This window comes from Vulpes lagopus, chromosome 9 (assembly GCF_018345385.1).
Source record: "Vulpes lagopus strain Blue_001 chromosome 9, ASM1834538v1, whole genome shotgun sequence".
Lineage (NCBI taxonomy): Eukaryota > Metazoa > Chordata > Mammalia > Carnivora > Canidae > Vulpes > Vulpes lagopus.
Window position 1 is genome coordinate 56,995,334 of NC_054832.1, and position 72,089 is coordinate 57,067,422.

A 72,089-nucleotide genomic window follows, 5' to 3' on the forward strand; every position below is an offset into this window, starting at 1 on the left:
AGAGTATATATACTAAGTGAAATAAGTCAGAAAGACAAATTCCATATGATTTCACTCAATATCTATAATTTAAGAAACAAAATATATGAACAAAGAAAAAAGATTCAAACAACAGACTTTTAAATACAGAGAACAAACTCATAGTTGCTGGAATGGAGGTGGGTGAGGGAATTGATGAAGTAGATAAAGAGCATTAAGAAAACAAATACTGGACAGCCCGGGTGGCTCAGTGGTGTAGTGCTTGCTGCCTTCAGCCCAGGGTGTGATCCTGGAAACCTGGGATCGAGTCCCATGTCGGGCTCCCTGCACGGAGCCTGCTTCTCCCTCTGTCTCTCTGCCTCACTCTCTGTGTGTCTCTCATGAATAAATAAAATCTTTAAAAAAAACCCAAGTACTATGATAATCACTGAGTAATGTATAGAATTGTTGAATATATTACACCTGAAACTAATACAACACTCTCTTAATTATTCTTCAATTACAAAAAAAAATAGGAACAAATCTGTTTCAAATATTTTTAGGTTAAATAGACACATATAATTTTTTTTTTGTTTTCTCTCAACACCTCTTACCTCTGGAAAGAAGGGTATTGATGGAGGACAGTTGACAGAAGGTGGGTAAGAGTCCCTATAAAGAGGTCCTATCCTAGTGTCTCATCTTTTCGGTGGTGTAGCATTAAAAATAACTGTGGAAGGGAAAGAGAATCTCACACATATAGTAACATGTTATGTCACTTTCTTCTAGTCTGTCAGAATGTTCCAACCCATGCAGCAGTGACATCTTGGCCAAACTGTGTTCTGTCACTAGGAAGCTGCCCAGGAGGCTGAATGCATCCCTTTCTTGAGACACTAACTAAGGTATAATATCATATACTATCAGACAATATACCTAACTTTCCTCACCTTACCATAGCCAAACATTTATTCAAAATCCAAATCTACTTTATGTCACTCTAGGAAAATATAACATCATAACAAAATTTCCTGTAATTCAGCAGATCATCTAAAGGATTTCCCATAATAAATTGCAATAAGAGGAAAACTGAGTCAAGAGGATTTTCATGGTTGTATCTTACCTTAAAAAACAATATTTTGAAATGGTATAACAAGGGACATTATTTGTACCTCAAATATATTTTCCTCTTCTCCCAAATTTATAAAATTATTACCTAAGCACAAACTAAAGTCTTTATTTCTTAGCCTCCTTTGCATTGGACTTAGCAGCCAACATGACGTAGACAACAGTAATATGTGAGAATGTCTAGTCCCCATGCAATGTATAAGTAACATATAGCCAGAGGATCCCAGTAAAATTAAAACTTTAAGACTCTAGATAAATCTGGACTTTAGCATCCAATCTGATCTATACCACTGAGAAGACCAATAGACTAGGGCATCCATTCAGTTCACAATTCCTAGTACACTTTGTCAACAGATAAAACATAGATTGTATTAAATTCTTCCCAATATTAGGAAGTCCCTTGCCAGCTCCTGGAGGAATTTGCCTAAAAGTGGGGTGAGGAAAGATATCTCCATTCACAATACTACATGTGAAATGATGACCAAATAATTTATACAGAAAAAAAAGGTATTAATGAATCATATAAATACAGAACTCAGAATCTCTTTGAGCCAACTGGCAAGTCGTGTGGCAGTGTGCAGGAGGGGGGATGAAAACCAAATCTCAGAGACCAAGGTATTATCACTAGGGGGAAAGAAGGCTAAAGCACATGAAAATGGGTTGCATTCAACAAGTCCCAGTTATCACTGTTCCAAAAGACCACTCAAAGGCCTCACTGATAGAGATCAGTGTGACTGAGTCAGAGTCAGAAAAGATCAGTGAAGGCCAAGAATCTGAATTCTGAGAATCAGCTAAAGATACTATCTCTGCCAATGTGAGCCAGGGATATAACTACGGGGGGAGAGGGGGAGAGTGAGTTTTTGTTCAGAAATCATGATGAGTTAAGAGGAAAAAATGGAGCTACAATCAGTTTTATAGTGGTTTTATTCTTGGATATCATCATTTAATTAGAACTCTGGATAGGGAATTTTAATAGCCGAAAAATTATCTCAATAACTCAGTTTCAAATCATTGAACTAGAAATGCCAATCTCTGGAAGATATTTTGGTTTGCTTATCAAAGTCTAACTTCTAAACTATTCTACTTTACTTAGCTAAATGATACACTTAGAGTAAAATACCAATTATTCAAACAAATTACTTAAATATATAAGCAATGGTGAGAATTAACAACAGTATTATAGCTAGAAACCTTTTCTGGAAATTGATTTTCTCTTATTAAGTCTTGAGGTTTTATCCTAAATAGGATAAAAAAGCAAGTTTTCACAGATTTTATTTTATCCCATAAGACAGCAAATTTTCTTCAAAATAATGAGCATATAGCTACATAAGAACTCCTCTCTTTGAATGTAGTATAAATTATACCTGTTAAATTATTTTTAAAATATTTTACATATGATTTTATAAGTTGTATTTTATTGATTCTATTTTATCAATATGCTTTATTTATCCTATTTAGGCAAAAACTGTTTAAACTGAATACTAAGAACAATACATACTTGTGAAGAATTCAGCTTCTTTTCTAAATGCTTTTTAGTTATATAAATAACCATTGCTTTTAGCAGGTTTTAGAAATAACTGAGTTTTTTCTTAAAAATAGTTTTAAAATGTGTGATTTTATTTAAAAACGATCTTAAATTTATTTTAAAAATTTCAATATTACGATCATTTTTTTTTAATTTCCTAAATCCTTGAGAGTAAGTTAGCAGTAGAATACCCTGGTACTCCAAACGTTTTAAAGTGCAGTTCTTAGCAAAAAGGATACCGTCTGATATAACTACAGTACAACCAACACTGATACATTTGGTGGCAATTTTACTGAAGTGATCCTGCCTCCTTCACACTATAAACTGTCAGGCTGTATGCAATATCCACAAATTTCACTCTTAATTTTTTTTCTCTACATATTTGTGATTCTTGCTTTCAACAGTAAACCTGTGGACATCACTACATTGCAGGGGCCTCTGTGTGGACTTGTTGGTACAAAGAACCAAACTATGGGTCTCCTGGGCCTTGAAGTTGAATGTGTGTGTGTGTGTGTGTGTGTGTGTGTATTATGTGTGTGAAATTTGAACAATCTCCTCTGAATGTAAACAATCTCATGTCAGTGCCACTGCTACTCATTCTGGATGTTTTCTTCGTTCTTCTTCAGTCCCACATATTTTGCTGAATGACAGCAGCATCCACATCTCATGCAGATGCTCTCCTTATTTGGACTTTGATACGCCAAACTAGGCCACTCCCAGCATGGTTATTCCCATTCTTAAATAGATGATCTTTCTAAACCACTTGAATGATAAGATTCTGCACTGCGTGGAAATACTTTACTCATTCTATTGAGCATATCTTGGAATGATTTATTCAACAAGAGAAGAAAGAAGTAAGGAAGGAAGAGAGAAACTAAGCAGTGGCAGAGTATTTAAAACTATATTTAATTGTTCTCTTTAAATTTTATATATATAATTTCAAATTATTTATTTAATTAAAATTATTTATATATAAATAATATGGTTCACATATGTCCTTTTATAATTACTGTACTCAAGGTTTTGAGAAAAAGTTCCTTAAAAAAAAAGGCATTTAATATATAAGAATAGGAAATGCTAAAAGACAGAGTCCTATATCTCAAAGAATATTCAATTAATACAAATTAATTATACCAGATGAAAATCTATATTTTTTCCCCTATGGAAACTTCACTCTCAAGTAATAAAAGTAATTATACTTCATAGATAGGAGGGATCTGAGAAGTTCTAAAAATAATCTTCTACACTGTAATAAAAGACTTTCTAATTGTTAAAGCAAAGTCCTTTCCTGCTCCTGATTTGCAAGTCACTGACTTAGAGATGCTGCTTGGGTTCAACCAATAATAACTACAAAAGGAAAATTTAATTAAAAAGCCACTTTATAATTAATGAAATTACCTGAAATGGAGATGAAACAACTCTAAAATTCTTTCTTTTTTTCTGAAGTTATTTTCTATCCATTGTAGTTACCTTCATCTGGATCCTGAGCCACAGGCTCCTGGATACAAAATAAAGGAGGACTGTCTGAGAATTGACCCAAGGAGGATTAAAAGCTCTGGAGACAGTTATTGCATATTAGGAGCCATGGGCTTGTCAAAAGACTGGATAAAAATGGAGGAAACAAAGCAAGTCAAACTTAATAATACTAATTTTATGTATTTTGGACCAGAGTCTTCATTGTTAGTGCTTTGAATTTTTAAATTGGAGCTGCCCAAAGTTTTCATTACACTTCTGTTGTGATTACTTCCTCAAAAAAGTTTAGCTCTTCAGTCAATTTAATAATTCATATTCACTGGTCACTAAGGTTATATTATCTTCCAAATATTCCTAGAAATTTTCCAAAATCAAAGAACATTCAGAAAGAAAAGGAGAGTAAGGTTCTGTATCATGATTTTGGAAATTCTGCTTCCAATATAACTGCTTTTTCTTGTGATTTAATTAATTTTCTTTGTAGAATCCTTGAGAATTATTTTCCTTTATTTTTGAAGTCTAATCATTTTATTAGCATATTTCTCAAGGTTGATGATTCCAGATAATTTTCCCAGTTTCTTAAAGGACCCTTTCCATATATGAGTTCAGGCTTTCTATTTCTGGAAATATCTCTTCAATCACAATTATAAAAATTAATTTTATGCCAATGTGGTATTTTAAGCTTTAGAAACTCCAATTATACAAATACTATGCCTTCGTTGCCTGTCTTCCATTTACCATGCTCTTACTTGCTCTTCTCACCTCTTCACTTTTTGTATTCTTAGTTGTTTCTCTGCCTTTCTTAAATTATTATTTTGAGATTTTGTTAAATTTCATTCTTCATGCAGTTATTTCTGACATGATTTTTTTCAATGCCTTCCACTTTTTTACTGAATTTAATCCATCTTTCCTCATGTTTTTCTTTTTTCTGATTTTAATTTTTAAATTTATGATTCAAGATATTTTTGTTTTTTATTTTTTTCATAGCCCTAAAGGCTTGAGTATATTTAACTTAGTTTGAAGTGTTCCCTCATGGTCATTTTCTTGCTACATGTTTTTCTTCTTGTTATTTTCTGGAGAGAAGTTCACTAAATTTGTTTTCTGATTTTTCTAAGAGTTCTGTGTAGAGGGATGCCTGGATGGCTCAGCGGTTGAGCATCTGCCTTTGGCTCAGGGCATGGTGCCAAAGTCCCAGGATCAAGTCCCACATCAGGCTCCCCATGATATGCCTGCTTCTCCCTCTGCCTATGTCTCTGCAGAGACACATGAATGGGTCATGAATAAATAAAATCTTTAAAAAATTCTGTATAGATTTATAGAGTTTTCTTTTTCTTTTTTTTTTTTTTTTGTTCACTGTTGTGAACTGTGGGTGTTTAACAAAGCTTCTAGATCAATGGCATCCTCTTTTGTTTGGCAAAATACATCAAAATCCAGACCTTCAGCAGGATTTTTTTTTTAATGGTTAAGGAAGAGCTTGTGTCTTTACTAGTTGGTTCTTTGTTCCTGATAATACCCTAAATTTTCTCCTTTTTTTACCCAATGGCCCAAAAATTCCTCTCATTTTTCTTTTCTCTGCTGCTCTTCTTGGTCTCTTCTTATTCACTGCAGTGGTGCTATCATGTGAAGATTTTTTTCTTTGGGGCTTGACTGACCTTTTTCTTTTTTTATTTACCGTTACTTTGAAGTTCAGTCATTCTTTGTTTTCAAGTCATACTTGAGGCAATTTGCTAATTGTTTTTTTGCTGTTATTTTTGTTGTTGTTTTATGTTGCCTTTTTTATAGTGTTGAATTGACCTGGATGGATATATTGAAAGATGCAGATTTAGACAGTTGTTTTTATCTTCAGCTACCTGGAAGTTCTTTTTCTTTTAAGTTTCTGTTTTCATTTGGCCTATGACCTTTAAGTAACGTTATTTAGACTGAATTAAGTGAGCAATTTATATTATTTACTATTACTATCTCCTCCAGTAATCAAATATACATGTTACGTTAACAAGGATGAAATTTAGATTGTTAGTAATGCACTATAACCAATAAAGTGAAACTTGAACAAAATAATATCTAATCCTGAAGTTGGAGATTTCCATTCCATTAAACACAAGGTAGATGTGCTGTGTAATCAAGGAGAGCCTTTTATATTACCAAGTTATACTCCTGCTGTACCTTTTATGTAGTTATAGACAAAGGAGTTCAGTCTTATGAATTTCAACTGGGTAGTTTGTACTAGTAATAAATTAAGTTTGAATACATTAAAACATTTAAATGAAACTGCACTATATTACCCAAAATGAGGTAGGTGTAGGTCATTAGAGCATAAATTATTACCCATTTTAAAAATTGCTAGTTTCTTGTTTTCTGGCAAGAAAACAGTGAGCCATTTTAGTGACTTGGCAAAGCCAAGTGTATTTTAGCACAGTTTCAAGATAAAAACAACTTGTCATGTCAATAGCTGAGGCAAAGAAGTTAATGAGATGTAGTTTAGTACCAATATATTCTATTTTGCCATGCAACTGAAGAAAAAGTAGTGCTAGGTTTGACTCTACATTTTACTTTACCAATGACAAATTACAGTGATTAGTGGAAATAACCCTTATCTAAATAATAAATAATGTTCTATTTTAAAATTTGTTCTCACTTGCACTCAGCTTCTTCTTTCTAGTATCCTTATCAAGAAAAACAAACATCATTTTCCTCTCTTCCAAACGTCTATAAGATGCTAATGTTATCTGGAATTTACATGATGAATTGTTACTAAAGATGTTCAAAATCCTTCCACATGTATTGCCCCAGGGCCCATCTTCAGCCACATCACAGCCATCTCCTCCTTTTTTTCTCTTTATCCACTTTGCCAAAGGTAGTAATTTTTCTTTATTTCTGCATTTGTGGTTGCAACCAACTAATCTATCCTTTGGGGATTTCTCTTCCTCAAAAGTTGAAGTCAAATGGGGATGCTGTCTCCCTTGTTCTTTCTCTTCTTTCTTGCCACTAAAAATAAACAAACCATTGGATTTTACTGCTAATCACTAAAAGGAAAAAAAACAAGACTTCACAAAATTAAATACAAACAAGTTGCCAAAATTATAAATTTCCCACTTCATGGTTCCTGGAAAATGATTAATTTTCTTTTCTAAAATTGAAATTTGAGGCTTTTACACAAATTTGCCTGGCTATTAATTTTTATTCTTGAGATAAGGCTCATCAAATACATCAATATTCCTTGTATTTTTATCTGTCATAGTGCACTGTTTGAGATGCTCTTATAAGATATCCTGCCTCCCAATCAGAAAATATCCCAAAGTTCAGCCCTCTTTTATTCAAGTGGGCAATTTGCATGTCATTAAGCTTCAGATTAAGCCAAAGGTTTTTCTTCTGGGTATCTTTTTGAGAGTCTTTGAATTTCAGCTTGGTCGTTTCAGTTTGGTTTCTTCTTCTTCTTTTTTAAATAGAGTTTATTTTTATAGCAGTTTTAGGTTAATAGAAAAATCAAGTAGAAAGTACAGAGAATTCTCATATTCTCTCCTGTTTGTACACATGTACAGCCTTCTTCACGATCAACATCTCCCACCAGAGTAGTGTGTACATTTGTTATAATTAATAAACCTATATTATATTGACACATCATTATCATCCAAAGTCCTCCACTGACATTAGAGTTCTTGGATTTGCACATTCTATAAGTTTGGACGAATGAATAATGACTTGTATCCACCATTATAGTATCATACACAATAATTTCAAATAATTTCACTGCCTTAAAAAATTCTCTGTGCCCGCCTATTCATTCCTCTCTTTCCTGATCTCCTAGCAACCACGTATTCTTTTACTGTTTCCATATCTCTGCCTTTTCCAGAATATCATATAGTAGGAATCATACAGTGTATAGACTTTTCAGATTGGCTTCTTTCATATGATATGCATTTATGTTTACTCCACGTTTTCACTTCCTTTTAAATAAGTTTTATTTTTTAGAACACTTATAGATTCAGTTTTGAGCAGAAGCTAGAGAGGTTTCCCATACACCTGCTGCATATATGCACAGCCCCTTCCATTACTGATGTCACCCAATAGAGTGGTATACGTGTTACAATTAATGAATCTACATCGATATATCATAATCATGTGAAGTTTACAGTTTATATTAGAGTTCACTCTTAATGTAAATTCTATGGTCTTGGACAAATATATAATGACATGACTACCATTTTAGTATACAGAGCAGTTTCATTGCCTTAAAAATCCTCTATGCTTTACCTATTCATTTCTGCCTCCTCACCAATCCTGGCAACTTTGAACTTTTTACTTTCTTCATAGTTTTGCTTTTTTTCAGAATGTCATATAGTTGGAATCATATAGTAGGTAGCCTTTTCAGATTGGCTTCTTTCATTCACTATCATGCATTTAAGACTCTTCAATATATTCTCATTTCACTGATAGCTCATTTCTCTTTTGAGCCAAATAGTATTCTATTATCTGAATGTACCACAGTTTATTTATTCATTCATCTATTAAAGGGCATCACAGTTTCTTCCAAGTTTTGCCATCACTTTATTTCTCTTTACTATGCATATTTAATAGCTTGAATTTTTATTTTTTAATATGGGTGGATGCAAACTCTCTAGTTCTAGGAAGTTATCAGATGGTGAGTTGTAGGATCCTTTTCAAGCTATTTATTCTTGTGACATTCCATAAACACAATGCTGATGTATTTATTTATCCCCATCCAGGAGCATATCTCTTCCATCTCTAAAAATAATAATGATGCCTTGGAATATTCTGAAATCAGTCAATTGGTAATAGGTTGACATTTTTTTTCAATTTTTTACATCATAAACTGAATATATTTCCTTTCCTTTTATAAATTTATAGAAAACAACCAGATCATGACACAGTGAATTCCTTTCTACAGCTTAACATCACTATAATTTTTGGGAAAAAAAGAAATCTTTTGAAATAAGGGGACCTATTTTGAAAATTGGTGTATTCTAACTTCTTTTCTCTAATACCCTTAATAAAAAAAATACAAAGAAATGTAGGCATGAGGAGTGCCTGGGTGGCTCAGTGATCGAACATCTGTCTTTGACTCAGGTCGTGATCCTGGGGTCCTGGGATCGAGTTCTGCATCAGGCTTCCTTGGGGGGGGCCTGCTTCTCCCTCTGCCTATGTCTCTGCCTCTCTCATGAATAAATAAATAAATAAAATCTTTAAAGAAAGAAATGTAGACATGATTTTTTTTATGATTTATTTATTTGAGAGAGAGAGTGCAGGGGGAAGGGCAGAGGGAGAAAGAGAAAGAATCTGAAGCAGACTCCCTAGTGAGCATGGAGTCCAACGTGGGGCTTGATCTCAGGACCCCGAGATCATAACATGAGCTGAAATCAGATGCTTAAATGACTAAGCCACCCAGCACCCCTACATGATTTTTATTCTAAGAAATTATACTTAAGTATTTTAAAAAATGTATCCTTTATCTACTGTTGGCTCAAATAATGTAGTAGCATTGAACTGTCAAGATACCAGAAGGCTACATACCCCTTCCCAAAAGATCTTCATCTTTCATAATATCCTGGGTTAATTATCTGTGCTGGTCAATACAGATAGAATATTCCCAGAGGTTCTGTATCTGAAGACTGAAACACTTGGATGAAAGTAACTTTGGGAATTGATATTTTGATAAACAGCTCATGAAAATGCTTACATTGAAAGGAGAATTTTCTTCCAGTGCAAAAGAATGTTCCTTTTTTTTCTACACTGATATTTTAGATATAAGGGATTTTTGTATCATCTTATCCCTTTCCTCAACCTGGACTACGAAGAAGAAACTTGTCTTGTATTCTTTGGGTGACAAGGCTTATTATTGCTTCACTCTGGTCAGTCTATTTTCTAGATCCAACACTAGTAAATGTTCTCATACTTTGTCTTTTCTCATACGGTTTCTCTGTTTTGTACCTCAGGCTTCACCTTATCCTTTTCCCTTACAATGGAGATTTCTTTGAATGTTTTTCTGTCCCTTTAATCTGGTGAAATAACATGACCTAAAAGAAACACCAATATGAAAACATAGGATACTACAAATAGCACAGTGTGCAATTAAAGAGAGGTTGGCCATGTGAAGAAACTCAGAAAGAACATAAATAATGTGTGAAATACATTCACAGAAATTTCAGTATTTGTGTTGCAAAAGTCAGCATATAATTATGGAATGCTTCACAATTTGGCTTTTGACCTGTGTACACGAGCAATGCACCATTAGACCTTATTTGTCCTGAAAGATTAAAGCAGACAACAGGACACTGACAAGAGATTCCTATGAATTTCCTAAATCATCCTAAATGAACATTAGATTTTTTTGCTACATATATAATTTCCAAATGGTTTATCTCATATGCCTCTGAGGTAGTTAAGATTAAAGCAAATAATCCTGAAATCTTGCAAGGAATTATTGAAGCTGACAAATGCTGTATGGAATTTCACAAGCTTCCCTTTCTAGCAGAGAAAGCTGAGTGTGCAGTACTTGAGGAATCAGGAAATAAAGACACCTGGTTACAATTTATCACCATTTTCTTTGGCTAGAATGACCTTCTTGTCTTGTGATCTTTTATTGCTCTTGACTTCCCTCATTAACTCTTTCAAATACATTACTGCACTATGGTCTCAAAGTTCACAAAGGTGCAGCAGATATAGGACTTAAAAACACAGTGTAGTATATAGATCAGAAGCTTTGTGTTGTTAGACCCCAGTATTAAGCAACAACAGTCATCCTGTGTAAGTTTAGGTAACGTTTGCCCTCTTCCCTTTCCAACCACCTACTGTTGCTTTGTAAGGTGTCAGGGGAAGGCATGTCAAGAATTGTTTCTGTTTAGTAAAAATCCCGTAGCCTATTGGCCTTGCTTTAAAAAAAAAAATCAGCAGTAAAGGAGACTCTGCATCTATAATTGTCTTACTTGGTTGACCAGAAAATCTGGCCTCAAGCTACACCTACCCACAAACTGTTTGAAGCTTTCTTTCCAAGCCCAACATCCCCAGAGTTTCTGTTGGAATGAATAGATTCATTGAAATGCATCTGTATATATAATATTAAGAAATTTGAAAATTGGTGTATTCTAACTTCTTTTCTCTAGTACCCTTAATAAAAAAAATACAAAGAAATGTAGGCATGAGGGGTGCCTGGGTGGCTCAGGGATCGAACATCTGTCTATTAAGGACATTAAGAAATGTCCTTAATATTAAGAATATTAAGAATATTAAAAAACTTTTCTTTTAATATTTGTTCATTTTCCCTCCTACAATGTCACCTTTAGACTATGATTTCAGTACTTATTTACCAAAGAGAACTCATTCTCTCTGTCAAAGATGTTTAAATCATTAACTTTAGCCAAGAAAAGTCTCTTGGGAATCAGATCCATATATCCAACTACTTACTGAACCTCCACCTGTAGGTTTCATAGTCATCTGAAACTAAACACTTCAAGAATTCAAGTTGCCATCTCCTCCCAGCTTTTTCAGTCCTTCCTTTACCTCCTTGTATCATTTTTTGGTACCTAAATGATAGCTATAACCCTGCATGCACTTGACCTAAACAAAAACTTTGAATTTTATCTTGGACTACTACATTTCACTCATGCTCAGATTCATCCACTGTTAAACATGTTGATTTTATCTTCTATATATATCTTGTATCTATCCACTTCTCTTACAAATATTGCTTTGAACAAAGCAGCAACATATTTTAGTATCTTTTTTTAAAGATTTTAGTTATTTATTCATGAGAGACACACAGAGAGAGTGAGAGTGTGAGAGAGAGAGACAGAGAGAGAGACAGAGAGAGAGAGGGGCAGAGACACAGGCAGAGGGAGAAGCAGACTTTATGCAGGGAGTCCGATGTGGGACTCGATCCCGGGACTCCAGGATCACACCCTGGGCCGAAGGCAGGCACTAAACCGCTGAGCCACTCAGGCGTCCCTATATTTTAGTATATTAATTTAATTCCCTTTTCTAAGCTTTATACATTCTCTAATCCGTTATTCATATTAGAGTCATAGTATCTTAAAACAATCATCTTGTCAGTTTAGTGATTAAGTCTAGAAACACTCTTTTGTTCTCTCAGAAATAAAACCAAATTAAGTACGATATCTTGCAACATTTGAAACGATTTAGTTAGTGCTTGAATTTTCTCTAGCTTCATTTATTATAATTTTTAATTAAAAACAAGCTTACATCATTTAAGTCATCATGAATTTATTAACATAGAGCTATTTAGTACCACAAACTAGGTTCTTAAATTTTTAAGTTGTTACATTCTATAATGAAGAATTATTCATTTTAATGGTAGGCACTTATCTTTCCAAAAAGATCGCACTATTGCCTAACAGCAAACCAACTAACATCAATGATACTAAAAGCTGAAAAATATTGAAGGTATATTTAAATATCTATTAATCATTAGTTAAAAATGAGAAAAAATTAGTGAAAATAAGGTGACACTGGTTAATATAAAGTGAAGGTTTAACAGGTACAAAAATATTTCATAAAAAAATTACAAAAGAAAATATTCTTTAACTCTGGTATAGGGAAACCTTTCTAATTATGATTAAAAATCCAGAAACAGTAAAAGAATGATTAATTGGCTACATCTTTTTTATTTGGCATAACTAAAACACCATGAATGAAATAGAACTGTAACTGACAAACTGAGAGATAATATTTGCAACACATATCACAGAAAAGGGTTAATAAATAAAGGACTCCTAAAAATTGAGAGAAAAATTACAAAAGCCTGAAAGTATAACAGACAAAAATAGTGATGAATAACTCTCAAACAAAAGATGAAAATATTATCTTCAAACACATAAAAGCATGTTTAACATCAAACATAATTAGAGGAAAGCAATATAATATATCAATGAGAGAGCTGTTTTTACTGAAATAGTAAATTGAAAAAAATTAAAAGAAAAAACAACACATCTATTGGTAGGACTGAAGAAACTGATTTTATATATTACCAGCAGGAACATAAATTTATAAAATCTTGTGGAAGAGAATTTGGTAAAACCTACCAAAAAATATGTGTGTATTTACTCAATGACTCAGTAATCACAATTTTAGAAATTTATCAAAAAATACATCTCCAATAATAGTAAAATACACATGATATGCTCAAGGATACTCATTGCAACATAATTTGTTATTGCAAAGTCCTGGACACAATATAAATGTTCCTACATGAATTCTGATACAGTGGATCTTATAGAGTATTATGCAACTGTGAAAATAAACTGATATGGAGCAATTTCCAGAATATTGGTTAAGTGAAAAGGCTCAAGAAAAGTATCTTTAGTGTGTTACCTTTTATGTAAGAGAGAGGGGGAAAATAAAACATGTACAAGAAACACAGAATGGATAACTAGAGAGTAATAAGATTGACTACTTTCAAAAGTGAGTATAAAATGGCATATTTCCTATTTTCTCTGAATACATATCTGCACTGCTATCCAAAAGTAGAGCATACGTATGAAACTTTCTTATAAACCACAATAACCTAAAGCAAAGAATATGCCCCATTTTCTGAAAGTTCACATTATACCATTTTGCTTTCACAAAAGATCTATATTAATTAGTACCTGTTTTTGTTTTCCTTTTGAAAGAGATCCAAAGATTTCCACTTAAAAAAGGTTTTTATTATACTAGTGCAGATCTTTTATAAAACTATGAAAATGGTGAAATTAAAGCTGGATAGGCACAGAAAAGTGAATCTGTAGGTAACAATAGAGAATGAATTGTCATGAAAAATTGGGACTGATTTTATGTACCTTATGGGACAACTTTTAAGTTATTTTTTAAAAGATTTTTATTTATTTGAGAGAGGGAGGGCAAGAGAGAGAGAGAGTGTTCACAAGCACTGGGGGAAGGCAGAAGAAGAAGCAGACTCCCAATGTGGGACTCGATCACAGGATCCTGGGATCATGACCTGTGCTGAAGGCAGATGTTTAAATGACTGAGCCACCCAGGTGCCCTAAAAGTTATTTTTAACAAATATTTTATAAATGTTAGGTTTTTTTTTCATGATTCTACCTATTGGCATTCAAATATATATAAGGATGGATGGATACTCGACCTTCTCATAGTCATGCTTTTTTGGAAATTTCCATAATCTTCAAGCAAAATAAATATCAGTTTAATATTGGAAGCTTTATGCAAGATTGATTCATCATTCCATGCACTTGCTTTAAAAATTTAGTCCTGTGCATATTATGGTGTTTTTACTGTGCATATTTAAATTTTTCATGCATTTTTTCTACAGCCAATAATCAGCGGTGCTTTTTACCTGAGTTTTATGTGATTTTATTTTTTTTGAGTTTTATGTGATTTTAATAAAACATGGATATCTGTAGGCACCTGCTATTTGTGGTTTAAAATAAAAACTTTTCTTGCTTGCAAAATAAAATAAAGTGATTCAATGTGAACTTTTGGAAAGCAGAGGATACTTGTATTCCTTTTTTCTACATATCTGACCTTCTTTGTCATGTTAACATTTCATATATACAAAAAAACTAAATAAAATACAAAAATACACAGAGAACTCCAAAACTGAACACAAACAAAAACATATTAATCTAAATGTGTTCAAGTGAACAACATTGCAACTGGAAGAGGGAAGGGTTGATACCAAAACTGAGTCACTTTTAATATCATGGTTAGATTACTCACCCTCAAGGTAAATGCAAAAGAAAATAAATACTTTCTACAAACACTCAAAATAAATTGAACTCCAAGTGGATGATTTCTTTATGATAAAAGCATGAATAAACAGTTCTGAAATCACATTCTATGCTTTCTAGGACTAAACACATATGTAAAAACTGTAGAAATGAGAGATAGGGTTCTCACTCAGAGAAGAGAGAAACAAATATGCAAATTAAAAAGACAGACTAAGACCTGTGGATTTGAATTGGGCTTGGCAACATCAGTGTGAAAACCGCTGTTTCTGTATTCTAAAAATGCAGAAAAGCAACAATTCCCCAGTAGCAATGAATAAATACTAGGATTTTTTATTTCTAAATACCACTTTCTCCTTAAAAGAACCAAGAATCCTTGGGAAAATGGCTGATTCCAGAACTGGGGTAGGAAAGCACTATCTTTCCCTTTTTTTATTAATAATTGATTCAGTCAAGAATCATCAATAGATGCTAACAATTAGTTTAACGAGAGTAAGAAGGTATTTATAATGTTTTTGCATATCTCTTCACAAGGTTCTTAATAATCACAAAATGTAAAATAGTTACATTACAGGAGAGAAATTTGACAGAAACCACTTCAACCAAATGATCTACTTAACATTGTCAGTAAAGAGACTAATCAACAGCAAGTGCTTCCAGCTATAATATACTGAGAACTTAGCATATTCTATGGTTCTGTGGTTCTACAGCATTTCTACCCAAAATTCATGCTCTCAATATGAGTATCATGAGAAAACACCAAACACACTAAAATTGAGGGATACTATAAAAAGTAACTATTTTCTATTCTTCAAACTATCAATGATGTAAAATGCAAAGAAAAAATAATAAATTAAAAGAAACTGAAGTGATATGACAACTGAATATAACACACGATTTTGGAATGATTTTGCTTCAACGTCATTAATATAGATATTGGTGAAATCACCTAAAGTCTAGCATTCACATTATTTCCTTCTTTGAAAACTATACTATGGTTATGTTCTTGGGAAATATTTTATTGTTTATGATAAAGAGATATCGTGTCTATTACTTATGTTTTAATGGCTTAGAAAAAAATTTTCTGTCTATTTATGTACCTAGAAAGAGTGATAAAGAAAATATGGTATAAGATGCTAGCATATGAAGACTTTTGACAAAAGGTATCCAAGAATTCTATGTACTACTCTTGCAATTTTTCTGTAAATCAGAAATTATTTTGAAAAAAATTAAATAGGTTTCAGTGGATCATAAATAGTTTTCTCAGGTGTACATTAGTTTCTTTCCCACTAATAACTACCTACATTTCTTCAAAACCTACTGCTGTATTTTTTTCTTCTTTTCTGGATTTTGTTTAATAGAAGGTGCCAGCTACTAATAGTCTCCAATAAAATGGTAAACATTATAGTAAATAGGATTAGAAGGTACTTAAGACCAAGTTTTTAAGAAGGCAAAGTTATTAAAAAGTAACGGAATAATATATTCATAAATAGTTATATTTAAAGTATTATTTTTACTTATATTCACTATTATAGGATGTTTGTCCTATAACATATCCATGGCATTTTACACAGAAGGAAACTGAATTATTGACAAGCTGAGTGTCCAAGTTCATAGAATTGGGAAATGGCAGCTTTGGATATAAAACATATTTCTCAACTGTATTGCTGTGGTGGTTAGGATTTGGCACTCTCTCTCTTATTGGCTGGGTCTGAGTCCCTGACAGAGAAGTTCTTGCTTGAGGGAGTATAGTTCAGTGTTCCTGAGATCAGGAAAAGGACTAAGGAGACTTGTATACCTAAACCACCTCTGTTGCTTAATAACTATGTAACTTTGGGGAAATACCTTCCAGTTCTAATTTGAAGTGTAAAAATACTTCCCCAACTTTGATTTATTAAAATTAACAATTAATTAAAAGATTAACATTAAAACATATATTTTATTTTATTTTTTTTTTATTAACTTTTATTGGTGTTTAATTTACCAACATACAGAAAAACACCCAGTGCTCATCCCGTCAAGTGTCCACCTCAGTGCCCGTCACCCATTCCCCTCCAACACCCGCCCTCCTCCCCTTCCACCACCCCTAGTTCGTTTCCCTGAGTTAGGAGTCTTTATGTTCTGTCTCCCTTCCTGATATTTCCCAACATTTCTTTTCCCTTCCTTTATATTCCCTTTCACTATTATTCATATTCCCCAAATGAATGAGAACATACACTGTTTGTCCTTCTCCGATTGACTTATTTCACTCAGCATAATACCCTCCAGTTCCATCCACGTTGAAGCAAATGGTGGGTATTTGTCGTTTCTAATTGCTGAGTAATATTCCATTGTATACATAAACCACATCTTCTTTATCCATTCATCTTTCGATGGACACCGAGGCTCCTTCCACAGTTTGGCTATTGTGGCCATTGCTGATAGAAACATCGGGGTGCAGGTGTCCCGACGTTTCATTGCATCTGAATCTTTGGGGTAAATCCCCAACAGTGCAATTGCTGGGTCGTAGGGCAGGTCTATTTTTAACTCTTTGAGGAACCTCCACACAGTTTTCCAGAGTTAAAATGCAAACATCATATCTCACAAATACAGCCCAGATAAGTACTGAGTTTTTCAAAATCAATTCATAATTGAATGTCAAATTTGCAGATAAGCAAACAATGCTGATAAGAAAATAAATTATACTTTTTCAAGAATGATAAAACAATACACCTTTAAAACTATAGCCATTTGTATACACTTTCTCTAAAAAGTATACCAATAGGAAAAGTATACAAAAGTAACATGGCACAGTGGAGGAAGATAGCAGAGTAGAAGGTCCTAGGCTTGCCTGGGCCCATGAATACAACTAGGTAACTACCAAATCATCCTAAATACTGCAGAAATTGACCTGGAGATTGGCAGAACAAACTCAACAATTAAAAATATAGAAGAGGCTACCTCAAGGTAAGTAGGAAGTGTAGAGACGGGGCTCAGGAAAAAAAAAATGGATCATGCCTCCAGTGGTGGGGAGGGAGCCTCCATTGCAGAAAAAGGCAAGAGATGGACTATCATACAGGGGAGCACAGGGAAAAAATGAAGCCTCATAGCAATTGGCTTGGAAGCCAGAGGGCATGAATTTTGTTGAGTTCTTGCAACCAGCAGTGTTTAAAGAATGGAATTTTAAAGATCAGCATGCTGGGTTCTGGGAGAGTTTGCATTAGAGCTGCTCTTGGAGAAAACACAGGGCAAACAACCCACAGACATATAATGTGAAAATACCCATTTAAAGAGTGCCAGGACCACATAGTCAGGAGGTTAGTTCCTCATCTGGGACCATGTCCCGGAGATGTAGCATTCAAAAAGAGACCCATTCAGGAACAAATAAACTAGCAGGCACCATTTCTCTGCCCTGTCCCTCAGCACAAACACAGAGCCACCTGCAGGAACCAGCAGTGTCTACACTCACTACCTAACTTGCTTTCGCCATGCCCTGCACTGCTGTGTTCTTGAGGAACCACTCCTCTCAGCCACACTTAACTTAGTCCCAGTGTAGCATGATACTTCCCCCAGAAGAGTGGCCCAAACCACTGCAAATACCACATCTCCTATCCACGAGTTATGTAAAGCTTCAGTTTAGAGGGTGGTGGAAACAGGTCTCAATTCACAAGCAAACTGGAGCACACTTAGGTAAAAGTGCCACAATTAGGCCAGGGACCAAACACCGCAACAGACAAAGAGAGCCTCTGCAGATGACTGGCCTGAGGATAAAGTGGCTAAGACACAACAATAGAGAAAATTCAGCACACACTGGAGCAGCAGACCCTGGGGAACATGAGACACTACACTACACTATAGGACCTTTCTTCATAAAGCTAGTACCCTCAAGAACAGGAGATATAACTCATTTTCCTAACAAATAGGCAAAGAAACAGAAGAATTTGTCCCAAATGAAAGACAAGGCCAAGGCCATGGCTGGAGATCTAAGTGAAATGGATATAAGTAACATGCCTGGTGGAGAATTTAATGCAATGATCATAAGGATACCAACTGGACTTGAGAGAAGAGTTGAGAACATAAGTGAGACTGTGATGACAAAGATAAGGAATTACAGAGTAAAGAAAGGGTTCAATAAATGAAATAAGAACTGCTTGATGGGGAATGAAGAGCAGGGTACAAGAAACAGAGGAATGAATTAATGACCTAGAAAACAGAGTAATGGAAAGTAATGAAACTGAACAAAAGAGAGGAAAAAGGAGTATGCACAAGGAGACTAAAATCAGAGAACTCATTGACTCCATTAAATTTAATAGCATTTCTATTACAGGGATCCCAGAAGAAGAGAGAGAAAAGGGGGAAGAGAATTTATTTGAAGAAATAACAGCTGAAAACTTCCCTAATCTGCGGAAGGAAACAGATACCAAGATTTAGGAGTCTCAAAGAACCAACACAATCAACAAAAGCAGATCCACAAAAAGACATTTTGTAATTAAAATGGCAGAATAAAAAAATTAAAAAAATAAAAATAAAAAATAAAATGGCAAAATATAGTGGTAAAGGAGAAAATATTTAAAGCAGCAAGATAAAAGAAGAAAATTACATACAAAAGAAACTCCAAAGGCTACTGGTAGATTTTTCAGTTGCTAACCTTCCAAGCCAAAAAGGAGTGGCATGATATATTTAAAGTCCTGAATGAGAAAAGCCTGAAGTCAAGAATATTCTATCCAGCAAGGTTATCATTCAGTATAAAAGGAAAGATAAACAAAAGGAGCTGTGACCACTAAACCAGTCCTAGAAGAAATATTAAAGGGGGTCTGTCTGAGTGGAAAGGAAAGACTACAAATGGCAGTATGAAAGTAGGAAACATAAAAGCAGTAAAATAAATATTTCTGTAAAAAATCAGTAAGAAACTCACAAAATCAAAAGATGTAAAATATGACACCCTATACCTAAAATGTGGGGAGGAAAGGAGTAAAAGAATGGGTTCAAACTTAAAATAACATCAACTTATTATATACTACTACATGCCAAAGATGATATACACAAACAATGGTATCCACAAATGAAAACCACTAATACATATACACAAAGAGGAAAGAAATCGAAATACATCACTAAAGAAGACCAGTAAACCATGAAAGAGAGAAAAACATCACTGGAGAAAAATCTTCAGAAACAAATACAAACCAGGTAATAAAATGTCAATAAATACATATATCAATAATTACTTTGAATGTAAATGGACTAATTGCTCCAATCAAAAGACATACGGTGATAGAATGTATAAAAAAGAGACCCATCTATATGTTATCTATAAGAGGCTCATTTTAGGACAGCCTGGAGGCTCAGCAGTTTAGCGCCGCCTTTAGCCCAGGGCCTGATCCTGAAGACCTGGGATTGAGTCCCACGTGGGGCTCCCTGCATGGAGCTTGCTTCTCCCTCTGCTTGTGTCTCTGCCCCTCTCTCTCTCTCTCTCTCTCTATCTCTGTGTCTCTCATGAATAAATAGATAAAATCTTAAAAAAAAAAAAAGAGGCTCATTTTAGACCTAAAGACATCTGCAAAAAAATAAAAAAATAAAAAAAATAAAGACATCTGCACATTGAAAGTGAGGGGATAAGGAACATTTATCATGTAAATGGATGTCAAAAGAAAGCCAGAGTAGCAAAACTTCTATCAGACAAAAATAGATTTTTAAAACAAAGACTATAAAAAGAGACAAAAAAAGGACACTATATAATAATAAAGGGGAAAATCCCACAAGATTATAAAAATTATAAACATTTATGCACCCAATATGGGGATACCTAAATATATAAAACAATAATAACAAACCCAAGGGAATGAAATGATAATAATACAATGATAGTAGGTTATTTAACACCCCACTTACATAAATGGACAGATCATCTAAACAGAAAATCAGGGATGCCTGGGTTGCTCAGCAGTTGAGTGAGTGTCTACCTTTGGCTCAGGGCGTGATCCCAGTTCAGGGACCGAGTCCGACATAGGGCTCCCTGTGAGTAGCCTGCTTCTCCCTCTGCCTATGTCTCTGCCTCTCTCTGTGTCTTTCACGAATAAATACATAAAATCTTAAAAAAAAAATCAAAAAGCAAACAATGGCTTTGAATTACATAACTGGACTAGATAGACTTAACATATATTTAGAACATTTTATCTTAAAGTAGCAGAATACACATTCTTTTCAAGTACACATGGAACATTCTACAGAACAAATCACATATTAGGTCACAAAACAAGCCTCCAAAAATTCTAAAACATCAAAGTCATACCATACCACAGTGCAAGAAGTTAGAAGTCAATCACAAGAAAAAATCTGGAAAGACTACAAATACATGGAGGTTAAATAACACCCTATTAAACAATGAATAGGTCAACCAGGAATCCAAAGAAGAAATAAAAAAATACACGGAAACAAATGAAAATGAAAACACAATAGTCCAAAGCTTTTGGAACACAGCCAAAACAGTTCTAAGAGGGAAGTTTATAGTAATACATGCTCAAGATAAAGAAAAATATCAAATAAACAACCTAAAATTACACCTAAAGCCCCTAGAAAAAGAGCAGCAAACAAAATCTCAAAACCAGCAGAAGGAAATAATACGGATTAGAGCAGAAATAAATTGTATAGAAACTAAAAAAAAAAAAAAAAAAAAAAAACAGATCAATGAAACCAAGAATTGGGGTTTTTTGTTGTTGTTGTTTTGTTTTTTTTAAGATTTTATTTATTCATGAGAGACACAGAGAGAGGCAGAGACACAGGCAGAGGGAGAAGCAGGCTCCATGCGGGGAGCCCAATGTGGGACTCGATCCCAGGTCTCCAGGTTCTCCTGGGCTGAAGGCGGCGCTAAACCGCTGAGCCATCTGGGCTTCCCCCAAGAGTTGTTTTTTTGAAAAAAAAATCAGTAAAATAGATAAAACTTTAAGCTAGACTTACCAAGAAATCACTCAAAGTCACAAATGAGAGAGGAGAAATAACAAAAAGCATATCAGAAATACAAATAATTATAATAGAACATTATGAAAAAATATATGCCAACCAACTGGACAACCTAGAAGAAATGGATAAATTCGTTGAAATATATAATCTACTAAAGTGGAAACAGAAAGAAATAGAAAATTTGAGTAGCCCTATAACCAGTAAATAAATAGAATCAGCAATCAAGAAAACTCAACAAACAAAAGTCAGGACCAAGTGGCTTCACAAGTGAATTCTGCCAAACATTTAAAGAAGTTAATACAAAAAAGAAAAAAAGAAAGAAAAGACTTAATACATTCTTTTCAAACTCTTCCCCCCCCAAAAAAAAGAAAAGAAAAGAAATGAAGGAAATTCTCCAAATTCATTCTATGAGACCCGCTTACCCTGATACCAAAATGAGATAAGCAAATCACAAAAAAGTACTGCATTCCAGTATTTCTGATGAACTCAGATGCAAAAATCCTCAACAAAATACTAGAAAACAAAATCCAACAACACATTTTTAAAAATCATTCACCACATCAAAAGGGATTTATTCAGGGCTACAAGGGTGATTCAATATTCAGAAACCAATCAATGTGTTACATCACAACAATAGAAGAAAGGATAAGACTCATATGATCATTTCAATAGATGCGGAAAAAGCATTGACAAAGTACAACATCCATTCATAATAAAAATCCTCAACAAAGTAGATTTAGAAGGAACATACCTCAGCATAATAAAGGCCATATATGAAAAACCCACTGCTAGCATCATCCTCAATGCAGAAAAACTGAGAGCTTTTTCTCTACAGTCAGGAATAAGACAGAGATATCCACTCTCACCAAAGTGGGGCACCTGGATATTGTATCAGTTAAGTGCCCAATTATTGGTTTCAGGCTGAGTCATCATCTGAGTGAGGGTTCTGAGATAGAACAATGAGGTAGGCCCCATGGTCAGGGAAGAGACTGCTTTAGACTCTCTCTCTCTCCCTCTGCCCTTCCTGCCCCCTCTAAAATAAATAAATAAATCTTTTAAAAGTATAAAATAAAATAGTACTGGAAGTCTTAGGACATCAATCAGACAGCATGAAGAAATAAAAAGCAGCCAAATGAGCAAGGAAGAAGTAAAAGTTACAATATTTGCAGATGACATGATACTACATATATAAAACCCAATGATTCCACCAAAAACTGCTACAACTGATACACAAACTCAGTAAATCCATAGGATATAAAATCAACATGGAGAAATTTGTTGCATTTCTATACACCAATATCGAAGCAGTAGAAAGAGAAATCAAGGAATTGGTCCTATTTACAATTGCACCAAAACCCAGAAGATAACTAGGAATAAACCTAACCAAAGACATAAAAGTTCTGTACTCTGAAAACTATAGAATGTTTATGAGAGAAATTGAAGATGACACAAAGAAATGGAAAAACATTTCATGCTCATGGAATGGAAGAACAGATATTGTTAAAATGTTTATACTACCCAAAGCCATCTACACATTTAATGCAATTTCTATCAAAATGCCAATATCATGTTCATAAAGCTAGTACAAACAATTCTAAAATGAGTGTGGAACCGCAAAAGACCCTGAATACCCAAAGCAATCTTGAAAAAGAAAATCAAAGCTGGAGGTATCACAATTCCAGACTTCAAGTTATATTACAAAGCTGTAGTTCAAGACAATATAGGACTGGCATAAAAACAGACACATAGAACAGTGGAACAGACTAGAAAACCCAGAATAGACCTATGGTCAACTAACCTCTGACAAAGCAGGAAGGTATATCTAATGGAAAAAGAGTCTTCAACAAATCGTATTGGGAAAACCGGACAGCAACACGCAGAAGAATGAAACTGGGCAACTTTCTTACATGACACACATAAATAAATTCTAAAGGATGAAAGACCTGTATGTGAGATAGGAAACCATCAAAATCCTAGAGAAGAATACAGGCAGTAACCTCTGGTGTTGGCCATAGCAGCTTCTTACCAGACACCTCTCTGGAGGCAAAGAGGAAAAAAGATAAAATGAACCCTTGGGATTTCATCAAGATAAAAAGTTTCTGCACAGCAAAAGAAACAATTATCAAAACTAAAAGAGCTTACAGGATGGGAGAAGATATTTGTAAATGACATATCTGATAAAGGATTAGTGTCCAAAAGAACATATCAAAGTCAATACCCAAAAAACCAAATAATACAGTTAAGAATTGAGCAAAAGACATGCACAGACATTTTTCCAAAGAAGACATCCAGATGGCTAAGAGACACATGAAAAGATGCTCAACATCACTCATCATCAGGAAAATGCAAATCAAAACCATGATGAGATATCACGTCACATCTGTCAGAATGGCTAAAATTAACAACACAGGAAACACAGATGTTGGCAAAGATGTGGAGAAAGGGGAACCCTCTTAAACTGTTGGTTCCAATGCAAACTGGTGTAGTCAGTCTGGAAAACAATATGGAGGCTCCTCAAAAAGTTAAAAAATAAAACTATCTTATGACTCAGCAATTTTACTACCAGGTATTTCCCAAAGGATTAAAAAATACTGATTCAAAGAGGCACATGTACCCTAATGTTTACAGCATCATCAACCATAGCCAAATTATGTGAGGAGCCCAAATATCCACTGGTTAATGAATTAATAAAGAAGATGTAGTATATTTATACAACAGAATATTACCTCAACCATCAAAAATAATGATCTTGCTATTTGCAATGACATGGATGGAGCTAGAGTATGTTATCCTGAGAGAAACAATTCAGTCAGAGAAAGACAAATACCATATGATTTCACTCATATGTGGAATTAAAGAAACAAAACAGATGAATATAGAGGAAGGAGAAAAAATAGAGGGAAGCAAACCATAAGAGACTCTTTAAGTAGAGAACAAACTGAGGGTTGATAAAGGGGCATGGGCTGAACTAATTATGTGTATTAAAGAGGGCACTTCTGTTGAGCACTTGGTGTTACATATAAGTGATGAATCACTAAATTCTACTTCTGCAATAAATATTACATGTTAACTAACTGGAATTTAATTTAAACAAAAATTTGAAAAAAAATCAATGTATAGAAATCCATTGCATTTCTATATACCAATAATGAAGCACCACATAGAAAAATTAAAGAATCAATTCCATTTAAAATTGCACCAAAAAAACATTATCTAGGAATAAGCCTAGCAAAAGAGGTGAAAGACTTTACTATTCTGAAAACTATAAAACACTGATAAAAGAAATTGAATACAAAAAGATGGAAAGATATCCCTACCTCATGGATTAGAACAAATATTGTTAAAATGTCTATACCATCCAAAGCAATCTACACATTTAGCACAATTTCTATCACAATACCAACAGCATTTTTCATGGAGCTAGAATAAACAATCCTAAAATGCTATGGCACCAAATGCTTTGGCTTATAGCCAAAGCAACCTTGAAAAAGAAAATCAAAGCTGGAGGCATCAAAATTCTGGACTTCAACTTATATTATAAAGCTGTAATGATCAAAACAGTATGATACTGGTACAAAAATAGACACATAGATCAACAGAACAGAATAGAAAATCCAAAAAGAAACCTACAATTATATGGTCAATTAATCATCAACACAGCAGGAAAGAATAGCTAATGGGCAAAAGAAAGTCTCATCAACAAATGGTACTGGGGAAACTGGACATCAATATGCAGAAGAATGAAACTGGACCACTTTTTTACACCATACACAAAAATAAGCTTGAAATGGATTGAAGACCTAAATGTGGCACCTGAAAACATAAAAATCCTAGAAGAGAACACAAGTAGTAATTTCTTTTACATCAGGTATAGCAACTTTTTTCTAGATAGGTACCCTGAAGCAAGGGGAACAAAAGCAAGAATAAACTATTGGGACTTCATCAAAATAAAAAAATCTGCACAGAGAAAGAAACAATCAACAAAAGTAAAAGGCAATGTACGGAATGGGAGAAGATAATTTCAAATGAGTTATCAGATAAAGGCTTAGCATCCAAAATATACAAAGAACTTATAACACTCAACAACCAAAGAATGAATAAATAGGCATAAAACATGAACAGGCAGAAAGATGGCCAACAGACACATGACAAGATGCTTATCAGCACATGTCATTAGGGAAATGCAAATCAAATCTACAATGAGATATCACCTCACCCCTGTCAGAATGGCTAAAATCAACAACACAAGAAGCAACAGATTTGGGCGAGAATATGAAGAAAAAGGAGCCTTCGTGCACTTTTGGTGGGAAAGCAAACTGGTGCAGCCATGCTGGAAAACAAAACGGAGGTTCATCAAAAATTTAAAAATAGAATACCCTACAATCCAGTAATCACACTACTGGGTATTTACCCAAAGAATAAAAAAACACTAATTCAAAGGGATCCATGCAACCCGTGTTTATAGTAGCATTATTTACAATAGCAAAATTATGGACAGCCCTGTCCACCGGTTGATGAATGGATAAAGATGTAGCACCTGCATACACACACACACACACACACTCACACACACACACACACACACACACACTTATTCAGTCAGAAAAGAATGAAATCTTGCCATTTTCAATGACATGGATGGAGCTACAGAGTATAATGCTAAGCAAAGTAAGTCAATGAGATTAGACAAATATCATGATTTCACTTATATGTGGAATTTAAGAAACAGAACAAAAGAGAAAAAGAAAGAGATGGAGACAAACCAAGAAACAGACTCTTATTTACAGAGAAGAAACTGATGGTTACCAGGTGAAAGGTGGGTGGGACAATGGGATAAAATAGGTGATGGGGATTAAGAGTGCACTTGTGATGGCCACTGGGTGATTAAAATTTTTAAAAATAGAAAAATGCCATAGAAAATAATCTAATACATACAAAAAATTATAAATAGAATACAAAAAACCTGAAACAATGTTAAGGTCTAGTAATAGTGGATTGATTAAATATAGAAGTGAATGTAGATATTAAAATAGAACAATACGGGGATCCCTGGGTGGCGCAGCGGTTTGGCGCCTGCCTTTGGCCCAGGGCGCGATCCTGGAGACCCGGGATCGAATCCCACATCAGGCTCCCCGTGCATGGAGCCTGCTTCTCCCTCCGCCTGTGTCTCTGCCTCTCTCTCTCTCTCTCTGTGACTATCATAAATAAATAAAAAATTAAAAAAATAAAAAATAAAAAATAAAAAAAAAATAAAATAGAACAATATTTACCAAACTTGTATTAAGAAACACTAGTCCCTGGAATGTAGAATATTTTATAGAAAAATATTTAGAATCTGTAAAACTATATAAAGCTAGGTGTCATAATTCTCAAATATTTTAATATTTTAACATTCATTCTGTTTCTCCACATAGAAGGAGGCAAGAGACATTTACGGAACACATCTAAATTTAATTCAACCCTGGAAACCTATTTTTATAGATAATTTATTAAAATCACACAGAATAATGGTTAACAGAAAAATGTATGATAAATACTGTTGAAGAACATTTAATGTTGTGGCAAATATTCAAAATATAGAACTAATTTAAATGTATGTCATAAAACATATACAGATTATATAAAAAGCTATAGGAGAGTGTGTGTATGTGTGTGTGAAATATATATGTCAAAAAATTAATAATCTTGGTTTGAGAAATGAGAAGTAAATATTTCTTTCTCATGTTTAATTGAAAATATTCTGGGGATCCCTGGATGGCTCAGCGGTTTAGCGCTGCCTTCAGCCCAGGGCGTGATCCTGGAGACCCGGGATCAAGTCCCATGTCGGGCTCCCTGCATGGAGCCTGCTTCTCCCTCTGTCTGTGTCCCTCCATCCCTCTCTCTCTCTCTCTCTCTCTCTGTCTCTCATGAATAAATAAATCTTTTAAAAAATATTCTATAATGTAAATAAAGTACTTACTTGATTCAAAATATTTCCTTCATGTTACCAAATGTTGGTATTTGTATCTTTCTCCCCTATGGTTCTTTATTCTTCCATCCCTATGTTGTTGGCAGTTTTTTAAAGAGACTCTACATCCTATAATCCATCACTTAGTATTATTTTGGACCCAAACTGAAAAAAAAATTTGTCAGTGTTTCTTCCTTCATAACGTCCTCTTCTTTGTTTCTACAGTGGAATTCTGCACATCTGGTAAATTTCCTCTCCCAGCTTCCACATATGTAGTCTCACCTCTGCTCCACTTTTTTGTGTTTCCATAACATGCGTCCAGACACCTCTGCCAAAATCATCTCTCAAATGCACTGCCTTGCCCACATCGCTTCCTTCTGTAAAATCCTTCAAAGACAGTATTTCTTTGCATATGAAATTCAAATTATTCATATATATTTTCAAACAGCTTTTATCTGCACATAAATATCCATGAGGTCTCTCATCTATCTCCTCCTGCATACTGACCTTTGGTTAGTAAATAAAATAACCACATTCATGTCAACATTATTTAAGCATGTTTTTATATGCTTCTTTTCTTGTCACTAAAGTATTTCTTCAACTTTTATGTTTCCTGAATGTTTACATAAAGAAGGAGGAAATTATTCTAACATTTATTATCTATTATACACAGAATGCCAAACAAGTTGACTTAATCTATATCATCTTCTAAAAATGTAATTGGAAATTAAGTAATTCTAAGTCAAAGTACAATGATTTTTATGAACTAAGAATTTAGAATGTTCTGCTAAATTCTAAGTTGTACTATTTTCTTCCTTCCTCCATACTCTTTGACTATGTTTTAGTGCCAGCATGGTTTTTTTTTGTTTTTGTTTTTGTTTCTTTTTTTGTTTTGTTTTGTTTTTTTTCTAATTTGTGTCCCTGGTAAGTGGGCTAAAGAGTAGGGAGCAATGTTTCTTTTTGTTTCCAAAATGAGTCCACTAAGGTTTTTTATTGTTTCTAACACCCAACCTCTGTAGAGAATTAATTTTGTCCTTGCTTCCTAGATAGTTAAATTTCTCTTACCAATCCTGACAGAGGGTTATAAACTTCGTTATTTTACTAAGTAAAAGAAAGTAACATCAGTGAAAAAAACAAAAGGTATACCATCTACAATCAGCATCATATAAAAACAGAAAGATATTTTAGTATCAAAAAGGTAGAGTTACGGGTTTAATTCCCTAAAAAGGAGCCTGTCATTCCCTAAAAGGGCAATTGGCTATCATACATGGACATATCCAAGAATCAAAAGAAAGGAAAAAAATTATGATACATGTACCTAAGTACATATACATGGGCAATAAAACCATAATCTAACATTTTATCATATTATATCATATTTCATTGCTTTCGTGATATGTTGTTGGGTTTGATGATCTCTATTTTATAACACATACATAGAATAACTTTAATCCCATTAGTTCTAGGATTTTATTAGTCATCGAAAACCTAGTCAATACTGATATACTAATTTGCTTAGGCTGCCATAACAAACAGACTGGAATGCTTAAACAACAGAAATGTATTTTCTCACAGTTGTGGAGGTTAGAAGTCTGAGATTAAAGTGTCATCAGGGTTGGTTTCTCCTGAGGCCTCTCTCCTTGGCCTGTAGATGACTTCCTTGTCACTGTGTCTTTGCATGGTCTTTCTTCTGTGTAAATGCATCCCTGGCATCTCTTTGTGTCCAAATTCCTCTTCCTAAAGGACACATGCCAGACTGAATTTAAGCCCACCCTAATGGCCTCATTTTAACATAGTTACCCCTTTAAGGGCCATCTCCAAATACAGTTAATTATATTCTGAGACACTGGTGCTAGCTTTTCAACACACGAATTTTGGGGAGATACAATTCAACCCATATCAACTAGCAATACCACTAAAAATAGAATATCAACCCAACTAAAATTTATACTTACATTTGTACTTTCTCTCAAATTAAGAGATAATTTAGTCCAACTGATATTAAGATAGAAAAATCTAGAGCCTTGTACATGTTAGGTATGAACTCTCCGAGGGAAAGAATGTTTAGTTTTTCCAGGAAATATATTTTTAGTCATTTAATAATAATTACCCATTCTTCTGATATTGAGAAATTAATATGTTTTTCTAATTTTTTCTTTTTTTTTTTAAAGATAGTGTTAGCCACTTAATTTAGTGGTTTTCAAACTCTAGCAATGGCATTCAGGTGACACTGAGATCAGCAGGATGTTTTTTCCCTTCAGATTCCTCTTACAACATGAATCTGTGGTCTATGTATACAATGGAATATTACTCAGCCATTAGAAATGACAAATACCCACCATTTGCTTTGACATGGATGGACCTGGAGGGCATTATACTGAATGAATTTAAGTCAATTGGAAAAGGACAAACATTATATCGTCTCATTCATTTGAGGAATATAAAAATTAGTGAAAGGGAATAAAGGGAAAGGAGAGAAAATGAGTGAAAATATCAGTGAAGGTGACAAAACACGAGAGACACCTAACTCTGGGAAATGAACAAGGGGTAGTGTAAGGGGGGGTGGGCAGGGGGCGCTGGGGTGACTGGGTGATGGGCACTGAGGGGGGCACTTGGTGGGATGAGCACTGGGTGTTATGCTATATGTTGGCAAATTGAACTCCAATAAAAAAATAAATAAATAAAATGGAAAACCTGGGGTGCCTGGGTGGTTCGGTCAGTGAAGTGGCTGCCTTTGGCTCAGGTCATGATCACACGGTTCTGGGATAGAGCCCTCACATCTGGCTCCCTGCTCAGTGGAGAGTCTGCTCCTCCCTCTCTCTCTGACACTCCTCCCCAGCTCGTGTTCTCTCTCTAATGAATAAATAATCTTTAATAAAATAAAATGGGAAACTTGAAGGCTGTCCAGCATGGTGTGAAATGGAAAATTTTTAAAAATGTTCTTGTATTCTTGGTTGGGAAGTGAACTTCATCTTCAAGCATTGAATTAAAAATCTTCTGACACCATTACAACTCCCATTTGTTTAAACATAGACATAATATATAACCAAGATTTTATTTCAAAGTGAAATTTTCACTTTTTTCTACACTTTTGTTCCAAAAAGCGCATATATGGGCTTTTTTTTTTTATTTTGTGTCATATTTCATTCACTTTGTTAAGTAGATATAGGTCAGACTTTTGGGTTGTAAGCAACAGACAGGAACTCTGAGTAATTTCAACAGAAAAGTTATTCAGTTAGGTCACAGAACTGAGGATGAAAAACCTGGCTCATAAATAGGACAGTTGTTGTTCCTGGTATTATGCAGCCAGTTTCCTGCAGGTGTGGGCTCTATTGAGAGTCCTGCTGATACCAAAAGTGTCCCTCGTACCACCAAATCTGCAATGATCTTACCCTGTCCATTGACCCAACTTGGAACATGTTCAATATCCAAGGTTCCTAGAAAAATTCTTGGAAAAGTGTTCCCAAAAGTGTCTTATTGGTGGAAGTACAGATATGTATTTGCATCTGAACTAAAGTATATAGTCTATTCATTTCCATGGTGGAGGTAGGTACTGGAAATCACCCTTTAAAAGACAACCCACATGGCAGATGAGTAATTCCACACAAGGAAAGCACTCTATGGACTCAGAGATAGAGAAGCACTATATTTGTCACATCACCTAATAAGTTCTCATGTGGGCCTGGAGAACATGGAAGGAAAATCCTTTATGTGTGTTAAGTTCAATCAATTTCAAACCAAAATTTGGAGAAAACTCCAAATCTTAATTTACAGATTTAAAAAACGGTTAAGTGTTATTAGGCATTTAAAAGTAGCAATAGCTTCTTTGGTAACAGGAGTTTTTCCTTAAACAGTAAGTAGAATCTAGATACAGAATAGTATATTCATAGAAAGAAAAGCCTCATGATATTGTCTTATTTGAGCAAAAATTTCAACAAATCCTAATATTTATGTCTAGCTTCATTGCTAAACTCCGTTCTCTCATAAATGTATTCAGCTGTAGAAGTGTCACAGATGAAGTAGCTTGAAGATCTTGTCATCCTAAATACATAGAGGCTAAAGAACACCTTCAAATTTTGCTTCAAACTGTGCTACGTAAAGGCTGCTTAATAATAATCAACAAAGAGGATGTTTACTTAAATAACTAACATTTTACTCAATTAATTCCCTGGGTTATCTAGTAGTCATTCTTCAGAAATTCTAAACTGAAGAAATATCCAAGAAAACATAATGCATAACAAATTATCCACCCACCAGAATTTAAAAGTGTTATAATTCGGTCATACTTGTTTTTTTTCTGTTTTTATACAATCACTAACATGTATTTAGGTAATTCTGAAGTCCCTTTCCCTATGTCTAGTCACTTTTTCTTCACTTGAAATAAACATTACCATGAACTTAGCATGTATACTTGCAATCTTTTTAACACACATATACATATATATGTATTACTGAAGAGCATGTAGTATTGTTTTTATAAATGTATCATAATTTTTATATAATCTTATAATTTTATAATTCCTTTATCATTATGTTTTGAGATTTATTTTTGATATGTTAATTTTAGTTCATTTATTTAAACCAATATGCTGTACCCCCTCTTATAAATGTTTTATCTGTCCCCTACTGATGGACATTTTGTTTGTAACCATTCTTTTTGTTTTCACCAGTAATGCTGCTATAAACATTTTTGTATATATCTTTTTGTGCACATGTCCTACAGTTTTTCTAGAAATGTACATTCTGGTTTACAAAGTTATGAGACACTTTTTATTGTGCTAGATGACTGAAAATTTTTTTCATCTTGTATTATTTTTAAATTAATTTTTACTGATCCTTACAATTTCTAGACATACCTTCCTCTTTTTGCTTTTATATCACAGAGGTAGATTTTTCTAGTAAGATAAAATGAGTAATAACATAAAATGATTTGTCTCAGGATTACAGTTTTGGGTAATTATTTAACTTGCCAATGTGTTCATTTTTCCTTGCAAAGTAATTTTGTTCTATGACTGGAGTCCCTTTTCAAAGTCAGGGGAAAATGCTTACTCATGAAAATTAAAGACAGATTTTCTTTTGGAAAAAGTATCTCCAAATTTACCAGCACAAATTGGCAGAGCCAAGTGTATTTATATAAAGTTTTGGGAAAACAAAACCTAATTAAAATTACTAAAATTAGACAAATAAAAAAATCCCTTAGTCAAGAGTTTAAAAAAAAACACACATACTGAGTTTTGAAGATTTTAATAGGATAAAGTGTTTGATCATACAAAAAAAAAGCAACCTCATTATATTTGAAGAGAATTTTTCACAATGGCTGTTACATAGATATATATTTATGAATTTCCTTTTCATCTATTCAAGTAAAAACTTTCTATTTTATCCTACTATTTCCATCTGTTTGATCAAGAACTGAGGAAAAGTAGCAATTTGGATTTGCCACTGTTTCTGTTGGATTCTGAAAATAAAACATAAGCTACTCCATAACATGGGTGACTTGCCATGGTGAGTTTGATTTATCTAGTAAAAGATAATGGGGCACTCTTTGTTATTGGGTCTGTGCCATCAGTTAGGATTTATTTTCCATCTTTTCTTGTTTCTCAATATATTATTTTCTAAATATGCAGTTTATAAAAGCAGAGGGGTAAGTTAATTCCAACATCTCTCTTCACAACTTCGGCTGACTTTGAAAGTTAAAGTGGAGAAGTCGGTTTAAGAGAGAGAGAGAGTGTGTGTGTGTGTGTGTGTTAAGGAAGGTGCTCTTCTTCTCTCACTGCTCCCATTCTGAAAAAGAGGAAATGCCCCCTTACAGTGCAAAGATCCTATCTGGTTACCAGCCAAATATATTCTGCACTCTCAGACAAGGGGAATATTTGAGGTCTAGAGGTAGACAATCTCTGGGGAGAGTGAAGTGGTTTTGTTAATGTAAAGAAAAATAAATTTGCTTGAATATTTGCATGTTTCCACTTATGTAGTGTATTGACTTTCAGCTCTGCACAGAATTTGGGCAATTCAGTGAATGTGAAGTTCCTGAGAGTTGAGTTTTCTGGAGATTAAAATGGGATTTCTTCTGATTTACTACTTCTTTCAATGCTAATATTAATGCACAGTCTGATTATCTGTTGTTTATAGTAGTTGGATGGATGACTGTTTTAATGGGCCAGTTGACCTATGTCATTTTACAAGACATTTTTAACTAATATGTTATGATTCTATCAATTTGGCTCAGTAGTTGGCAAAAGCATCAAAGGAGGAACAGGTTCTGAAACACAAAAGCTGGGTAGAATTTTTATGTGTGATGACATATGTGAAAGATAAGTCAGTCAGAGAGCTAACCTGAACAAATGTATAATGGTGATGATCATCCTGATATATGAAATTGCTCTAGGCCAAAGAACTGATTTGCAGCAATATTGAGATTAGAAACTAGATTTCCCCACTTCTGAGTGATCATTCTAACTTTATCAGCAGAATGAGAGAAAGTTATAGTTAACTTTCATAAATAACAATATATAAGACATATACTGTACATAGAGAAAATATATAGAAAATATAAAATGGGAGCAAGAGAGCTTTTTAAAGAATAAATAAGATTATAAATAAAATATAATAGAAGCATGTGATTTTTATGTTGACGTTTTAAAAATTAAATAAATAACCAAGTATTTATCACCAAACTCTGTTATCTATCCAATCAATATGGACAAACTCACGTTTATTAATTCAATTGGGGATATAAATGCTTCATGAAACTGTCACTATGTTTAAGATCCTCGTTATCACTACAAAAAACATATCCACAATTCAACATAACAATTTGTCTACGGGTTAAATGTAAATATCTCAGCCAAATTATGATTTCAGGCAGTAGCAAATTAACGATTATATTTAACCTGGCAAAATCAGAAACAAAGATTTACAGACACACACACACACACACACACACACACACACACACTTACTGAAAAAGCTAAGCTTTCACCTCCAGGGGAAGTCTGGTGTTAATGTACTTTACATCCTTCTAACTGCGATCTAGCTGGGGCCCACTTGCGTTAAGTAAACCAACCACCTCTTTTCAGCCAAAATTGAGCATAACATTCATTCAATTTCATGGTGCTTCGACGTGTACCTTTTAGAAATGATGAAGTAAGGGAAACTAACCCCAAATCAACTACTGAAGCCCATTAAAGTGGGCTTATTTGCATACTTTGGCTTTACATGGATAACATGCTCCAGAGAGCTGTATGAACTTCTGGGCTGAATGAGATACAGGGTTGCGGCTGATGTTTTCTTGTACAGACCATTCAGAACTCACATGCTAGCTAAAGTGTTGTTGATGGGTCTGTCATAAATCAGCACTTCTTGGTTATTTGAGCACACAAAGAGGTTCAGAAGTATTGAATCTGGAAACTTCAAGGAGTTCAAGGCCAATATAAGTGTGCCATTTAGAAAAATGAATCTATGTAGGCTTTGGTTATTGATATTTAATTAGTGCTCTTGAGATTTCACTCCTCCACCACATGATCCACCTTTCTGATATAAAAGTAGGAGACTTTATAAAATAAATATTGATGGTTTATTCAGTGTAGGATTTCAGCTTGTGAGGGCTAACAGAGAGCCAAACAACCCAGAAGAAGTGGATTTTGGCACAGAAGAACATGGGAAAAAAGGTCTGTTGAGTGATTGACAGGTCAGATTCTAAGAGGAAAAAAAAATCACTCCAACTCCAACACAGATAATAATGTACTTCTGAATATTTAAGTACATCCTGTTATTTTAAAGTTTAAATAAAAGTAAAAGAATCACAAAACTAAGCTTAAAAATACAAATCCAATCAAGATAATCAGATAGGATTTTTAACACTAAAATTATAGTTCTACACTATCAAAAGTTGTAATTCATAACTTGAAAAATTTCAAACCTGTGTGTTGCATAGTCCAAGGTCAGAAATCTTTGACAAGAGTGACTTCTGGGTGCCAGAACTTATCCATATTATTCCTCGATTTATGTATATTTGTGTACAGAACACTTAACATTTGAGAATTTCTATAAGCCAATAAATGACAAATTAAAGAGAATGAGTTATTTGATGTTGACCAATATAAAAATTTTATGAAGCATATATTTTTAGATAACTTGACTTTAATGTTATATATATATATATATATATATATATATATATATATATATATATGGCATATATTTTGGTCAAGTATAAAACAACTGGGGCAGCCCAGGTGGCTCAGCGGTTTAGCACCACCTTCGGCCCAGGGCATGATCCTGGAGACCCGGGACTGAGTCCCACATTGGGCTCCCTGCATGGGGCCTACTTCTCCCTCTGCCTGGGTCTCGGCCTCTCTCTCTCTCTGTATGTCTCTTATGAATAAATAAATAAAATCTTAAAAAAAATAACTGTACTTTTGTCCATGCATTGGACCCTATTTTACATTGTTATTTGAAAATATCCAAATATTCAAAATGATTTATCAGAAATATGTGAGAAAACATTGATTTGTAAAATAGGTCACAAATAGAAGATATTTAAATTTACCCTGCAATTTCAATACCTGCTCGAGTCTATATTAATTTTTTGCAAACACTTGTATAGCACTTACTATGGTTCGACCTTCCTGAGATGAAAGGAAATATATATGTTGGTCCTTGCCCTCAGTTCCTGGCACCGAGTTCCAAATCCCTTGTAATTACCTAATTGATAAAGAGTTACAAGCATATTTTGTTCTAATATTTGCTTTTTGGTTGTGACTCCTAACACAAAACTCCTAAATCTTTTGGAATATCCTCGGTTACAGTTGTGTCTTTAATTCTAATGAGGCTGCCCTAGATGGGCTCCTAGATGGGAGGTGGTCATCAGAGACCAAGTCATATTTAGAACCTTGGATTTTCAATCCTTCCCCTCATTCTCCAGAGAGGTGAGAGGGGCTGGCAGTGGAGTTAATGATCTGTCATGCCAAATGATGAAGCCTCCATCCCAAAAGCATAGGTTGGGAGAGCTTCCATGTTGCTGAATATATGGAGATAGGAGGAGAGTGGAATGCCTAGAGAGCATGCAAGCTCTTCATCCTTTCATTTTCCTTTGCCCTATGCCTTTCTTCTATCTGCCTGTTCCTGAATTACATCCTTTCATAATAAAACAGTAACCTAGTAAATAAAACATTTCTCTGAGTTCTGTGAGCCATTCTAGCAAATTATTGAACCCAAGAAGGGAGTCATGGGGACCTCAATTTATAGCCAGTGGGTCAGAAGTACAGGTGACAACCTGGAACTGGCCATTGGCATTTCAAATGGGGAACGACAGTCTTGTGGGACTGAGGTCACAATTTGTGGGATCTGATAGCAACTTCAGCTAGATAGTGTCAGAATTGAAATGAATTCTAGGATGCCCTACTGGTGTCACAGGGAACTGGTTGTGTTTCTCCCAGCACACACATTTGGTGACCAGAAATGTCAGAAGAAAAGTATTATATGTGAGTAGTAAAGAAAAAACATACAGGAGGAGAAGTGAGTTTTACCCACAGAACACTGTTCCATACATTTTATTAATACTAATTCATTATTCACCATAAGATCCATGTAATGTATTATCCCTGCTTCACAGATGAGGAAATTAGGCTGAGGTTATGAAATTTATCCAAGGTGACATAGATAGTAAAAGGGCAGGTCCAAGTTCTTAAACCACATTCCACATGACTTACTACTCTTCACACGGATCTACTCAAGAGAAGACTATGTGGGACTCGAAGCTGGGCAAAGAGGAAATGTCATTAAATTTGAATTACCAATAATATCTAACTGTTGTCACTCTAATTTGTCAGATATGGAGATAATCATTGAACATATTTGACAACCAGTTTAAATTTGCATTTGGAATTTTCATTGAAATGGTTAGAGGTATGAATTACAACTACCTCAGTTATTTTTCAGGAAAGAGAGACATTATTGTCAAATTTTTAGTTCTACGACAGTTTTTCCATCTTATTGAATGAAGACACTTATCTTCTGTGACATGGTAACATTGTTACAGATTTTGGAGAGGCAAAGTAATTTTTTTTAGCTGTTAAATCAGAACAAAAGGCCCTCAAAGTATTATATTTATTTGACAGGTATTCCGCAAATGGAGTCTGTTTCTCAAAACGCAAATAGTTATTTATTGTCTCAGTCCCAGTATTTGACCAACCTCTCACTTTGGCAGAATATTATCATGAGAACATATATTTATATTTTACTTGTTATTGAACTCCTTATCACTGCAAGTTAAGCTTCTGCTCAGAGTGGATTCATCCAAACCCTGCCTGGCATTTCACTAAGGGCAGTGCACATGTCTGTGATATAGTAATGGACTCATAAACATAGGTAGGCCTGAATGTAAAAAAGGAATGAAAGGCAAGAATCAATGTATTGCTACAAATTCAATTCATACTTTTTTTTAAAAAAGATTTTCATTATTTTATTTTATTTATTTTATTTTATTTTATTTATTCAGAGAAATGCAGAGGGAGAAGCAGACTCGCTGTGGGGAGTCTGATGTGGGACTCAATCCCAGGACCCCAGGATCACAACCTGAGCCAAAGACAGACATGCAACCACTAAGCCACCCAGGAATCTAGTTGATGCTACCTTTTTGTTTTCAATCAAGAAATCCAAATATATTTTTTAAATTAAATACAATTATTTAAGGACTACATAAAAATGAGTCAACATGATTGTTCAAGTAAAAAGTTTTATGGTATTTTATTTGGTCTTTGGATATTTTTATGAAATATAATTTAGAATGGGTATTTACTGTAGTTATTTTTTGCCAATTTAAAATAATTTAAAAAGTATAAAAATAATATAATTTGTTCCCATAATTTATGGGAGATCCTGAAGGACCTTCTTAGAAGTGGACCCAGTAAAAGAACTCTGTTCTAAAACTTCACTCAGGGATCCCTGGGTGGCGCAGCGGTTTAGCGCCTGCCTTTGGCCCAGGGCGCGATCCTGGAGACCCGGGATCGAATCCCACATCGGGCTCCCAGTGCATGGAGCCTGCTTCTCCCTCTGCCTGTGTCTCTGACTCTCTCTCTCTCTCTCTCTCTGTGTGTGTGTGTGACTAATAAATAAATAAAAATTAAAAAAAAAATAAAAAAAATAAATAAAACTTCACTCATCTTAGGAAGATGAGGATATTTGGTTCACCCAGTTAGAATATTTCTGTTATATTGGCATACATTGTTTTATATGCGTTGGACACAGTTATAGCCCTTTAAAAATGTAGATTAAAGAAAACAATATGAAGAATATCTGTTTTACTTATCTGGTATATACATTTAGAAAATCTGAAGCTTGATCTGAAGTACTATGATATCTATCAGAGGCACCAAGTCTCAGCGTTTACAGATAGATGCTGACAGGAATAAAGTGCCAGGAAGTTCTAAAGGAAGACATTGGTTATGAGACTTCTCAGGACAAAAGACAAATTGGGCAATAGCAGAATCTCTAGTTAAACAATATAAAATTCTCTACACTTGTTATGCTACTAGATATTAGATTTATTAAATTATGTTGTCTCTTTCCTTGTTTATACTTCATTATAATCTCTTTGAACAGACACAATTTAGATGTTTGCTTCACTTCAAATATTATTACCAATATTATCATACCATTATTACCATTGCTATGTATGGAAACTAGAGTCTTGTTAGAATCCAACAACTCTTTCTTGAATCAAGCTCTATTTTTTGAGACCCTGAAACAAATTCAATGTAAACATATTTACTTTTACCATACAATATTAATTCTACTAAAAAAAACTTATATTACTTTAAAAATATTACTTATTGGGCTGTCTGGGTGGCTCAGTCACTTAAACCTGATTTAGTTCAGGTCATGATCTCAGAGTCGTGAGATCAAGCCTTGGTCGTGAGATCAAAATAAAAGTAAAAAATAAATGCATAAAAATAAAAGCATCACTTACTACTAGAGAAATAAATGTTTATAGACACTCTAATGTTTAATTTCTCCAAAGAGCCTAAAACATTTATGTATTATGACTGAAATAAGAATTTGTTAGTTGGTTTTCTTCTGTTTGGACTGTCAGAAAAAGGTTTTGAAACGAGAAAAGAAAATAGCCAGAATTTGCTCTTGCCACAACAAATTTTTCTTCTAAAATAGGAAAGAATCTCTACAGTTTAAAATATACTCAAGAAAATACAAAAATGGATTTATCTGCAAGAGAACCACATACCCATGGAAAGTAGTAGGTTCCACATATCTTCTTTTCAGAGTTCGCTTTAAAAATTCCATGATCTCACTAATCTCTCTCTCCCATGAGTCATTTAAAATTAATAATATTTTACCAAATACAAAATCCAAATTATTCTTTTGGTCTCTAGAATGACTAGTTAGTATTTGTGGCACATTTGTGCATATGTCATTTAAATTCTAATGCATGTATTCATTTGTTTATTTATTCATTCAAAACATATTTACTCAGCTTCCGTCATACCTGAAACTGTGCAGGGCATTGATTAGTATTGAATAATAGATTTTGTGATTTTTTTAAAGGTTCAAATTAGTCAAAGCAAACATTCTTAAAGATAGAAATGTGATTTATTATGATACTAACAAGATTCACTCTTGAGGGTCTAGTTCTCCCAATATTGCTATTATCTATAGGTATATCATTCTTCTCTATTCTTTTAGAAGCTCCTATTATGAATTTTTTTAAATGTATCTATCTGCCTAGTAGTTCATGAACTATAGCATGTTTTGGAGCAGCTTATACTGTCTTTGATTGAGTTAATAATTAATAACTAAGACATAGTTGTCTTTTTCCGCTGTATCCCAAATCACCAGGCATATATCACGAACAAAATTATAGTAAACATTTATTGCTACATTTTCCATTCCCAATCCTTCTTTTTGTCCATTCAGATCTCCAAAGAGACTGACTCTCATGATGCCTCTGGTGTATTCTCTTGAGAGATACCCTGATCAACTTCCTCCTTCTTTACATCCCTTGGCTCTCATAAAAATTTACCTGTTTTGCAATCAATAATATAATCCTCTCTAATTCCTAAGGTAAGAACTTTTTAATGTAATAAGGTCAATGCGTTGTTTCTATGAGATGAATTCATTATATATAAAGAGCAGAGCTCTATGCCGCAAACTCTAAAGTTGATGACATCTGCTTTTATTTATTCATGAGAGACAGGACTACATCTGTTTTTTTAACAGTGATTTCTTGAGATGATTTTTAAGCCTGAACTGATAAATATCCCCTTTTATAAACTTTTACCATGAAAATTTTCAAACATTCATAAAATTAGAAAAAAACACAATGAACTCCCATGTAGCCATTTTGTAACATCCATTATTACTGACATTTTGCTAATTGCATGTAATCTCATCTCATTTTTCTGGAGCATTTTAAGGCATCCCAAATAACTCATAATTTCACCTATTATAAATACTTCATAATGTAGTTCTAAATAATAAATACATATAACCACAATGTCAATATCACCTCCAAAAATTGACAATAATTTCTTAATATAATTTCCAGTTGTTTCAAAAATGTTACTTTATAGTTGGCATGATCATATCAGTACCCAAATAAGCTCTGCATATGCCAAAGTCAATATTTTAATAGTGAATATTATTGTTTAGATAGAAAAGTTATGTCTACACCACAGTGCAAGATAAACACAATGGAAGACTGTTTCATGTAGTAACTAAGTATCTTAGCTCTATAAGTCACAGTCTGGGCCCAGATCAGGGGCTGTGTTACAAGCTGCATAATATTGGATAAATTATTTAGTCTCTCTGAGCCTACTTTTTGAACTGTAAAATAGGAGTTGTGACCATTTAATGGGCATGTATATTTATTTACCTTATTTTTTATTTGAAAAAAAAAAGAGTTTATTTATTGAGAGAGACAGAGAGAGTATGAACAGAAGGAGGGGCAAGGGAGTGGGATAAGCAGACCCCACTGAGTGGGAGAGTCTGAGTTGGGGTTCAATTCCAGGATCCCAGGGATCATTACCTGAGCTGATGTTAGGCATTTAACCAACTGAGTTACCTAGGTGCCTCTATACTTTAAAACAGTTTACATGGTCCTCAGAAATAGTTTTAATAAATGCATTTATTTTATTATTTAATGTAGGTGGATTTTTTCTTCCTATATGTGTGTGTATGTTTACATTTTGCCTTAGAATGTGAAAATCTTAAGGTATTAGGCACCAAAGAAAAATAATCACAACAGAGTTAATTCTTCCTGAACCTTAAAGAAAGGAGATCTTTCCAGGTACCGTATCAGCTAAGGTTTTAGAGATACAGACAAACTAAAACTAATTGACACCAGCCTTTCAACATGATTAAGAGACTTTATTGGTGAATTTCATAGTATCTGCAGAGTCTGCATGTGTCCCGAGTTGATATGTGTATTCCACTTACTTAGAATATCACAGAAACAACACTCTAGTGTTTTAAATGTTCCTATGAAATTCAATTGATTAAAAGTTTGAAAGCTGGCCCTAATTTGTTTGAAACCAATAAAAAGTGTAATTGTGTCCATTTACTCAAAGATACAAGAGTGTCACCTAGAGCTCAAGTTTCATCAACTGTAGGCACATGGACCTTAGGAACCCAGTATATAATGGAACAGGCATATACTACTCATCAAAGTAACAGAAAACATAATGATTTTAAATTTTATATTACTTTCTTATGGAGCACAATATGATGTTTATTTTGGTGCCACAATTTAGGTTTTTAAAATATTAGATTGTTATATCAGTAGTTTTGGTAGTTCCTATCATTTTTTCCTGAAATTTTGTGTATCATCATAAAACAGCATTAACATCTGGTGAAATCTGAGTAAACTGCAGGTAATATTCTAAGAACAGGTTAAGGGAACTTATATAGTGAATAATAATGCAATTATATTTTAGGAGATTGCTATATGTTAGTGAACTTTGTTCTTTATTATCTCTAATACTCAGGAATTCTATGAGTGAGTGATTATATTCATTTTATAGATGTAATTAAATCATAAAGAGTAATGTTTGCAACACTGCCACGATGGTAAGTGTGGGAGACCTTATGATATGTGTAACTGATCTTCTTGAGGTGATATTGTACTAGATTACATGCCACCTAATTCCATAGTACTTCAATCATGTCAATTGTCAAACCAAAGCACAAAATGACCACAGATTAAAGATAACAAAATATGTCATTTGTCTCCTTATGACCTTATAACTGAAACCACCTCAAATATCTATGCCATGTGTAGTTATAACAGGCACTAACAGAAAAATTAGGTAATCAGATTACCTAGAAATATGTTTTACTCATGAAAGAACATGTTATTTTTTTAAAGTCATTAAATGATAGTAGTATTGGTATCTCTTTCACTCTTAATGAGAATTTATCAACTATTAACTTTGGCATTATCAACATTTTGGGCCGAAAATTATTTTATGTCAGGGACTTCACTTCAATTTATAAAGAGAATATGGTCCCCAACCATCTATGCCCAGCATCAGAATGTTGAAATTTGTGTGGTGATTCTTGAGGAAGGCCCTCTGCTATTAGTTCCCGCCTTCTTAATTTTATATATATATACTCATGCCAAAATAATGTTGAAAATACTAGACTCGGATAGGTAGTGGAGCAGAACAGTTGTGAATAAAAACAGGTCTTTATTCTGTTGTGTTTAATATTACTTTTAGTCAACAGTGTGAACCATTACTTTTAGTCAAAGTTTAAGAATTACGTTACAGCAGAAATGAACTTCAAAATTATATCTCTGGTAGATATAGGCTCTGGCACGACGTTTTCTACAAAGGCCTGATCCTAAGATTTTTCTATTTGCAAAGGCTAATCATTTATATGATGAAAGCAGTATAGATTTCCTATAGTTTCATGGTTTATCTTCATTTATCTTGTTTTTTGAAAACTGATATCTAATTTTAGGTGGGGCATTTTAATGAACAGACAAAAAATAAGCAAGTAAGTTCTATACTACCTCAAATTAAGCAATTCTCTCTTCTCTTTTTTCTCTCCTTTCCCTCCCCTTTTTCTGTCTCTCTCTCTCTCTCCATATATATATATATATATATATATATATATATACACATATATATATATAAATATGTGTATATGTATATGTATATAGTTAGGTGGTAGAAAAAGGTTAGAAGTAGAACAAAAGGATTGAAAATTGAGCAAAGATAATCTATATGGGGTCAGTCCGGGTGGCTCAGCGGTTTAGTGCCACCTTCAGTCCAGAGCCTGATCCTGGAGACCCGGATCGAGTCCCATGTCTGGCTCCTTGCATGGAGCCTGCTTCTCCCTCTGCCTGTGTCTCTGTCTCTGTCTCTTTCTCTCTGTCTCTCATGAATAAATAAATAAATAATCTTAAAAAAAGATTATATGGTAAAAATTGGAAGCAATATTGCATAGTGAGGGGGACTTCACTGACATTTCAAAGATAAATTTTGTATAATTTTAACTAGTTGTATGACTATGGGTAAGGTCTCATAAATATCTTTTGGAAAAAATAAAAAGTTGAATAACTGAACTGTCAGAGTTTCATTTTCCTTCTATAGAAAGAAAAGAATTATATATATACTCTTCATATCACTCAAGAAACTTACAAATATTAAGTGAATTAATGAGGTCAGAAGTACATTATTTGCAGATATCATAAAAGATGTGTATTATAGAAATCCTCTCAATTTCCCATTAAAATATCCATAAATTTATAAAGTGACAACAACTATTAATAGTACTATAAGACAACATTTAAGTCATAGCCTGGACAAAAATCTCAACTAAATGCCTAGTCACTCCTTTTTATTTTCTAAATTATTTTAGCAATACTTACTAAACATGGGGTTCAGTTTTTCTATTTGAGGTTTCCTCTACCAGTATAATTTTTTTAGTCTTTGCATTTGACCTTGTCTTAGTAATATCAACAATAATCCCAGAATTCAGTAAGTACTTTTTAGTGGTTAGAAATTATCATTTTAAAATTTTCTTTTAGTAAGCTCATAGTTCTTTTACATTTATATATGTAACTTTTTCTCTTCTTTGTGAATAGCAAAGCAAATAAAAAGAAAGTAAATGAAATACATTGTATGGAGAATTAATTTAGTTAGCATGTATAATTTTTCCTGCAAATAGCATTAAGATACTAAGCTACTGGAGATAGATCATTTGATGTGATATATTAGCATCCCAGAAAGCAAGCTACATGTCAATTCAAATTCATTAAGTCTAATACAATTTCCCCCAAGTCATACTAGAATCCTTCATGATGAAACAATAGAAGTAACAAAAAAGCTTATATACATGAAATTGACTTCCTGTGTGTATATAGATAGATAGATAGATAGATCTATAGATAGATAGATAGATAGATAGATAGATAGATGATAGATATGTGTGTGTGTATGTGTATGTGTAAGGAAGCTATATGATATTTATTCTTAGTTGAATTTTTGAGAAAAAAAATGTATTCAATCACACCAAAAATGTATTTTAAGTAGAAAACACTAATGCAATAGAATAGGTATGGATAAATTTTATAAAAGTTTTTAAATGCACAAGGATGAAACAAACATCAAAAGGAAAACTGAAGTATTCTTTAAGAAAATGAAGTTACTTCTGTCAAATAAAAATTCACCTTACTTCAACTGCTTTGTATGTTCATGTTCTGGCATATTGGGTTTTCTTCAAGAGAAGCACTAATTTACTTTGTAGTGTGGAGAAACTTTCTATTAGTATTTACAAACTCAATGCTGCCTTGTCTTGTGAAACATGCTATTAACTGTTAATCCACACAACACCCCTTGTTAAATAGCTCATTATTATTATCTTCACTTTCCAGCTGAAGAAACACACCAAGAGAGGTCACAGAGTGAGTCAAGGCCAGGATTAGCAATGAAAAGCACCCAGTTGTTGGTGCTTTCCTTGGTCTACCCGGCCACGCTAAATAGGTGAGATGGCCTGCCTGGATAGCCACAAAGAATGGGAGCTGACCCAGAGCTTGTGTAACCAAACTCCTTATTAAAGACAGCCTGTGTAGTCCTTGCCTCTGGACTTCTTACAAGTTACCCTAAATTTGAATTGGTGGGGCCTTCACTAATATTCTTGACCTAGATCCTGAACGTTGCCCTTACTATTCCTCACCTCATGTCACCATCACCACTGAAACCCTATGAGTTTACTGTGGTTTGCTCTACTCTGAACCCATTTCTAAGGAGAGAAAGGTAAATAGTACTGAGGGCATTTTACAACCTAGGTGATATTTCTGGAGGGACTGGAACCTGTATTAATTCTCTGAAAAATTGAGACCAAATTTATCATCTTTGTGGGTTTTTTAATCTAAATGTTTGAGAAAAAATAAATGCACATGTAATAAAAACTAAGTGAAATTCTGGACAGTGGCTACAGTAGAAGCAAGATAGAGTATATTTTATGAAATACTGGTAGACTAAGAAGACATACATTTTCTAAATAATTAATTTGGAATTGTTAGGAAGTCATTTACAGTAGCAAGCACTTTAAGCTTAAAAAGAAGTATGATCAAGAAAATAGAAAAAAAACTCTTAAAACCATCAATAGCCAGCACAAATACAGGGCTTTGTTGGAACTACATAGCTTCTATGTTTTTTGAAATGTGGAAGACATGGGTTATCAGTAATGTTTATCAAAAACATATTCTTGGGGTGCCTGGGTAGCTCAGCGGTTGAGCATTTGCCTTCAGCTCAGCCCATGATCCCAGAGTCTAGGGATCAAGCCCCATATCCAGCTTCCTGCAAGGAGCCTGCTTCGCCTTCTGCCTATGTCTCTGCCTTTCTCTGTGTGTCTCTCATGAATAAATAAAATCTTTAAAAAAAAACCATATTCTCATTTTAATTAATCTAATATCTTATTGAGAAATAAAGACAATTAAGGTTTACCTATTGGAAATATATCCTACTAGTATTATATAATATTTGATATATTTGATGTAACTGATGAAATTTATAAAATGTTTTGCTTTGTACAATGAAATGCGGTTCTAAGTCATTTTTTCTTTAACTTAAATGAAATGGAAAAAAATTCCCCAGAATGGGGGAAAAAATAAAATATGTTAAAGTTGACAGGAAAAAACAAAATAGAACTTCAAATTATCCTATTATTTAGTAAAGCAACTGAATATGTTATTAAATTTTTCATACTAAAAAAATCACATTTTAAATCTGGACCAGATAGCTTCACTATTAGCTATTCTTCCACACATTTAGGAAGAGATAATAATTCTTCAGAACACTTTTAGAGAAGATCAAAACAAGGCACAGTCTCCAGCTCACCTTATGGGATTAACATAGACTTTACTGTAAAATTTTAAAAGGGCATAATGAAAAAGGAAAATTACAGACAAATTTTTTTGGAAAACATAGTTGAAAATCTCCAAATGGAATGTGAATAATCAAACTTTTATAAAACAGATAACATAACATTATGTAGATTTATTTTAGATCCGAACAGCAGTTTAATATTCAAAAAGCAATCAATTTAATTCAACACACTGACAGAATAAAGGGGGGAAATGGTATAATTATATCAACAAACCAAAAAAAGCTTCTGATAAAAGTCAATATTCTTTCATGATAAAAACTTTAAGCAAACTAGAAATAGAGGAGAATCTTCTTAATCTGGTAAAGGGTATCTACAAATGTCTACAGCATACATTATATTTAGTTAAGACATATAAAAAATTTCCCATCAAGACTGAGAACAAAAAAGTCTGACATCATCACTTTTATTCAACCGTGCACTGAATGCACTGGCCTGTGCAATAATATTATCAACAGAAATAAAAATTAAAAGTTTGGAAAAGAATAAATAAATGGACACTGTTTGCAAATGGCATTATTGTGTACACAAAATATCCAGAAGTATTCATAAAGTGTTAGAATCAGTAAGTAAATTTAGCATGACTGTTGGATTAAAAAACAATTAGAAAATAAAAATTTTAAAAGAAAGCATTAATTTTTGCATCAAACATAAAATTCCTATACATTTATCTAATAAAAATTGTGCAAAATCTTTGCACATAAAATTACAAAATATTACTTTGAAAAAATAAAGGAGAGGTAAATAAATGAAAGAATTTAAAGATTGTAAATATGTCAATTCTTTCCCAAATTAGATAGATTAAATTGATTCAATTCAATCCCAATTAAAGCCATAATTTCATTTTTATAGACACTGATAAGTTTATTTTAAAATTCAAATGAAAATACAAAAACATCAAGATGAAGCAAGGCAATCTTGAATGAAAATAAAGTCATAGTATTTACATTACTATATATCAAAGCTTACCAAGAAATCATAATAAGACATTATGATATTGACACAAGAATAGAAAATCTGGCCAATGGCATATATAATTAAGCATCCAGAAACAGAATCATATAAACAGCCATAGACTTATGTTAAGGGTGACATTGCATTGCAATAAGGAAAAATTATGTTAATAAATCTTAATCTTTATGTCCTGAATACACCAAAATTGATTCCAGATGAAGTGTAATCTAAATGTGAACTACAAAACAATAAAGGTTGTAGGCAATAATATACATGAATGTTTTCATGACCAAAATTGTAGCTTTCTTAATGAGGAAACAAAAGGCACTAGCCAAAGATAACACTAATAATTTGTGCCTCATAGAAATTAATAGCTATTTATCAAAATATTCTATGAAGACAATTTAAAAGGCAGAATGAGAAAAAAAACATGTATATTTATATACATATACATTATATGTATAATGCTTAGGAAAAATAAAAAAAACTATATAAAAAAAACTTCTACAGCTCAAGAAGCATAGATAGATGACCCCATAGAAAAAAAGTAGGCAAAAGATTTGGAAAGGCATATCACAAAGAGGCCACCTAAATGGCTAATAAACACATATAAAAGTGATCAGTACTATTAGTCATCAAATACATACAAATTAAATCTACTGTGTGACAGATTTGTCTAATATATACATGAGGAAAACTATAAATTCCTGATGAATGAAATAAAATAAGAACTAAATAAATAGAGAGGTATTCCATGTTCATAAATAGGATTCAGTGTTGTCAACTTATCGTTCTTTCCAACTTGATCTATAGGTTCAATAAAATTCAATCAAAATCTCAGCAAAATATTTTGTGGATATTGACAAACTGATTCTAACGTTTAGATGGAGAAGCAAAAGAATCAGAATCAACAGTATAATACTGAAGAACAAATCTGGGGACTCACAGTACCTGACTGAGACTTACTGTAAAACTACAGTAATCAAGACAATGTGATATTAATGAAAGAATAGAGAAGTAGATCAATGGAACTGAATAGCAAAACCAGAAATAAGCCCATGCAAACACAGTCAGTTGATTTTTGGCAAAAGAGCAAAGGCAATAAATTAGATCAAAAATAATCTTTTCAATAAATGCTATGGAACAACCAGACATACACTTCTTGATGAATAATGAATCTTGATTCATTAAAAAAAATGAATCTAGATAATTTAGACTGACTTTATGCTCTTCACAAAAATTAATTCAAACTGGATAAAATTCAATACTATAAAACTAGAAGATAACATAGGAGAACACCTAGATGACCCTAGATATGATGATGACTTTTTAGATACAACACCGAAGGCACAATCCATGAAATAAATAATCAATAATCAATAAGCTGGATTTCATTAAAATTGAAATTTCTGTGAAAGGCCATGTCAAGAGAATAAGGGTATAAGCTACAGACTGGGAGAAAATATTTGCAAAGACACATCTGATAAAGGGCTGTTATCCAAAATGTACAAAGAGCTCTTATTTTCTCAAGATTTATTAGAGAGAGGGGGAGAGAGAGAGAGCACAAGCAGTGTGGGGAGGAGCAGAGGGAGAGAGAGAATCCCCAAGCAGACTCAGTGTGGAGCGCAGAGCCCAATGCAGAGCTTGATTCCAGGACCTCAAGATCATGACCTGAGCTGAAATCAAGAGTCATACACTTAACCAACTGAGCCACCCAGGCATCCCCCAAATATACAAAGAATTCTTAAAACTCAACAATAAGAAAATGAACTACTGATTTAAAAATGGGCCAATGATCTAAACAGACACTTCCCCAAAAAAGATATGCAGAGAGTAAGTAAGCATATGAAAAGATGTTCTACATCATATGACACCAAAAAAGTACAAATTAAAATAATAGGGAGATATCACTACATAGTTATTGGAAGGAACAAAATATAGAACACTGACAACACCAAATGTTGGCAAGAATGTGGAGCAATGGGAACTTTTATTCACTGTTGGTGAAAATGCAAAATGGTACAGACAACACTTTAGAAGACAGTTTGGTGACTATACAAAACTAATATATTCTTATCATATGATGAAGTAGTCACTCTCCTTGGGAATTACCCAAAGGTTGAGAACATATGTCCACACAAAAAACCTGCACACAGATTTTTTTTAAAGATCTTATTTATTTATTCATGAGACACACACACACACACACAGAGAGAGAGAGAGAGAGAGAGAGAGAGAGAGAGGCAGAGACACAGGCAGAGGGAGAAGCCGGCTCCATGCAGGAAGCTTGACGTGGGACTCAATCCCAGGACTCCAGGATCACACCCTGGGCCAAAGGCAGGTGCTAAACTGCTGAGCCCCCCGTGCTGCCCCTGCACACAGATGTTTACAGCAGCTTTATCCAGAACTGCCAAAATTTGAAAGCAACCAATATGTCCCCAGTAGGTGAATGAATTAATATGCTGTAAAACAATAGAATTATAGTATTCTAGATTACAAACAACAGAATATTATTCAATTCTAATAAGAAATGAGCTATCAAACCATGAACAGACATGGAAGAAACTTAAATGAATATTGTTAAGTGAAAGAAGCCACATACTCTAGGATTCCAACTATATGACATTCTGGAAAGAAACAATTATGGAAATGGTATAAATAATTGGATCACTGTGGGCAGGGGATAGGATAAATAGGTCACTGAGGATTTTCAGGGAAGTGAAAATATCCTGTATCATATTATAATGATGGACCCATGTCCTTACATATTTGTCTAAGCCACAGAATATACAACAGGAAAAGTAAACCTTACTGTAAATTATGGCCTTTGGGTGATTATGATGTGTCAGTGCAGTTTTTGCTCCTAATAAAGGTACCACTGGTGAGGAATGTTGATAATGGGGGAGGGAGCATGCATAAATGGGAAAGAGGGCCTATGGGAAATCTGTACCTTCCTCTTGGTTCATTGTGAACCTAAAACCGCTCTAAACAAATTAAAGTCTTAAAAAAGATTACATAAAACACACACACACACACACACACACACACACACACACAATGACACCACTATCTATCTGCCAGAAATGCTGGGGGCAAGTATGGTCAGTGAGAATATGAATAAGTACAATGTTTTTGGATAGCTGCCTAGCAGTTTATCTCCTAAAGCAAAACATGCTAATATCTCATGACACAACAAATACACTATTGGATATTGAAAATTTGAATATATATGTGCACTGAAAGATGTCAAAAAATTAACAATACCATTATGTGATATAGTGAAATACTGGAAACAACCTAAATATCCATGAATAGAAGAACTTATATAATTTTAGAATACTGGTATTCTAAATGGAATATTTCATGGCAAAAGCATAAGAAATCTATTTCTACAAGCAACAACATAGATAGTCTCACAGACATAGCAATGAGTGGAAGAAAACAGACATAAACAAAAATACTGTATAATTACATTTATACAAATGCTCCCAATAGGCAAAACAATCTGTGTGATAGAAGTCCTAATAGCTGTTCTTTTGGGGGATGTGGGAGGAGCATGGTTGCTAGATGAGTATAAGGGAAGCTTCTAATAATTTTGTGTATCTTGATCTGGGGGGTAGTTATATATTAAATTAATATATAAAAATAATAGAATACTCTATGTAAGAGTACATTTATGTATGTATATATGTGTATATATAATACACACACATATATGTTACGCATTATACATTCTTAGAAAATGTAAATAAAACGCAGAGATCAAAGACGCATAGAATATTTTCCTTTTTTTTCACAATTGTATAACAATGACTAAATCCAGTAACAAATCTAATCTAAACAGACCAAGGTGAGGCTCAGAGAAAAAAAACTACTGCTTAATCCTACAATCAAATTCAACAATTTCTATTACTTGTCAATAGATATTTTCTCATTAAGCAGCCATTGTTCATAGATGCCAATTGTTTCAGGTGAATTTTCAAGGTAAAAATTTCCTTCTGTAGGTATATATTGCCTTTCTTAAATCCAGGCACTACTGTACAAATAAATTCTCAAGCCATAAAGGACATCAAAACAGCCAACATACCAACACTATTAAAAAATAAATTAAAAAAAATAAAAAATAAAAAAATAAATCCAAAGTACACATTTTTCTTGCCATGAACCAAATTCAAAATGTGTCCAGGTTATCTATAGTGAAGCTTGAGTGTGTTTTATTCCCTTCTTGATTCAAAACACCAGAGAGATCCTTCATGCCAGCTGGTTGCAGCAGAAGCCAAACACAGAAATGAAACAGCAAATTATAAAGCCACCAGTGCTGCTTCCCACTTAAACACCCTGCCCTGTTATCAAATGTCATACTGTTCCTCATTCCAGCAACCTCCCCTTAGATTTGGCGATCTAACATTTTAGTTTTAAGCACTCTATCCCATAATAATAATAAAATAAACCAAATTTTCTAAATCTACTGCCTAGATGCAGGCACAGATACTCTTTAGCTTTGCACACTATTACTCATGTCCTGAGATAACTTTATTATGGTTACTCTGATTATTAATACTTTCCTGGCTAATCAGTATCTTTGAGACCTCTCCATATTTAGCCTCAGCCATTCTATTTCAGTCTCTTACCCGCCCCATTCTTTTGCAAATTTAGAATGAAAGACAAAAAGACCAGGTCTAATGGGGCATTATCACTATCATTGCTGCTCTGAGCTCTTGGGACTCAGGTGAAAAATCTCATGATAGCTTCATTATCATGGGTTAAAGAGGTAATATGTGTCCCTAAAGAGAAGCGTATTCACTCATTCATATTGCAAGTTGGAATTAGGTTATAAGAAATCTCCCTTTTATTTCAGTTTAGTATTTGATACTGTTGAGGCATAATGTATACAGAAATACCTACTCTGATCCATATATTGTCTTTGTCTTTCAAAAACAATCCAATAAATATAACACCATATTCTAACAATAACTGAAAGAATTACAAAATCTTACCACTGAAAAAGATAAATCAAATTACGAAAGAAATTGTGTGTCATCCTTGCGCAGGGGCCATGCTAATCTTCTCTGTATCGTTCCAATTTTAGTATATGTGCTGCCGAAGCGAGCACAAATTACGAAAGAAATTTACAGACAGAGACATGACTAAGAAAGATCCATGACTTGCTCAAGATCACACCACCACTCACTTGGTATTAAGTAATGCTTGTATTTTATTACTGTGTTATAGAGGTAAACAGAGAAACAGAGGGAGTAATTTCTAGCCCTTGCAAAACTGGGTAGAATATTCTCAAAAATGTTTTACTGATGGGGGTGCATAGTAACAACTTTTGAGACAACTGACTTATGTAGGCTATACTGCTTTGCCAGCATGCTATTTAGTAGAATACATATCTGTTATTTATATATATATATATACACATATATATGTGTATATATATATATATGATATTTAGTAGGATATATATGTTAGATAACTGTTAGATATATCTGTTATAAATACATAGTATATATGAGCATCTTTCCTTTGTCAAAATATGAACTTCTTGGATTTAATAATCCATATTTTGTACTCCTCAGTGTTAACCTTTTCACATCTAAAATCTGGAGAATATGAATTAGGTCAAACCCTATTCAAACCCTAATCAAGTTTAGTTTTCATAGCATGAATATTCCAAATTTAATGGATCAGTTTTGCTGGGTCCAGTTTTGAATTCTTTCAAGAGTGGTAGCACATATCTAAACCTGCACTGTCTTTCAGATTCCCAAATCGATTCATGCAACAACTACCAAATAACATATTTCAATAACTACAACACACTGGCACTATTATATAAATTCCTATAAGAAACACACTGATGGATCCCAATTACCAAGGGAAATTGGTGGTTTGGTGTAAGCAAGGAGGACTATGTTTGGAACCCAGGAAATTTTCTGAGGTTTCTTTTTTTTGTACTTCCATGCCAACTGTAAAGATTAATTAAAAACTATGGGAACCAGAAAAGGAAGTGATTGAGGATTCATACCTTTCAGGAAGGCAGGAAGGAAGACTTGGATCTATATCACCAGTTCCAAGAAACTGTGATCCTAACTTACATTCTTTTAAGGTCCCATAAAAATACATAAGAGCTTTAAACACTCCCAAACTGGAACAGGTATTTGCAAAACCATTCCTCGCTTCCCTGGATGGTCACCAAGATGAAGTCAATTCTTGGCAAAGCATCCAAAGAGGCTGGCTGCTATCCTTTCTGGGGCATGTGATAGAGAGGTTAGAATTTGGAACTTGACAAATGAAAATGTATCTGTACAATACAAACACATGAGGATTTTATAGAAGGAATATGTACTCTTTTACGTGGGACTTCTTTTATTTTACTGTTGGTGATGACAAAACCATGGAGTAGCGGAAAATGAATAGACCAGATTATGGAAAGGGAGGAACCAACCATTGCATAAATATTAGAAAAGGGAATATATACAGGAATTGATCATCACTGAAAGAAGCTGTTTTTGCAACATGTGGACAGCAAGTAGACATTTGGGATAAACAAAGAGCCAATCCTACATATTCAATGACCTGGGGGTTCGACAGTATAACTAGTGTTAAATTTAATCCAGTTGAAACATTTCTCTTGGGGAATTGTACTTCCAACAGGAATACAGTGCTTTATGATATGAGGTAAGGTATTCCTCTGAAAAAGATCATCTTAGAGATGAGAACGAATATGATTTGTTGGAATCCTATAGAAACTTTAATTTTTACTGCAGCTAATGAAGATTACAACTTATATACTTTTGATATGTATGCACTGAACATTCCTGCAGTGGTACATAAGTATCACGTATCTGCAGTACTTGATGTACATTACTCTCCCAATAGGAAAGAGTTTGCGTCTGCCAGTTTTAGTTTTGATAAATCTATTTGAAACTTTCCTGTGGACAAAAATAGAATCAAGGAAATCTATCACACAAAAAGAATGCAACATGTTATCTGTGTAAAATGGACTTCTAACAGCAAATATATTACATGTGGATCTGATGAAATGAACACTTGTCTGTAGAAAGCTAATGCTTCTGAATATTGGGTATGCTTACATAACAAGAAAAAGCAGCCAAAGATTACAACCAGAGTCGAAAGAGAAATTTCAGCATCATTCTCATATAAAGTGCCTTGCTTGTCACAAATTTCTATCAAAATCTATCCACAGCCATATCCAGGAACAGCACATCATGAAAGAAGCCCGTCAACGAAAGGAAGTGAATCATCTCAAACACCGCAAGCCTGGATCTGTTCAGATTGTGTCAGAAAAGAAGTAGTACTTAGTGACAGTTGTGAACTAATACTTGGTATTCCCACCAATCCTGACATATAATTATTTGTTACATTTTTATTTGCAAATTTAGCAAATAAAAATACTCGCTCTAGAAAATAAGTTGGGTTACATGTATAGAACGCTACCCTAAAAAATTAACCTGAAAAGTAGTTTAGTTGATATCCAACATTTTATCCATGATCTGCTTTCTTATTTCATTGAGGAATACAGCAGTTGTCAATCTAATCTACTTTTACTGTTAGAAAATGCAGATATACCTTCACTCTGATCTATTATTGTAGATATGCTATACGTTTGGATTTACATTTAAGCCCAAACATCTCTTTTGTTAACTTTAGTATTACTTGGGATAATTATTGCAATGATTGTTCCTATGATTATCCATAACGTGGAAGAATTATGTCAGAATTTTTTTCAATTTAATTGATTTTCTGTGCTTTATTTGGGTTTTTGGGACTTTAAAGATGATCACTTATATAACTTTTATAAATAATTATAATTTAGAGTCAAGATAATGAAACATCCCTTTTCTCAGAAAAAAATTCCTGTAGGGAACAAATTGTGTTGACTGTTTCCAAATCAAAACATTTTTCATTATTAAGGTTTGCTGATTTTCTAATAAGATTATCTAAGAGTGTTACTGTCTGCCATATCTATTTGTTGATTTTTTGTCTTACATTTTATCTAAAATGTAAGCCTGGTGAAGGCAAGGATTATGTGTGGCTCATGCTTATCTGTCCCAACTTCCTTCTGGGGAGACTTCCTGTATCACAAAAGCCAGAAAGATTAAACAAACAAACAAATAAAACCTTTTCCTGAACAGATTCCAGGTAAGTTTCCACATGTGGCTTATATTCTTGAATCATATACATGGGTCTGTTCACATGTGGAATTATGTTAAACATGGGGAAAATAGCTGAGCTTGTACAAGGCATCCATTTTGCTGGTGCAAATCTATCAGGTCTGATGAGGCTTTGGAACCTAGGGTTCTAGAAGTTGCTCTCTGATCTTGGAACTGCAGCTAAAGTGCTAAGACCTACACTAATCAATTAAACAAGTCTTTCTGATTCTCCATCTCCTCTCTTTGAAAAACTTTTTTTAAAAATAAAAATTGTATATATTTAAGGTGTATAACATGATTTGATTACCATCTTTTTGATTGTGGTAGATATGGCAGTCAGTTATGGAGGCCCAGCCATTCGAATGGTTTGGAAAAACCCAATTTCTTATATAAAATCCATTTTTGCTGAAAATATAGCAGTTTCTGATTCTCACAATTTATTTTTGACTGATACAGGGCATTCAATTTTTTTTGACTGAAGAATGCATACAGTTGTAAGGAGGCATAAAATACATTTAAAAAGAAAACACTAAAAAGGAAGTTCACTTGTTGTGCTCCTGGGGAGGCAGACTCTAAGACAGCAATTTGCACACAGTTAGTTCACAGGCTGGTATTTTCAGGATCAAAAACTGGCAATGAAGGTGAACTGTGATGCATATCTAACAAAGGCATCAGCAATCATACCATGAAATGCTAGAACTAGAGTGGTTTTCGTGAGTTTCATGAGTTGTCAACAACTATGAAGAGTGACAGACTTACTACACCCTTGAGTCAACTAGTAACTGGATGTGAACTGACTTCTTCCCAAAGAGTATGATCATGGGCTAGGCAATGCTAGGGAAATTCCTAAAGATAACTTTCTGACTCATTTGGGAACTGTCACCCACCAACACTCCCAGGAGCTGGGGAAATGAATAGTTTAGTTCTGGGAGGGGGCAAGGGTGGATCTGGACAGTACGCCCTGGCATCTAACTCATAAAGAAAGCGTTAAAGAAAAATAGCCATGTGACTTTGAACCAGAAAACCTGGATTTGAGTACCATTTCTTCCACTTACTAGCTGTGGAAATTTGGACATGTAATTTAACTCTCTGAATTTGCTTCCTTGTCTATAGAAATATAATAACATATGATTATATATATAATAATAATAATACATGTTGAAGGTTTATTATAAATGCAAAAGAAATGGCAATCTGCAGATCTTTCAAAAAGGTAAGTGTAAACTTAGTAGCTACTAGAGAATTCACAGGTCTTAAAATTGCTTACTGAATTCATTGAGCTGTACATTACTAACATGCACACTTTTCTACACGTGTATTTTACTTCATAACAAGAAACAAAAAATGCTCACCTAGAGGGTAACCAGAATGAGTGAATTTACTATTCACTTAAAAGGTTGGCCACCTTTTAAGAGAAGTGTGTCAGTGTATCCTAAGGATGGTTTATTTATTTGTATTAAAACTAAAATCTCAGTTATTATTTTGAAGGAAGTCAGGCTCAAAATGACATGGCGTGTTTTTAAATCACTGCTTGCTTTACCCATATGGACATATTGGAATAATATGGAGAAAATTACAGAGAAAGTAAATCAAAGAGAAAGACAAAAATACAGTACATTTTGTTCATTCATTCTTACATTTATGAATTTATCAAATAATGGGTTACTATGAATAGACTTTGTGGAATGATTAAAACATCATTAGGACATGCATTGACTTTAAATGAAAATAAACTATCCAATCCTTTTGTTCGAGCATTATTTCACCTCGACAGGCCTGGAAGGGCATTCCAAATTAAGAGATATCAAGAGCTAGGTTCCCAAAACTAACCCCATTCCCCACTAAACTTTTCATCACTGTTATGTAGCATGTTATTTTCTTTTAAAAAATACATTAAATTGGGATCCCTGGGTGGCGCAGCGGTTTGGCGCCTGCCTTTGGCCCAGGGCGCGATCCTGGAGACCCGGGATCAAATCCCACATCGGGCTCCCGGTGCATGGAGCCTGCTTCTCCCTCCGCCTGTGTCTCTGCCTCTCTCTCTCTCTGTGACTATCATAAATAAATAAAAATTTTAAAAAAATACATTAAATTGAAACCATGGTTCCCTGTAAACTTCTCAACATAGTCTCCCACAGTTCCACTTATATGTTAGGTTTCAATGCAGTAATCAAGGTCCTATGATGTATATCCCAAAGACAGCATGGTGATGGTGGAGGGGATAATATATGGTACCACCTACACAGTTTCCTTTATACTTCTTGTGACAGCACCTGTCATTAGAAGTATTGATGGTCACATATTTTTTACTTTCTGTCAAGACCCAGTGTGGTTGTCTCTTCTTCCTCAAGTGGATGAATAAATAAATAAACCATCCTCAGGCTAAAACCATAACACACCTCTCTTAAAAGTTGGCCAACCACTGGTTCAGTGAATAGGGTACTAAGTTTTCTTGTATCCGATTACCCTCTAGTGAGCTTTTGTTTTTTTTTTCTTTTCATAAAATAAAATATCATGTAGAAAAGTGTAGAAACTCAGATTTACTGAGTCAGATTCTCCAGGGACAGGGTCCTACCATCTTTGCTTTAATACATTACTCCCCTAAAATGAAGAAAGATGGGACTAAGGAAACAGGGTTATGCTATTGCCTTGACTGTTTAATGCAGGTAAGCAGAAAATGCTAGTTAACTTGCTAGTGACATACGTACATATTTACTACTAGAAAATAATAATTAATTCCTTATTTACTAAATAAAGTAAACCATCTTTTCTTTAAGTATATGTAAACTTCAGGTTGTCTTGTCTCTTAGATAATGAGGTAATAATTGCATCTCCCACATTCAATGAGCAGTTACGAGAATTGTCTAGGAGGTTTCCTGATGACAATTTTCCCTGCTTTAATTGTTCTGTAAATATAATGGCTATAATGAGTAAACAGAGGGAGAAGCCAACTGAAGGGAACACTGTATTTTTTATAATCCTCTCTTCTGACTTCCATTTACTTGGCTTTATTTTCCAATTGGAAATGGTGAAGTCCTCAATATTTTCTGAAAGCCAGAAACAATGTTTACACGACCTACATAATTTACATGGTAAATTCCACTTCATGAGTAACTAAATTTTAACTTCAGAAACAATATTACCTTCCTGTTTCAAACAAGAAAAGCCACCTTTAAACATGACCAAAGTCAGCAGTCTTTCAATCTTGAAAATTAAGATTAAAAAAAAATAATGATCCATTTTACATGTTGATTTAAATAATGATTCATTTTAAGTTTCAATAAGCCTTTGATTATCTGCTATGTACCAGGAACTGATTTGTGTAATCAATGAAACCAGAGCACTTTTTCCCCCTTTCTCTGTGGTGTATAAATCTGACCACTGTACAACTCTCATTTCATTCCAAAAAAAAATTGGACATGTGTGAATTTCAAGAGAAATTGGAAGTATGATAGTATGATGACAGATAATATAGGGCATTGCAACCCAGGAAAATTAGCATGTAAGAAAGTAGTTAGAACTAAAAGAAAATGAGGAGACAAACATGAATTTATCTGAACAAAATAACTTCCATTAATTTTGGTCTTCTGATGCTCATGCTTTCACATAATTACTAGGTTAATATGAGTCATTACTAAACATTATAGGAAAGAGAAACTCTAAAACACTTGGATTCCAATAAGCACAGTGGTAAATATTAAAGAAACCAACCATGTGGTAACTTGTCTTAAAATACATAGAAGGGGTGGTAGAGTAAAATGGACATAAGCCTAGTGTTTGGATTTACACTGAACTAAGTTGATTCCAAAGTCAACCCAAGCGTACCAACTTTGGACAGTTCACTTAACCTAACTGGATGCAACTCCAAATTTAATTTCTAGTTCTACTACCTCTGACAAACTAATTGTCAGATTGGAACAAGGTCCTCATTTTAAGACGATTATTTATTATTTATTATTTTTTTTAATTTTTATTTATTTATGATAGTCACAGAGAGAGAGAGAGAGGCAGAGACACAGGCAGAGGGAGAAGCAGGCTCCATGCACCGGGAGCCCGACGTGGGATTCGATCCCGGGTCTCCAGGATCGCGCCCTGGGCCAAAGGCAGGCGCCAAACCGCTGCACCACCCAGGGATCCCTAAGACGATTATTTAAAATATCTATCTCACAGAGTTTCGTATCTAGTAAATGTGACTGTATTAGTATAACAGAACAAGATCCCTGTGCTATGTACCCTTCACTACTATCCTTAAATCTATTCAGCTGTGATACTATGAAAAGTGATCTATATTAGGAAGAGGCCCCCCATACAGAAGACTCCTGTTTTCCTCCTGTAACAGAAAGAAGTAATATTAGCTCCCTATATCAGGTATGAAAGTCAGTCTCCCTCCTCCATCATGGATATATGGATATTTATCTTAGCACCAAGTAGGTCTAAAGGAAATCTTGTTGGAAGAATACAATATTCTAAAACATTTTTTTTTGTATTCCAGGTGTGTTCCTGATAAGCTAGATCATTCTGTTTCATAATGTATTATATAGACTTACACATCCATTCAGATGGAGCAGGCACACATGTTAAGAAGCCACATTCTAGTACAGTGCCAATCACAATATAAACATTCAATAAAGGAGTTGGCCATGTTGCAGCTGACTTTATAGACCCAGGGGCTGGTCCAACAGAAAGAGAAAGTATTGATCCCAAACATGTTTCTGTCTCAAGCACTGGGGTGCAGCACAGACAGATCCTGGGTGATAGGGAAGATGAGGAGACTGGGTGAACAGAGTAAAGTTCTTAAGATTTCTTGTGAGAAATATGGCAAACAGACAACTTCTGCTTTCCTCCAAAATAAAAGAATTCATTCCAGGCAGTATTTTTATACTGAAAGCTTTCACACTTCAGAAGTATTATTAATTGCTCTTTTGCTCTGACAAAGACATGAACTAAATCCATAATTCCATAGTGTGTTTTATCTACTAAAAAAAGGTTATAAAGCCCAGAGCTTGAGGGAATAAGAGTGTGCAAGAGTGTCACATATTGTGTGCTTTCTCATAGGAAGTCTTGATAGCATAGAGATATCACACCTCTATATCACACCTTAGGCAAATTACTTACCATTTACAAACATCAGTTTCCTTCCCTTAAAGTTGAGAATGAAAAAGATAATAAAAACAACTTTATACTATCACAGGGAGGAAAATATGTGATTTTAAACTAAAGAAACTTACTCTTGATTCTGCCTTCCAATCGGGTGGCATATTTTTTTGTGCCTAACAAAGCCTGAGAGAATGACACCATTTCAAAGAATTTACTTTAGAAAAAGCTTTAATTTTAATGCTTCTGGGAATGCTTTACGCCAACAAAGTGTAGAAAAACAAAGAGAAATGCTCTTTGTTTTAGAAAGTTCCTATGGGATCCCTGGGTGGCTCAGTGGTTTGGTGCCTGCCTTTGGCCCAGGGTGTGATCCTGGAGTCCCGGGATCGAGTCCCACGTCGGGCTCCCTGTGTGGAGCCTGCTTCTCCCTCTGCCTGTGTCTCTGCCTCTCTCTTTCTCTCTCTGTCTCACGAATAAATAAATAAATATTTTTAAAAAATTTTAAAACAGAAAGTTCCTAAAAGAGTTTTTGGATGTACAAAATAGACCATGAAAATAGTTTGTAGTAGAGAGTGAAAAGCTTAAATTTAAGAGCAGCTACTTCAAATTCTCGTATTCTGGTATAAGAACAATCAAAATCAAACTGATTTAAGAGTAACCCTATAAGGATACACATGTTCCAAAAATAAGATCACTGGCTATTCCAGCAAATCTTCGTTTATAAGATCTTTCTTCCTAATTTCTGCCCTAACATCATCCAGTTACTAATCCCCAACCCCCAAAGCCCTAGAAAAAACCCTTCCCCAACTCTGGCTTTTGAGATACTGATCCTCTCTTTGCTCGGGGAGTTTGGAAGCAAACTATTTTCCCTGGAACTGGATATAAGAGAGCTTTGAAAAATTCTAGATGAGAAAAAAAAATAATTGTTTAATAGACAGTGGCAGAGTCTGTAAAAGAGGAGGGAATCTAGGAAGAAACAGAGAGTCCATTAACATGGGGGGGGGGGGGGGGAGTAGAGACCAGTAAGAAATTCCCAAAGTTGGAAACAAGAAAAGACATTTTCCAAACAGCAATCTACTATTAAATATTTAATACATTGCTAGCTATTAATGTCAACCCACTCTGGTTACTCCAACCTTTGTAGAAGTTCTGTTATGTACAACACTTTATGTTATTGCTAATTTACTTTCCAGATAAACTAAATAGATAGTGACTAGGCACAAAAGGAGTTGTCTCACATTTATTTTGACATAGCACAGAGAGAAAAGAATTGTAGCCCCTGGGAGTGAAATTTTCTCATGTTATTGAGATATAATTATTTAAAGGTACAACCAGGTGATTTGATACATGTATATGTTGTAAAAGGATTATCACAATAAGGTTAGTTAATACACCTATCCCCTCATATTTTTGTGTCGGTGAGAAAATTAACATTCTAGCACTTTAAGAGAACATTTAACATTCTAGCACTTTAAGTATCTAAAAAAGTTTTGTGGGATGCTTGGGTGGCTCAGTGGTTGAGCGTCTGACTTTGGCTCAGGGCATGATCCCAGGCCCTGGGATCAAGTCACACATTGGGCTCCCTGCATGGAGCCTGCTTCTCCCTGCCTGTGTCTCTGCCTCTGTCTCTCATGAATAAATAAATAAAATCTTTTTAAAAAAGTTTTGTCAACTACCATCACCATGCTATACATCAGATCCTCAGAACTTATTCATCTTGTAACTACATGTTTGCACCCTTTGATCAACATCTCCCCATTTCCTCCATCCCCTAGCTTCTGACACCCACCATTCTACTCAGGGAGCAAGATTTTAGAGAGGAAATAAGTAATTCATGAAAAAAAACAAGCATTTAATATGAAAGATAATTAAATAAATGTAATTCCTGATAACCCACAGGAATATTGAATTCTGTATTTTTCAAATTACCAGGATTATATTCCATAGCCAATCTATTTCAAATATTAAAAGAAAGGGTAATTCCAGAATGTCAAAGACTTTAGAGATACCCAGGCTACTGACACCATGCCACTGCCACATGAACATTCAATGGGATGACAGAAGCAAAAAATGAAAAATAAATGTTTGCTGTTATTTCAAATATTAATAATTACCTTGTTCTTAATGTCAAGGTATTTGAGTGGATTAGCAGAGAGGAGTATGGTAAAAAAGAATATAAAGAAGGAAGGTCTATCAGTTTCCTATTGCTGCCGTAACAAATTACCACAAATTTAATTTATTATTTTTCAGATCCAGAGTTCAGAAGTCCATAAAACAGTTTTACTGGGCTAAACTCAAGGTGTCAGCAGAGCTGTGTTCCTCCTGGAAACTCTAGGGAAGAATCTTCTTCCTTACTTTTTTACCAAGGTCTGGAGGCTACATGCACTCCACAGCTCATGGTCCCATCACTCCAACCTCTGCTTCTCTGAGTCTGATACTCCTACTTCTCTCTTATAAGGACTCTTATGCCTATACGGGGCACTCTCTGGTTAATACAAGATAATCTTCCCATCTCAGAAATCCTTATTCATATCTGCAAAGTCCCTTTTACCCTGTAAGGTAATATATTCACAAGTTCCAAGGATTAGGATGCAAAGGTCTTTAGGAGGCTATTATACTGCAAAGGTAGCTAAATGATTGCATAAAAATTATAGGAAGGAAAGCATGACAGCACCGGAGGTAGTGACGTGTGCATGTGTACATCTATGTGCATACTCAGGAGAGCAGGGCAATGGAATTCTTATCGATGCTGGTCTTTTCATTCAAGAGGCAGAGTGTAATAAAAAGTGCTTGGAATTGGAAGAATCGCTTTGAGTTTAAATTCTACAATATTCTGGCTTTGTGGTATTGAGCAAACCATTTACTCTCAATGAAAAATCACAGTAAACTTTTTTTGAGTGAGTACTTTTTGCAGGCATTATACCAATAAATGCTTCACCTGCACCCTCTAAGTTACTCATTATTGCTCCGTAAAGGTTGGTCCCCTTGTAAAAGGAAGAAGCTGAGACTAGATTAGCATAGGCATCCAAAGTCACTGAAAATTAATCTCAATATCTGACTCTAGGTTTATCATTAAAATAAGGGTATGAACAGTGCCATCCTCATGGGCTTGCTGTGTAAATTAGTATGTTCCAGGAGAACACTAAGCTGTTATAAAATTAAATGATGATATAAAATTATAGTATTTAACCAGAGAATTACATGAAACCACACTTGTAAATGATCCTAGTGGGTGCCTGACAAACAGCAAGTATTTAAAAAATATTATTTCCCTCAGCCTCATCCTTTATTCTTAGAAAAAGATTCTTTTCAGGGTGGTAGATGTATTGGACCTTGGAATGGCATAAACAATTTCACATTCTTCTTGTTCAAACCTGGAAGTCACATTAGCCTCTCCAGATACAGTATTTTCCCCTTTTCTATACCTCAAATTCTTTATTTCCAGTTGATCTTTCCTATAGCCCTGAGGAATTAGGAGAGTGTAAACTTAGAGTGCAGGTAAAGTATATGTCAGTAAAGGAGGACTTAGAAGGAAAGAGCATGGTCTAAACTTCCAGGTTCAGGAATCAGAAGGTCAGAAGAACTCACAATTAAAGTCTTCTACTCAGCAAATGAAATCACTTCCACTGCTCACTTTCCCTACATTTTACGCACTTGTGCTTTCATGATAACTTGCAAATTATCAAATCAGCTATTTACACCATAAGGCAAAGAAGATTTCCAGTAGAGAAATTTATTTTTAAAAATTCCAAAGGATAGAGAAACAGAGATGGCCTAAATTCTGCTTTGTACATTTGCAATAACACTATCAGTTCCTTAACAGATCAAATAAGCTTTTATGGGTCAGTCAAGGAACTTAGTCTATTTTGGCATTACTTCCTCACCAACATCACATGTATCATAGTTATAATAACTTAATAATTTACTGTGTCCCTGAAACAGAACCAGTACTCTGTAAATATTTCATTTAAAAACCACAAAACAACTCTATCATCATGCCTATCATCTAAGTCAATTCTTAATTGCCGAAGTTTTCACTCTGACATTTTCCTAGTGAGTTGACACGACTAGCTAAAAAAGAGTGTACATATGTTACACACTATCATGTCAGCCCCAAAAATCATCATCTAGAATTTATTCTTCTCATTTGGGCATAGGCAATAGCATTTCTACTCAAGATTAAATTTGTATTTAGTTCTGAATCCTTTAATTTGGATAGAATAATGTAGCTTCCCTTTGAGAAAAAGCATTGGGCAGAAAGGATTTCAATCCGTTCTTTCCTGGTTTTCTGATGGCATAAGAGTAGTTGTGGTTTGAAGTTTCTGTTTGAATAAGGAAGGCTTCCATGGAGATGGACTTGGAGGAAGGCATGGAGATTAATGATAAAATTTGAAGTTCAGAAATGTGGAGCCCACCCTTGCGAATATTGCCACAAATGACACCCTAGGTCTAAAAGTTCTAGGTCCAGGAACCAGGTCAGAAGAACCACAGAGATGAGCACCTTGACAGCAGTAAAGAGAAAACAGACTCCAACTCTATGGACTATAAGATAATTCACCTGGACAGGTCGCCCCATGGGCAAGAATAAATACTCTCTTATATATGCTTTATAGCCGAGGCCAGCAATTGCCCTGAAATACTGAGTGTAGAAGCCTCATTTTACCAGTGCTTCAAGTCCCTGCCCTCTTACCTATTTGGCCATTCTGTGGATATACTTCCTTTTCTATTCTTGGGTCCAGAGGGCACCATGGGACATCAGTTGAGGTAAGGAGGAAGGTGATTCTTTGTGCATTGAGGCATATCTAAGACATGCTAAGGAACCCTGAGCTGGTTTGGGAGAGGAGTGGACACAGCCATTTGTCATCACATAAAAAATAATGGTTGTTTTGACATTGGTCTCCATTTCCCCTCTTTCATTGATAGGAGCCTGATTTGCTTTGGGGGATTACTCATTCCTTGCACAACTATCAGATTAGAGAAAGTGACAAGGGCTAAAAAGACCCAAAATGATTAACAAATGAAAACAACAACAACAACAAAAATCACTCTACACAGAAAAAACACTGGATAAAAGTCAACATCTATTCAAAGTTTAAAGAAGGAAAAAACTTACAAAAATTTGCCATTAGTATGAAAATGTGTATTTGATAAATACAAAGTATCTACAAGAAAAAAAATCTTCAAAAACCATAATACTAAATGGTGGGACTATTAAAAACTGTCCTCACTATCAGGAGTGAGACAGAGATCTTCACTATCGATGCTTCAGTTTAACATTGTATAAGAATCATATTTTGTATTCTGTATTTGTATATAATATATTTTAATTTTCAGAGATTTTCTTTAATAAACTGTATGAATTCTTTAATAGTTTTGTGAGACCAGAATAACATTTACTAATTTATGACTTATCTAAAACTAGTCTTAATCCTGAGCTTTCAGTTAATTAAAGCAATAATTTCACTTTTAAAGTCAGTTTGAATTGGTTGTCTGCTATTCACCTCCAAAAGAGATTCTGCACTGATACAGATAGCATTGTTTCACTTTAGTTATTAAATATTACACTCTTGGAACAGCCCACAACAGTGTATATTTTAGAACCTGAACTTTACAAAGGTCTACCTTTTAAATGCTGGAATCCCTCCAAACACAACGCCTCAATAAACACATAAAATATAAGCAAAAGCAAAAATTTTCTTCCAGATAATTGCCCTGAGTCTATTCACCTCTACTGTCCTACTGTCCTTGTCTATTACTTTGAACTCTTTTCTGCCTTGGCTCTTTATACCTTTGCTTTATGAATCTGCTTTTGGTGGTTAATTTGGAAGTTTGTTAATCCTTCCTCTTGGCTTAATTCATTTCTGAACTCTGAATGTATTCGTGGAGTGTCTGGGAAGTAAACTTCTTCTGTTGGTTTGGTGTAGCTAATGTCCAATCTTAATCGCCTCCTAACTATCAATAAGGAACCGTTCCTAGAGAGGAGGATTTCTTCATTGAGTCTTATAGGTATGTCATTTTTCCTGTAGAAATATTCAGAAACACGAAATTTTATAACGCCAAAGGAACCTTTAAAATCACTGTATAGATTATTTTAATAGAGAGGAATCTAAGTTCCGAGCAATAGTGTGGCTTTTGAGATCACAAAATTAGTTATATGTATCATAAATCAATACTAAGAGCACCTGGGTGGCAGTCAGCTGAGTGTCCAACTCTTGGTTTCAGCTCAGGTCCTGATCTCAGAGCCATGAGCTCAAGCCCCCATCAGGCTCTGTGCTCAGCATGGTGTTTGCTTAAGTTTCTCTCTCTCTCTCCCTCTGCCCCCCCCCCCACTCTCTCTCTTTAAAAATAAATACATCTTTAAAAAAATCAATACTAAAAGTGGTTTGATTGTGGTTAAAATGTCATTTATGTCCTTTAATAACAATATAAATAACAATGAAGTACTAATAGAGAGCAGGGAACTTTTCTGTCCTATGTATACCTGGGAGTGAATAAGTGAAAGTGAAAGCTCTTCTTTTGTTAACACTTTTTAAAACCACCTATTCACTGTTTTGATAGAGAAATTTAGTGATACTCAGAACTGGTTTAAATAATCTAAACTTTAAAGGTTAAGATCTAACTAGTCTCCCACTTCCTAATGCTTATATTATTTTTTGCCTAAAATAAGGACTTTGTAAGTAGGACTAACTTGGAACTGTTCCTCAAGTAATTATCACTTCTTTGAATTTCTTCCTTAATATCGAGTCTCTATTCAAGCAGAACTATTAACTCACCAAAAACACAATTTTCCCCCATATTTATCCACATTCTAATGAACTCTTTGGTTCATTTACAAGAGCCTCTAAGGAATAATAGATGAAGTGGCTCAGAAAAAAAAAATACATTCTGGCCATGTCTATGGAAAGTGAGGGAAAAGAGTAGAAATGTGCATTCACTATCAAAGTGAATTTATCCCTTTTCTGATTAAAAGTTGGGGCAAATATTGGCCTAGAAGAATTTTGTTTCTGACCAATTGTTCCACTTGTGCTTTGAATTACATCCCAATCTCTTTTCAGAACTGGAGAAAATTCATTTCCTGTATCTTTATCTCTTGTTGCTTACCTAATACTTCCAATCAGCATTTAAGTGGATCAACCTTTTAGAACCTAAAAATCACACACTTATGAAAAAAATTAATGAGAACAAAAAAACAAAATTCTCTTTCCCCAATTATTATCCTTTGTCTGTTTCTTTCCCTTTACAGTCAACCTTCCTGAAATAACTAGGCATGCTACTCCATCTTCACCACATACCTACTTCTCAATACACTCCTTTTTTTTCCCAAATTTTTATTTAAACTCTAATTAACATATAGTGCAATCTTAGTTTCAAGAGTAGAATCCAATGGTTCATCACTTACATACAACATTCAGTGCTTATCATAACAAGTTCAATACACTCATTATTGAATTCTATCTCCATCACTCCTGACTTCATTTTCTTGCTAAAGTCACCGGTAACCTACCTACTGCGAAATGCTATTTCATTTTTGTCTGCATATTGTGAAGCTTTTAAGCTACATATTGTACAGTTGGTCATTCCTTCTGGGACGTCACACTATTTTGGTTTCCTCCCTGTAGTTCTGACAGTTCTTAAGTCATCTGTGCTGACCAATATAGATTCATGGTACTTTATAAAATGGCAGCCATTGCATTTGTTTACTAGGATTATTGTAAGAAATAGAAATGTTATAGAGGAAAACCCCTACCACAAAATTATAGAATATAACAGATCCTCAAATGTTATTAAAACATTTATTATATTATTATATGATGATATAATTGTCCAGACCCGTCCATTTTGCAAACTCTTGATCTAGAGACAGCCATTCTCTATGATTAATACAAATATATAGTCAGAGCTAAACATATTTTGATCAATTCAACCATTTCAGGACAGATTAATGGAATTCCCTTCCAACTGTAAAAACTCCCAAATTGGGGGACAGGACAAAAGTTCTTTAATAATAAGTTCTTTTATGAATTTAAAATATGGTCTTTAAAATTGATATAAATATAATTAATTTTGAAAAATACATGTAAGACTTAATTTTGGACTTCAGGAGTTCTAGGGATGAGTTATCCTTTTTTCTCCACAGAAAAATTTTTTACTTCTTTGGTAACATATACTGCCCCTGTGAACCCATAGGTAGGATAATCAATTAAGCTTGAGCAGTTTTAGAACTATAATCCCCCTTATCTTCAAGAGTAGTTATAATAGTCCAAATGTAACCAATCAATTATCCCCATTCCTGGTTTTCCTTTTTTTTTCCATTCCTGGTTTTAATGTCCCTATCTCACTCCCTCTCCCTTAAGGTTGAGAAAAAACTATAACTTGCTTCTAACCAAAAGAATATAACAAAGGTGACAGGATGTCACTTCCCTGATTATATTATGTGAAACAGGATGTCACTTCCCTGATTATGTTATGTGAAATCATAACTTCCTCTTGCTAGATAACTTTCTCTACTGATTCTAGCTTTGACAGAATAAGCCACCACACAAGTCCCATATGGCAAGGAAGTACTTTGAGTAGTTTTAAAAGTCTCCTAAGAGGACTTTGAGTTCAAAAAGCATTTAGTAGGACATATATAAAATAAACTTAATTGAGATTTCCCAAAGTTGACAATTTCTATGAAATTATTAAAAATGTTATTTTCTAGATTTTGTAGTGTTTGTGGCCTTTGTAACCTTATGGATTTATTTTAAGTAATTTTATTCTATATCCTTTATCTTATAGATACAACCCAAATAGTATGAGCTTCAGGCTCCAGAAAGCCTAGGTTTTGTCCCTGTTTAGCATATAAAAAATACTCTGTAAATATTGGCTGATATTTTTAAATAAGTAATTGTTAATGTTTCTGTATTATGTATCTAGGACATTCTATTTCAGGATTTACATATAAAAGAATTATCTGGAAGTCAGTAACTACTGAGACAACTGGGCTTTTCCTTTTTGCAAAATCAGTACTCATAATATAACTTTGTTTTAAAAAATTACTCAAGATTTAGGTCAAAGATGAAGTAACCACATTAGAAACTCTGAAGGAAAAAGAAAAATAGAGAAAATATCCAAATGTTTTCCATTTATGTGGGTGGCAGAGGTAAGGTTAGTGTCCAGATTTTCCTTCTCAGACTATTATCCAACAGCTAACTTTTGCTTTTTTAAGAAAAGTAAGGCAATAGTTTTGAAAATGATAGAAAATTGCCACGGTCTACTGAAAACTGAATGAATGAAAAGCTTATTAAATAAGCAAAAGGATAGTAAAAAAAAATGAATGTTTTTACTAATTCAAAAAAACAGTTCTATCAATATCATTTATTCTTTTCCTATCTTTCAATAAAAACTCTTTTTTTTTTAATTTTTATTTACTTATGATAGTCACAGAGAGAGAGAGAGAGGCAGAGACACAGGCAGAGGGAGAAGCAGGCTCCATGCACCGGGAGCCTGATGTGGGATTCGATCCCGGGTCTCCAGGATTGTGCCCTGGGCCAAAGGCAGGCGCCAAACCGCTGCGCCACCCAGGGATCCCTTAGTAAAAACTCTTCTAACCAATTTCTTAGACTATGAAATAGAACCCCCCCCTCCCACCCAAGAACACTTACTCAGATCAGATAAATGTACTTCCACTTCCTGTCCTTAAGAGCTAGCTGCTGGCCCTTATTCCAGTCAATATTATTGTGTTTGCCTTACTTTTGACACCAAGGTCTTGCTATTTCTCATTATGGAAAGGAATATGAGATGGTCATTACGTATAGGAGGAGAATCTTAGTCCAGGATAATCCCACTGGGATAAGGAAGTGACAGGAGAAGTTATGATGGGAATTATTATTCAGAACAGACCTCATCAATGGAGTCCTAAACTTTGCTATAGTATACTCATAAGTCAAAGTATAGGAATCATAGTACAAAATTGGGTCGTGTACAAGGAAGAATCACGCATAATAGAAGCATCAGTCTTCTGCGAGAGACTAATTTACCTTAATCAATTCAGGTGGTCCAAAACGAGGTAGAAACTTTGTTTCATCAAAGGTCATACAAGAAGCATCAGAGAAGTAATCCCCTACTCTGATAATTGCCTTTTTTATGCCTAATATTTGAAGGCATCAGATCTATACCTGTACCTCCAGTCCACAGAAAATAATTAATAAATGCTGGTTAAAAAGGTGATTGCCATTGTTTTGCTTATAAAAACTTTAATCGTTGAGCTATATAACATATTCCTGAGAAATTAAGTGAAGTAACAAATCTGAAAGCCTCTGGTCCCATACTTCTTGACAAGCATGCAGTGGGTTTTTCAGAGTCTAAGAATAAGTAATTTAATGTTCCCAGCTTTATTGACATATAATTGGCATACAAAATCTGCCTATAATTAATATATGCAATTAATGAGCTTGGATATATATATATCCAAGCTCATTATTAATTATATATATATATATATATATATATATATATACACTCATGTTACCATCACCACAATCCAGGTAATAAACGTCCATCCAAAAGTTTCCTTTTTTCTCTTTGTTATTTGTTTTTCTTATGGTAAGACACTTAACATGAGATATGCTCTCTTAATAATTTTTATGGACATAATACTTTATTATTAACTATAGGCATTATGTTATACAGCAGGTCTCTGGAACTTAGGCATCCTGTGTAATTGTAACTTTACAGCAACTGAACAAATACCCCATATCCTCTTACTCCTACCCCTGAATAATCATCATCTTAATGTCTACTTCTAT

General features: G+C 34.1%; 1 non-coding gene and 1 pseudogene across 1 annotated transcript; one reads left to right on the plus strand and one right to left on the minus strand.

The window, feature by feature from the left end:
- The first annotated feature begins 18,737 nt into the window (after nucleotides 1–18,737).
- On the plus strand, nucleotides 18,738–55,377 carry LOC121498609 (annotated as a pseudogene).
- LOC121499236 lies at nucleotides 53,039–53,147 on the minus strand. The gene has a single exon (XR_005990063.1). It is a non-coding gene; the product is annotated as a U6 spliceosomal RNA (small nuclear RNA).
- Nucleotides 55,378–72,089: the final 16,712 nt, after the last annotated feature.